Genomic DNA, 55,563 nt, shown 5'->3' with positions numbered 1-55,563 from the left:
GCCTCGTGACGGCCTCAAAAAAATAAAACAATTCTTATGTATACAAAATATCATTCTACTCGATACAAATTGAACCCACGGTAAACCAGAAACCTGATAATTGAGCCACAATGGTGTCAGCCTCATCATTTAAGGGAACTTTATAATATAATAGCATCTAATAAAATCATCATCCAATAGGGTTTCGAAGCACATTACTAATTTAAACATTATTCAGGATTTCAAGCTGTTCGCTTCAAATCGCTCGCTATTAATCTTGTATAAGCACCTAAACTATTAAAGGTTTTACTCGATAAGTCCCAAAACTAACAGATTAGACGGGAGCAACTGTTGATACTGTCATCTTATTTACATGAAATTATTAAATTGCTGAAGCGTAGTTTTGTATAAGTTGTACTAAGCGTATGAAAACTTAGGCTTGAGGCTTAGTGGTTAGAGAACTTGGATGGTTTCCACGAGGTACAGGTTCAAATCCCGCTGCGTTTAAGTTTTAATATGTTTCCAAAAAAATATTTTTCTTTGCCTTGAATAACACTTTAAAAATATTTAATATTCCATCAATTTCCATTATATTTCCATTTCCTTGAATTTATATGTATGTAACTGAACAAAACTTTTAACATTCCATAATGATAAAAAATATTTTTTCAAAATTATTCAATATTCAATATTCGAACACAAAGTATCACGAAGAATAAAAAATATACTAGATGGATTCGTTTGAACGATGTATGCTATTATTTCATAATAAACGTTAGAGCTAAATCAAAATAAAAAAATGCTACGTAAACAAAATTCCCAACAAGCCCTTTGTGGGCGAGGCAGATTAATTTTAGGTAAAGTAAAACGAATCGACGAGCTTTAGAGCTAGGTAACATAGAAAATAAACAAAAACGAATGTATTACAAACTGAATGAAAAAGTATTCTAGCATAACGTTGCATTCGTTCGTGTAAACAAGGCATATTGGGTAAATAGTAGCGTAAAAATAGATTTTTTTAAGGTATATAGGAATATTGAATTATATTATTGACTCCGTATTTTTTTTAATGCAAGGATATAGTTCCCCTCAATGGAGATCGAACCTACAACTATCGTTTACAATAAGACGCTATTGAACTGTGCCACAGTATCCTTAAAAGAAAAACTATGAAAATTAAAGTGGCAAGCGCTGCATATCACTTTCTGTTTCTTCATAATTTTTTTTATCTGAGTTAGTTCTCCTTTGTGACATTGTGATATAATCGCCTAATACCTGCCATTTCGTGTATCTCTTCATTGCGGTTCGATCCGCTGAACTGACTCCATGTCCTCCATCTACCTTAATTTAATTCCTGAAAAATTAAAACTGAATCAAAAAGATTCTATTTTTTTTCAACTATTCAGTTCAATTTCTGCAAGCGTATCACCTATTTTCATTTATATAGGTGTAGCTTTTTACCCTCAAAAATTACCAATTATTTTCATAAATACACAAATAAATTATTACTTATAACTCAATTTCTTACAATAACCTGAATAGAAAATGTTAATATACTTTACATCTATTCAAATAACTCACTTTACGTTATAATTCAAATACTATCGAAAAATTCATATGAATATGAATCGACCTAATTTTCGTTCCTCATAAACCCACCAGTGAATGAAGCAAACGACAGACATTGTAAATTCTCTTTAATAAATACTGCTACTACTTTGCTAGGCTTTGTACGAAAATTCTTGAACTTTACACAACGGAATTGGTACGGCCTTTAACCATTAATTACCACTTAGATCTATTTAGTATGGCCTACTTATTGAATATGTTAGTTGCAAATATTTCATATATTTTTCAAGCTTATCAATGTTCATATTGGATTAACTTCGCGCTTTTGCGTTGTCGTATTGCCAATATTCGTGTTAGTGTGAAAGAATGTTAGCTGAATGGGTTTATAGGCCGAATTTTATGATTAAAAATATATACTTCTATTTTCAAATAAAGTTAGGTATAATAACACTCACTCTGAGAGTGAGTTACTTCTCTCTCATTCTTCTATTGTCAATTTGTTAATTTTAACTATTGCATTCTAACTAAATTGGAATTGATTTTTTTATAGTCTATAGACATTTTTCCGTATTTCTTATTGTAAAAGTAAATTTGAAATCTTCATTATGATTTTCCCTATAAAACCGGTTCTACCAACCAAACATATATAAACGGTATATACTGGTTGTAAATTTTTATTGAAAGTTCTATATGAACTTTGTAAATTTTTGTTTATACATACGAGCAGCTGGTATTTGTTCGGCATTTTGGATTTTTAATAAAACAAAAGTTATCTGTACAATAGGATGCCGGCGTGTTGTAAAGCATGGGTGGGCTTAGTTACCTTTGGGAACGTTTTGTTTAAAAATATTCGTTATCACCGTCTATACAAAGATATATAAATTATACAAATTCTTCTATAAGAAACATCTTGAATTGAATTGAATTGAATTCTTGATATATGGCGTTTCGAGCGTGCCAGTTGAGCACAATTCATTTTCGCAAACATCTTTCTTATATCAGCTATTAAGCGTATAATTTAAGTGTAATATTGTGGCACAAAATAGATCAATGATAACGCCTAAAGTTTTAAATATAAACATAGATTGAGGGCATTCGTGGCGCAGGAGTATAAGCGAGCGACTGTTAACGCCATAGGTTGTAGGTTTGAATTAAATATTAAATATTTTCGTTTTCGTGTTGTGATAATGTATATAGAGTACTAATATTTTTATTAACGTTTTCCAGTATTCGCTTGAATAATTTATTTCCCCGAATAGAAATCGAATCCACAATCTCTTACTAATATGTACTATGGTTACATTACGTTACAACGGCTCTAATGGCAGAGTGCAGTTAGTCAAGTGTCGAACGGCATGACGTGTGCTATCGATTAAATACCGATGAACGATCCGCTGAAATTTAATTAATATTTCGTATAAAATTTACAAGAATTTAAATATATAAACAAATATTCATATTCTTGTAATAAAAAAAATACGTATATTTTTTCCAGTGTTCAGATTTTATTATACGAAGCAGTAAATAACTATAAAAAAATATATAATCCACGTTTAATTGCTATCGTCGGTTAAATCGCTTAATTATATTCTAGTACAAATAGCTGTACCTAAATAGGTCTTAGCCTAGCTCTAGTATGAATATTCCATACCACAAAAACAGTCAAATAAATTATTCAAACGGAAGTGCTAAATCTATCCTTCGACCGTAAAACGTTTTAGTTATTAAATATTAAAACAAGTTCAGTTCAGATTTGTCATATAGTTCATTAAGTTAATGAGAAAAGCGATCGCAATATGTGAGATTAATAGTTTAATAAAGATTCTATTTTGGTTTACTTACGTTATTAGTTATGTTACGTTATAACAGGCCAGTAGTGTGCCTCTGGTGACGAGGCAAGGAGCGGTGTTGAGTTCCGCGACTCGACTTACGCTGGAAAGTAGAGATAGGAAGTATTTAATAAAGAACGGAGTGGTTTTACACTAGATTCCCAGGTTCCCTCTAACTTTTTTGCTATGCGCAGGATACAACGAGACGCCAAAAATGTTCATTTAATTGCAAATATGTGTGTATCTTAAATATTTTGTCCAGTTGCTCAGCAATTAACTACATTAGCCGAGAGTGGAAAATGAAATGAGTTAAATATTATGTTTTCATACTAATTTTACTAAGTACTAAAATTATATTAAACAATTCATTCTAAGAAAGAACGGTGCATAATTAACTAAAAAGTATTTTTGAAACCCACTATAAAGCAGTGTCTGACAGTAAACGTAACGGTTGTGGGTTCGATTTCCACTGAAGGGAATAATATATTTATTGTCCATGTTCCCGTTCTACAAGGCAAAAGCTTGGAGTTGAGTTACAGCACTCAGTCTTAAGGCAAGGTTTCTTCTGTCTGTTCTGCTATATACGAGATAGAGTGTAATTTCTTTTAAGGTATCTTTTTTAAATCTTTTTTGGAAAACTTATTCATATTGCATCTTTAATTTAAATATAAAACTTTACATAAAATTGTTAAAAAACTTATTGTAAGCGTTAAGTGAAAAATCTGCAACGTAATTAAAAATTCAGTTGGTTTCAGACAGTATCAGGAAAAGTACTTACGTAGGTTAATTTAGACCAGATCTTTTATGCTTTTTGGAGACGCTATTATTCTACTCGGACCTGGAATGAGTGCAGCGGATTTAGTCAAGCTATTCTAAGGTCACTCAATTTTTACTTCTCTCTTCTCTCTCAACCTTATGTCATACAATATTAATTGGTAGAAAGTTTCTATTGCACTTTAGCTAATTAGATAAAAGAAGGCGTCGTGGTGCAGTGGCCCAACATCTAAAATAAAAAATAAATAAATAAGAAAAGAAATTATTTTAATTTCTTCTCTCTGGTATCAAAACAGTGCGCGGGGTTGAGTTCAGATTTTGGAAAAATCATTCTTGATTTCTTGATTCATGGTTGACTTTTTGTTAAAATATTTGTCAAAACTTAAAATATGACCTAATATAATTTGTAATTGTTTTATTTATTAGTTTAGTTATTATATTGAATAGTTAATTTTGCTACAAATCTAATGCAATAAAAACGCAATAAGAACAATCGTCATTATATTATGTAAAATTTAAAACATCCCCTAATATTAAAATATAACTTTAATATGTCTAAGAAATTTAACAAGAAATATCTTACAAATTTAGTTCCAAAAATACGAAGGCAGTGGTTTGTTAATTAGACAAATTTCAACCCTCTATTTGGTACTTGAGCATAGCAGAGCCCTCCAGACTGTATAATAGGCCGCCAGTTAGGCAGTTCATTATATCTTAGGATAAGGTTAAAGTTTTTTTTAACAAAGTAAAAATTTTTTCTTGTATGTTTAACTTTTGAAACGACTTTCGTGATTGTCCCGAATGTAGCCTAGCCTCTTTGAATTGTAGGCGGTCAAGAATTTCAATATAATTTGGGAAATTAAATTCTATGAAAGTGTTGATATTTACGCTGTATCCCGCACACAAACACAAATTTTAAGACATTCCGTTTTCATTAGACACTTCCATTCTCCATTTTCCGCCGAATTATGGAGGCATTATCTATTGCCAGGGCGAAGAAATAAGAATATTAATTAATTTCAGTTAAAGAATAACACATTTCAAAATTAATTTTACCCAACACAAATCTAGTAATTATCACTACAAAACTAACAAAACAGGTAGTAAATAACCTAAAGCATTAATTTTATCCACAGATAATATCCTTGCGCAATGCAAACGCAATCAAACTTCGCAAACTCAAACGAGGGTGTCCTCGTAAACGAGTAATCGAGTGTTCAATTGAGCAAGATCTCGATTATCCAGAAATTGAAATCGAATGCGGCGAGCGAATAGAAATAGAATATACCTTTTTTTATTTCATACCCAGTCTTAGATGGCTTCTTGCCTTTTGTCTCTTGAATGCCTAATTTTCGTTTTGCATCTGTAGACAATGAATATTTAATGTTGGTACTATTGGGTTTCTATTAATTTCTGTTATTTACGTTGTGAAATTTGAACCGTTATAGTTTTAATTAACGGACGAAAGTTGTGAGAACTTACAATAAGTGAGTGAGTTTATTTTATATAAATAATATTAAGTTTTTATAATTTTCTGTTAGTCCTTAGTGTTTGCGCTTTAAACTTTTTAACTACTTTGATGAAGCTCATCTCGTACTTAATGTTAGTTGGGTGTATCGTATCTTATTAATTTATGTTCCTTTTGATGTTCTTCTGCTATACTTGTGTCAAAATTGCACCGTCTCTGTTTATTTTTATAGCAATATATTCTATACAATATATTATGTCCACAAATTCCATCGAGCGAGATCGGGCACAAATATTTATATATCAATTTAAAATTTAATTAATATAATAATTTAATAAGACACAGACAAGACCACGGTATGGTGTTAATTTACAGCATTTATAATGTTGAAGAAGCAAATTGAGAGTGAAGATCTCGAACAATCAAAGTTACCAATTGCACGGAAACACGGCACAAGCAATATTGAAATTCGATAAAGGAACTTTTCCTATCGTTGCAATGTTTTCATTACGCTAGTTGATTTACACAATCTGTATTAGTTTATATAGAAATATTTTTTTTTTTTTTATATTTGCTTTATTACCTACAAATATTTAAAATATGTATACCAGTTGCCCACAACGATCGTGTTTTTCCCCTATTTTTATTTACCATCGAACCCATCACTTTCATTTTCCTTCAATTATCATCAAAAAATGAGTCCAAACTGTCATCGCATACAAATTAAATTATTTTGAAGACTCAAATTAACTCTGTACAGTGTAAATCGAATAACATGAGGAAGCGAAGAAATGAAAATATTAAAAATTTCATTTCTTCAAATGGGAATCGAATTTATAACCGTCGTTCATCGATAGTTTTTCAGATTCCCTCTGCTTATATTTGTGGGATATGGCGTGAAGTCGAATAGAAAAAAAATATATGTTTTATAATAAAGCATTGAAAGTTGTCGTCGACATACAAATTAGGAAGAGAGTCTTGAAATAAATGAAATTGTTATTTAATAGTTAAACCGTTTGAAGTAGACATGCAAAAAGATATATTAATAAAAAAGTTCAGAGATGCAATACGTGTCGTACTTAATACCAGAATCGATATGTGAAACGTAGGAGGTAATATCAGACTGCAAGGAAAGTTGAAGCTGGCATTGTCATGGAATAATTGAATCGTGTCTCCTAATATAAACTGTAGTTATTTTTATTTAAAAGAATATATATTTTACACTGAAAAATTAAAAATATTTATTCATTAATACAAGCAATAGTCAAATTTTATTAAAATTGATTAATAAATATTATCAGAATTACGAGAAGCTATCGTTACCTTGAATTGTTCACTAGTAAATTCTCCAAATATAAAAAAATGAAATTTAAGCTGAAATTAGCTAAAAAATTCGTTCATAAAATAACATATTCTATTAAAGATAAAATCATTGGCTTTTGATTTTCAATGAGACACAGATAATCAAAATTTCTAATTATACAGAACACGAATATTAATTGTGGTAACCAAATTTATGCAAATAAAATGAGCCATTGCGCTTCGTTACACAGTATCGAGCTTCGGAAAGGGCCGCGGGAACTTGGTCCAATCTTTAAATTGGATACATTTTGATTCATTCAATTAAATAATCTTTGAAAGTGGAGAATATTTTATGATTCAGAAGAATATTTCATACTGCGGCGCCGGTCAGTGATATTAAATTATAAAACCAATATAGTAGGGATGTTCCTGCTTGTTCCCAGCTCGTCTATAATTCAGCAAAATAAGCGTTGCACTGATGTTTATTGCCTTTCTCCCTAAATGATAGTATTGGATCAATACTCTAAGGGAAAAACCGTGACTCGTCGCTCCAAGAACTATAAAGTAACTATAAGGATTATAGGAAATGTACTTACATTTCCTAGTACAGTGTTTCATTCATTGTTTTATATTTTACTGACTAAACATATAAATCTTGATTAAATTTATTTATATAAATCTTGATATAAATAAAATCTTGATTAAATTTATTTATATGAGTATTTATATTCATTACTAGGGAACTCTACTAATAAATATAAATATTTTTCAGGTTAATATCCAACCCACATGCCTGCGTCGTGTTTACAGCCCTGGCTCTCCGAAAACCTGTCATTCTATTCATTTCTATTATGAATATGAGAAAAAAGAAAGTTGCTATAATCTCTTTTATTTTTCTAGGATATTGAGGTAGACTTTGTGTGGTAGTCTTATGTGGTCTAATTATGCTTGCTAGTACCAACGACCCACTTCATTACGCTACTTTGAAGATGGACATGCTCCTGAATTTGTTACGCTCAGAGCCTGCGGGTACTTGAATTTTTTTATCTTATTTTTTTCTTTATATAATACTTTATTAAAGCTAATTTAAAAAATAATAATATCAGCCAGCAGCTTATTAAGGCACCATGTTCTCCACTTTCCACTGGAATTCGAGTGAACGATCGAATAAAATATATAAAACATAATGAACAATTTTCTGATTATCTCCATTTCCCCATAAATTTAAATAATCAAAATAAAAAATGGATAAAAATTGTACACTATAATAGTATTTTCGTTTGTGTTTGCAATTTTTCAAAAAGCTGGAAAAAAGTACTTATTTTTTAAGTAGTTTATTTTTAAATTAACCTAATAGTCCAGTTTTATTATAACATTGTTATTACTTCAGATATTTTCAAAAGGCTTATATTTCAAAGTGTCTTAATAACAACTTCAATTTATATTTAAAAATATTCATATTTTTATCGTAACATTAAAAAAATTGTTACTTATTTATATTGAAAACTGTAGATATCAGCTGTTTAATCTATGTATAAATCTATGATATAAATCTCACGCTCGTTATCAAGAATCGAGTACATTATCAAATGACAGAAACATTAATTTCTCAAATATATTGAAATCGGAACAAGCAGACTACATCAAAAGTGGCTTAAGTAAAAGGATTACTTTTTATTTACAGCGCCTAAAAGTATATTTCTTTTCGAGGCTGTCACAATAACAACCAAGAATGAATTTTAATCAGTTCTTGACAACTAATGTGAGGTACTGAAAACACGCACTTACACAGAAACCATATTTTATGAGTTAAAACAAACATGTCTAAATTCACAAGGCAGTTACATCTGTAACTGATAAACTATAAGTATACAGCTATATATCTAGAGAGGTAGTGGGCACGCAAAAAACCCAAAAATGTATGATATGCAAGGGAATTGTGGTTTCAAAATAAATATAATATATTTTTTAAACTATATACAAATTAAGGTTAGACCACTTTAATGCTAGACTGTATATAATTAAAGAGCTTCTGGAATATAATATGTACATACCCGTAGGTACAAATTGAATATGGATAATGCGGTTAAAATGTTAGTATACAATCATAGTGCGGTTTACACAGCCATCGACGGGATGCCGGTTAGCGGATCTCAATCACTGTGAAAACAGATCCAAAGACGTCTACAGCTACGGTCTGGTATCTCGATCGCGCTATTGTATTTACTTCTCACTTACTTCCAGGTATTCGTTTCGTTTTAGATTGATTTATTTTGTGGAATTCGGAATCATTTAAGTATAATTAAGTTTTTTCTTTAGTTTGTATACGCTGTATCCCGTATATAGTAACACTACGTGTAACACTACGTTCCGAGGTTCCCTTGGCCTACCCTGCTATGTGCAAGATATAGCGTAAAGCTACAAAGAGGTATACATGTATAAAAAATAAGAGCAATGGAAAAAATATCAAACCACTGTCGGAACAAAAATTTGAATAACATAGTTGTGGACTTTGAGAAATGAGTATTTTCCTAAAGACCTTAGCTATTATATTGAAAAGACAAAGAGGCGCCATTCAATAAGTTTCTATAGAATATAAAAACCGGTCAAGTGCGAATCGGACTCGCCTATCGAGGGTTCCGTACCAATTTTGGTATTATAGGTCAATGGAAAATAATGATATTAAATGTATTTTTTTAAACAATTTATATACACAAAATGCAACAAATACGATGGATTAATTATTATTGCTCGTATCTTTTGATTGCATTGATAATTCAATATATTTATATTCAAGCTAATGCTTGCATTTTTTTGTGCTCAGGGACTATATACATAAATATTATATATTAATTTCACCTTGATACATATATGCGATCTTAATGGTTTTGTCGTCGACGTCAGACGGGCAAACGAACAACAAGCTCTCCTCAAGAGATAAAAAAACGGAACACTTATGGTTCGGTTTTTTTATTTTTATCTGTTGAGATTCGGAACCCTAAAAAAGACTTACCAAGACAGCAGTTTTGAACAATAAAATTAAAAACTCGTTATATCGATGAATTCCTAGTATTTTCAAAGACTGCGCAATTTTTTCGGAAAGAACATAACAAAAGTTCTAGTAACGATATTTTTTTTATATTAACGAAAATATATAATAGAAGCATAATTTTTATTAGTATTTGTGAGGTAAATTTCATTCTTTTTAGTTAGATATGAAACATTGGCTTACTGCTATGCTACCTCGCTAAATTGAATGAGTGAAAATTTTAGTACGTTTATATTTCAGGCAATTGAAGCTAGAGCCAGTAAACATACACCTGAAATATTCTACAACCTCATTACTTTTTAATACTATTGTATTTAAGTTTAATTTAAGTAGTTTTTATTAAATTTTAAAGTAAGTAACTATATATTAGATACTGTATTCGATAATAGATTAATTAGCTATAATTGAAGTATTACTACAAACATTTCTACATTTTAAGGCTTTTAAATATCACCTTTTCATTAGAGAGATCCGAAAGATTTCAAGCATCATTACATAAACGTCAGCATTCGGGCAGGTGTAGGGGTAAACAGTCGTTTCACTTAGAACATTCAACAGCCTAAAGCGGGATTAGTCTTGAGGGCCTTTTAAGAAATCACCAGAAATAAAGACATTTTCAACAAATGTTACAGAATGGTGAATTTATTTGCATAATTCAACAAAGCTAAATCCTTTGTCCGTGGACCGCCGTTCAAATAATAAATTTACTCCATGTTTCTACACTCCGAGTGTTCTATCTGGAAATTATTTTGCTTTTCAAAACTCAATTTGCCAAAGAAACGCTATATAAACGTGTAAGTGATTTAATGTATAACAATATTAGCATATCATCTTTAGTACGTTATTTCGTACTGACCGTAGGAATATATTTGTTTGTTTCAAAATTACGTTTTACTTTCTATTGAGGCCAGTTGTGGCGCAGTGGCACAAAGTGTGATTGTAAACGTGATTGGTTGGGGGTTCGATCCCCACTCGAGGAAATGAAATATTGAATATTTTCTTAGATCTGGTGTCGAGGCAAATCGCGACGTAGAGTTCTGCAACTCCTACAGAATTTGGCTGAAAATGGGGATGTAGTGTCTTAACATTACGTTCCTTTTGTCTATCCTACTCTATGCGTGAATCTGAATGAATGTAATATACATAATGCGTCATATTCTTAATTCTGGTATGAATTCTACATTTATTTTCTCGGCACAAAATGAGAAAAATGAAGAAAATTATGATATAATACGTAAGGAATCGTCTTTTTATTGTCATTTACGTCAATCTTTTATCATATTTGGTATATGACGATAAAATGAAGACATGGTACGGTATATTTCTCAGTCATTCGGTATTCCGATCATCTACGACATCGCCGATTGCGAACACAATATGTGTAAATTTAGAGAACATTTTCGACACATTATTACTTAAGGGATTTTCATCGAAATTGCCTTATTACCTTGTTGAGTCGGATTCTGAGCGCGGATTCGCTGGGATTTGTGGGATTTTTAAACGTGACGTATATTTTTATATAACTGTGTTCCTAAACTATCGAAATTTATTATAATTTGCGGAAAATTGTATCGGAATTTGGTAGCTAAAAATATTTTTCAGCGGAATTTATTTTTTATTTATAAATATTAACTTTGATCTTAACCAAAAGGCCGAGAACTACAATTGGCTTGTATGCCTATCAAGAATGAATATAAAATTTCGCTCTTTTTTTAGACGGTCTTAGAATACATTCATTTATATCGATGCCTCCGTAAACTCAAATGAAAACTAGCCAAGTTAGATCTTACATATAAATTTTGTATCCTAAGTTGTAACAAGAAAGTACATTTTAAGTTGTTATAAACTTGTTAAATATTTTATGTTGTTAAAAATAAATTTCAGGACTAACCATTGAACTTGGCACACATTTACATCTCATTTCTTTTGTCACAGAAATCAACAACCAAGGTGTATATCATAGCACAGAACTTGGCTCTCATTTCACATTTTCACGTCGTATTTTCAAATATATTTATGTTCTTGCCAATAATAAAAATAATAATAATTCATATAATAAAGGACATAAGTACATCAAATAGGCATACAATAGCCAAAAGCTTAGCTTAATTCACCCGAAACGCTACAATTACAAGTAACGTCGTCGGCGCGCAAACACACCAGATCCGGCACAAAAACCTCAACCCGCCTAATTGAAAGACCAACTTCACCGCTGCAAGAAAAATAGAGCCCGTTTTCATGTTAATTATGTTTGATTTGGAGAATTTTCAGTCATTTAAACAATGTGGTGTGTACATATTATACTAGCGGCCCGCTCGCGGTTTTACCCGCGTGAACTATGTTATTATTAATTTCTGTCTCCATGGCTACATCCTAGTGACGTCTATGCAAAATTTGAGACTCCTAGCATTTGTAGTAACGAAGTTTCATACAAACTTTCGACCCCAAAAACAACCCCTTAGAAGTCGAATATTACAAATTCCCGTCTTAGCGAGCACCTACGTCCTATAAACAACTCTTATGCAAAATTTGAGATTTCTAGCACATGTAGTTTCTGAGATTTCGTGATGAGTGAGTAACCTTTCGATTTTATATATATAGATTATAGAAGTCCATAGAGATTTATAGGCGATAGTTGTAGGTTCGATTCTCACTCAGGCAAATTTATTATTTTTTTGTTTTGCTTTGGAAAAAAGTCAAATCTTTATAATTTAAAATTGGGGAGCGGAGGGTCTTAACACTAGATTCTCTCAGTCAGTTGAGGTGAAATCACTTTAATGACTAACTTACGAAGGATATTACAAATAATGAATAGTATTTTTTTCTAATATGTTTCTTTTACTATTAGTTGCACTGGTAAGTTCGAAAAGATTAGAATATGTACAATTAATAAAATAATATATTTATAACCCCCGACGAGCCAAACACAGAGCGGTGTTAGAAGTTTGACATGTCTGTGTATATCTCTATGTCTGGCTGTGGCATCGTAGCTCCCAAACTTATGAACCTTTTTGATTCAGTTTTTTTTTATTGAAAGAAAACTAGCCATTATTTAAAAAATATATATTTAGTTATTTAAAGATTATTAGCTCTTTAGTCTATATACTTTTCAATGTTTTTTGTGTCAGAGGTTTTTAATTACAATTATATTATACACAAATTATTCTAAATTGAATTAGATGATATTTTATTCATTTCATTTTTATTTTTCACTGAATGTGTAGTTTCCCACTGTTCAGTTGTTCTAAACTTTGTTATTTTCTTTTCTGCATTTGACGCTATTGAATGGACGGGTGAAACTTTAACACGAAACATAATATGTTCCCTGTTTTAACAAGAACTAAATTTAATTATACTTTTTTATCTAAAAGTAAGTTTATAGTGACTGAGTATCTAATGGTAATTAAGTAACTTTTATATGAGTGTATGAATTTTGCTTTATATAACTATATCTCAAAGACTTATAACAAAAAGTTTGTTAAGCTTTTGATATTTGTTGACCAAAATAGAAAAAGTAATTATGTATATGCTTATCAATTAATCTCCTTATCATCACTAGGTTCTAGATTTCCTCTTTCTACACTGTCGTGTAGCTAAATAAACAATAATCGAAGTAATGAGAATATTAAATGCTTCATTTAACCGAGTGGGAATCGAACCCACAATCTGTCGTGTTTACAGTCACATGCTTGTGACCCTACGCCACTATCGGCATACATATGATTATTTATTGTGTACAACACATACACACACAATATTTTGAATATTATAGTATCATTAATTTTGGATTTTTATTTGGATGGATGGAGAACTAATTCTGTTATTATTTCTAATTTCACAATAATAAACAAAAAACTATTATTAGTATAAGAAAATAGTACGCTTCACACACATTTTCGCCTAATACCAACGTATAATGTACGTTTAATTACATCTCTAACTACAAAATAATAAGAACTGTTCGCGTGCGTAACAGTAATCCACGCTTTCGACTTGCTAATTATTTTTGGTACCTAATTTTATGAGTTCCATGCTCACGAAAAGTGTACGGAACTATTTAATTTTGGTTAACTTTTTGTTTTGTATAGCACATAAGTATTTGGGGTGCCGATAATAGTGTCTCACTATGATACTTTATTGCACTTTAATAAAAATGAAATAATGTAAAAAAACGTAACGAATCAGTGTACTTGGATGATATTCAGGAAAAAATGTTTTCGGGGACCTTAGCAATGATTTTTATTTTTTTTGTCTATTTGTCTGTGTGTTTGTTCACGCTAATCTCAGAATCGGCGTAACCGATTTAAATGTAAATTTCAATATTGGATTCTGGCAACCTTCCGTTAACATATAAGGTTTTCTTTATTGCAATCGTTTCATAAATAACCACGGCTTCTACATACCTCTTTCGCCTCGTACTCTGTCATTCACCACTTCATACATGCCCTCCGGGGGATCCTCGTGCTTTTTACGTGAGCCTTCTCCAGTATCTTCGATATTATGTTTTCGAGGGTCAACCGAGGTCTCCCCCTACCTCTAACTTATCTTAATTTAAAATGTTTAGTTTAAATTACTTCGATTCTTACTTTCGTTATTCGATTTTTTTTGTTATTTTTCAATTTTATATGTACACATAAATTATTTATTATATATGTTATAAGTCTTAAGGCAGAAAAAATCAATATAAAATTTATGTAAGAAAGCAAAAATATAATCTATATATATAAAAGGACTTGTCCTCACTGACTGAGGTAAGACGCACGCACAGCCGTAACCGGTGTGCGTAGAAACGTGAAAGTTGGACAGATGTTTACTTTCGTAATCTGGACATCCACTAAGAAGGTATTTAGAAAAACTCTAAAGGGGTGAAATAGAGGTTGAAAGTTTGTATAGAATTTTATTTAAATCGGCACTAATTACTATAAAATTTGAAATTCAGACTCTTAAAAGTATTTAATTGATCACATGTTTTATGGTTTTCTAGAATTCTGTCCCTAAGGGTGCAAATAAGGGGTCGAAAGTTTGTATGGAAAAATCTTTAAATCGCCACCGATTTTTATAAAATTTGAAATTTAGACTCTTAAAAATATTTCATTGAACATGTGTTTCATGGCTTATTAGAATTAACCCCTAAGTAAGCAAGCGAAGGTGCGCGCGTCCGCTAGTTATAAATAAAACATAAAATGTATTGAAACATTGTTTTAATTTATTAAGCATTTATAGTTAACATTTATATTGTGATCGTCTCTTTTATTTAATACCAAGGTCTCACCCTTGATTGAAAGTAACAGAATTATGATTACCGTTTCCGTTAGTAATATTATAGGTATTACCCCCTTGCACAGTGGTCACTGGCTGTAAACAAAATTAATTATTTTAAATAAATGTGTTTCAGACGTGGCGGTTGTGGGTTCGATGTCCACTCGATAAAATGAAATATTTAATATAATCATTTCGTTTGGTGTCAAGGAATAGCACCGCATTAAGTTCCATCACTCAACACGCAATACTTCCAGAATTTGGCGAAAAGTGGGCAACGGAGTGTCTTAACACTAGCCCCTCTGCCTACTCTGCTGTGTGTGGGATACAACATGAAGCTTTCAATGTTAAATAAATTAATTAATTATGACCTATGAATATATTTTTTAGCTTATTGTTTAGATATGTAGTAATATATACGAGGTGTGTTCAAAAAGTAAGGTGACTTTGTATTTTTAAGAAAAAATATTTATTTATTTATCAATATTTATGTTGTCCCCTTCAAAGTAATCCCCCTCAGATACAATACACTTATGCCAACGGTACGGTATAGCCTTGAGCTCTTCCAGCGATGCAGTCTTTATCTCTTCAATCGTTGCAAATCTCCGTCCTTTCATAGGTCTCTTTAGTTTTGGGAACAAGAAAAAGTCACATGGGGCCAAATCCGGTGAATATGGTGGCTGAGGCATGATTGTGGTGTTGTTTTTGGCCAAAAAATCTCTCACCAGCAAAGATGAGTGAGCAGGGGCATTTTAGCAATTTCGGAACAAACTTCGCTGACACACGTCTCAGGCCCAAAACGTTAGAAAAAATTTCATGGCACGAGCCAAGCGATATACCAACATCCTCAGCAACTTCTCTGATAGTGATTCGACGATTTTCCAGAACAATTTTCTTCACTGCTTGAATGTTTTCATCAGTTGTTGACGTACTTGGGCGTCCAGAGCGAGGCTCGTCATTGGCATCTTCCCGGCCATCTTGGAAGAGTTTGTACCACTTGTAAACATTTTTTTTACTCAGAACAGTTTCACCGTATGCCACTGTCAACATTTTAAGTGTTTCGGAGCACTTTATTTTATTTTTTACACAAAATTTGATGCAAATCCTTTGATCCATATTTTTCGATAGCAAGAAATGGCCGAGCACACAAAACACTTATAACCTTTACGCCTCTCCCAACCAAACAAAAAATGCTATACACTTGAAACTTGGTACAGATGTTCGGGAAGAGTGTACCAACATAACAAAATAAAAAAATCGATAATCGAAAGTACGTTGCCCGCCAAATTTGAAAAGTCACCTTACTTTTTGAACACACCTCGTAGGTATGTCGTAGGCCGAACGTTGAACTGGCCACATCTCTATTACTATATTAATATTCAAGGATAATTATGTATTTGTATAATATGGTGAAGAAATGGTGCTTACGTAATATACGGGGATGTATTGTGGCATACATAAATGCGGATAGAAGAGACAGTGGAGATGCCGTTTTTGTCTAGGATTAACCTAAAACAGACGAAGATTTCATGTAAATAAATTATTATGACGTTATTTATCGTGTAGTATCGTTAAATAATAATTTAACACTTTTTAAAATTATTTCTTTTTCCTCATAGTAGGGCAGCCAAAGACAACAAACAGTACTAAGGCACTTCGTTGTTACGGTCTTGACGAGTATTTGAGACAGTGCCTCCTGAGTGAGCGGATAAATAAAAATAAATGAAATATGACTAATTATACAGAATTCGGCGAAAAGTGGGGAATGGAGTGTCCTAACACTATGTTTCATCTGCTCTGATATGTGTGGGATCCCTGAGTGGGGATCGAACCGACAAGTATCGCTGTTAACGCGATACTTGTCGATCAGAGCCGACGCAGTCCCACTACGCCATGACAGACTCGAGCATTATTATTTCTTGTTTAACAGCATCAGAATATTTAGTTTTATTAGTGCTTAAACTTACAATTAACCATAACTGTAAATTTAAGATTTATTTTAAGGAATATTACATGTAAACTAAAATCTGAATTACTAAGTGAAAAACGATACCTCCTGAGAAGCACATCCTCCTGGCTGTGAGTTACACTCGACATCTGGTTCGCTGAAAGAAATCACTTTTATAAGCGATTTGTACTCTATACCTAGGAAGACCTACTTGAGCAACAAGCTACAAAGATCATTATTAATAATTATTATTAAATTCATGAAAGCGTACAATATTCTAATAAAATGTTTTTAATTTTTATACGGAAACAGGTGTGTGTAAGAAAGATCTAAAACAACAGAAACATTTAGTAAAAATTTAATTATTTTATTTTGGTGTCTAATTTTAGTAATTTAAAAAACACATGAACAATGAATGGACATGAAAATATATAAAAAATGTATACCTTAATGGTTTTAATTCCACCACAGACACAGCGTAGATAACAATTAAGAATAATATAAAAGTTCTCGACATCTTCTGTCTCTTCTAATATCCTACGATTCAGTATTTACGAGTATATTAACAACAAACTGTCAGACGCTAGCGACCTTCACTCCTGGCACAATCAATGTTACATTGATCTTATTGGTGTGAGAATAAGATTTTATAACAAATCTAACCAGGATTCTGGAAAACCAATTGGTTGTGGGGTTTTCATCCTTAGCCAATTTCCGATAAATGAAATAAATCTGTCACAATATTATGATAAAGTATATTTATATTAATAGACAAATGCACGACTATTGGAGTGATAGACTGACCCTTACTGATAAGCGCATAACCCAATCCAATTTGACCTGGCATCATAAAATTTTGCATAAAGGGTTTTCTGTAAAGTTAGAGAGCACTGAGAAAGGAATTTAAAAAAAAATACTCTTAATAGAGGTTGAACGTTTTATGAAATGTCGATCGCTTAAAAAAACCATTTGTAATTTGAAACTTATATGTTTGTTTATTGATTCCTAGAGGCTAACAATATATCGCGGTCGGCCTGGCACTGTGGCACGGACTCTAACTGAAATCACGACGGCTGTGGGTTCGATTCCCACTCGGAGGATGAATTATTTATTTAATATTTTCATTTCTTGGTTTCGCTCTGATAACTAGATAAATTGAGTAGCAGGTATCAGTTCCGCCAAGAAACAAAATAAAGATAATAAGGTCTTTGATTTTGATGATTACATATTTTAAATTTATTATATTAAACAAGATTAATTGCGTTCATTATTATTAACAATCGGGACCCATTTTATGGAGTTCCTTATAATAAATTAATTCTTAAAAGAATTATAGGAGATTTGCTGTAAATGTGAATACTCAATAAGGTCAGTCGTGGCGCAGGGACACAAGTGTGTGACTGTAAACGCAACTGAAATTTTTAATTAAATTTATATTTTCATTTCTACACTCTGGTGTAAGCAATACTTCCGAATTGCCTTTAGGGTGCCTCCAGAATTAAGTGAGGAACAGGTCCCCTAGACAAGTCGCATTTCTAACTTTCCGTACGATTTCAAAATGTATAGAGAGGAAGAAAAGTCAACGAATGAATAGAAAAACCCTAGCCAAGTCACACATGAGTACAATGTCATCGAAGCGATCGCTACTATATCACCATAAATTATAGAGCACCGCGTAATTTCAGTGTCAATGGACAATTGTTAGTCAAGTGGCACTTTTTGACATTTACGCGCGATTAATAACGATTCTATCGTTTCTAACGTTCAACTATCGATCGCGGGATAGTAGCAGAAAGCTACAATAACATCGCGGTTCTTTAGTCAAATGTGAGAAATCTTCTGATTTTAATTTTGAAATGTGCATATTGTGAAATTAAATCCATCAAATCGATACTCGGAAGCAAAATTGTTTATCGTGATTCATTATAATGAGTTACGAGAACTAAGTAAAATGAAATGAGGTTGTGGCCACAGGATCAGGTGATTTTTGGTCTAGTTTGTCTTATCAGCGTGTTATTTGTTGGCATAGAAGTAAAACAAGAGTGAGTAAGAATTTATTCATGTAACTATATCTTAAATTTAATTATGATATTTTTAATAACCTCTTACTGTGTTAGATGCCAAAAATTGGTTTGCTATGTGTAATAGGGTGCAGTGATTATACTCCCATAGCTGGATGGTACGCGTGAAACCAAAAACAGAAGAACATCTATTTTACTATCTAATTGCAAATGAAATGTGCAAATGGTAAGTACTTAAATATATGAAGTGTTGTTAATATTTGGCTTTTACTTTTACTATTGATTGTAACAGGATCAAATAAAGCAATCTCATGGATATGTTCTTATTTTTTTCCACTAGTCTATTTATTAAGCTGCTGTTTATTTGTATTTACATTATACTTTTTACACTTACATATTTTACTTACATATGTTAGTTTAGTCAGTAGTATACTCATTTTTTGGGATTTTACTTAATGTAGTAAGTAAAAAGAAAAACAGTAAATAGAATATGTTGTTAGATATGTCATTCTCTTTTGTCTTAAATAAAAAGACAACTAACACTACACAGGTTACAACAATGTGGAATTACTACAAAAAATAATAAATAATAAATTATTTAAAACAAAACTATTTTTTATCTTTAATCTTTGGTTTTAAGAGATTAAAAATAATTTTAAAAAGAATCATTTTCATAAACTCTTCTAAATTTCTCTTCCCATTTCCATGAACTCTATGAGAGAAGCAAACTGTTCCTGGCTTCAATTCCGTCCTCGGCCTCGACTCTATCCTAAAATTATATTACGTATTTTTAATGATATATATTGCTGTTGGTAAACAATTTGTATTATATTGTAACTTATATATTGTAACTTAATAAAGAACTTTTTAACACCGCATAAATGTAAACATTTAGTTGTGACAGTTGACACTTGAAATCCTTCAATTGACGTAACAAATCGATAATTATAGATAACAAAAGCCGAGTGTCTTTTACTCTCACGTAGAACAAGTAAGACACTAAAATGTGACATTGGCTACTAAATTATCGTTTTCGACAATTGGTGTTGCCAAATCGTACAGACAGTTAGAAATGCGACTTGTCTAGGGGCCCTGGTTGTCTTAGCACTAGGTTCCCTCTGACTACTCTACTGTGCGCGGGATACTGCGTGAAGCCGATTAATATATCTTCGAATGAAGTGATGAAATATAATAAATAATACAACTTTAATATATATTATACTTAACGGAAACAACTTTATAAAACAAGCTTTATAATATCCATCCATCACAAGATGAATTTCCTGCTTGGCTTTTGAATGCTACTCGCTAAATATTATAGACCAAACTTTTTTATATTAATATATAAGAAATTAAATTATATAAGAAAACTTTCTTATATTAAGATATATATATTAAGTTTCAATAGTAAAAACTAAATAGAACTAAAATTAGTTTGGACTTCCATCTGCTAGGCTTTGACTGTCAGTTTTTAGGGTTCCGTAGCCGAAGGGCGAAAAACGAAACCCTTATAAATTCGTCATGTCAGTCTGTGTGTTCGTTCGTATTTCACAACCACTTTAGTACTATATCCAGCTATTTTTAAAATTAACTTTTTATATGAATGAATTAATTATATTATATTTAATTTGTGTGAAATACAAAATATAAGTATACATCCTAAATATTTGTAACAAGCTACGAGTGTACGACGGAAAACTATGAGTGTAAACTACTTATGTGTATAAATATCCTTCTCGATAAATTAGTGGAATTCTTATAATTTATTATCTAGCATTATTTAATATTATTGGATTTCTTGTGAGCATAACACAATGTTATATTGAAAGACATCTGAATTATTGAAAATAAAAGACGGGCTTTATTCGACTCAGTAGGGATCGAACCCACAACCATCACGCCACCACGGACTCAAGCATTATTATTTTTAGTTTTGCAGCATTAGCATTTTTGGTTTGCTAGTGCTGAAATCATTGATAGTTCTGTTACTATGTTATACCTGCCTGCGTTATACTGGAAATTTAAAATCGTTAATATAAGGAATATGATTAACTATATTTACAAAAACTAAATGGAAAAACGATACCTCCTGTCCCTTAGGTGCACATCCTCCTGGCTGTGAGTTGCATTCGCCATCTGCTTCACTGAAAGAAAACACTTTCGTAAGCGCGTGTTTGAAGATAATATTTAAGCAATAAATAAGCTGATAAGATAATTATTAAACTAAACATTAATAAATTAACTATTCGTTGTCCCAATAAAACATGTACACTTATTTTAATAATATTTTAGTAGTTATATCAGTAAATTATTAATAAAAAAAATCAACAACTAATGTAAATTTGACAAAACTTTAATTGTTTCTTTTTTTATAATTTAAAAGTTCAGATAAACATAAATAAAAAAAAATACCTTAATGGTTTTAATTCCACCACAGACACGGCGAAGATAACAATTAAGAATAATGACAAGAACAATTAATAAATAATAAAAGAACAATTAATAAACAGCTTTCGACATTTTCTATGTTTTTTTTTATGTAATATTTTTTAATGAGTAACGATCCTTACAGTGCGCACACTCTACTCTCACCTCACTCACTCTACTAAAGTAATGAACTTATTGAAAAGAAAACTAGATTTTATAACAAAACTGTTGGGGCTACTCCGAAGCATATCGGGAATGGATTTTTTTATCTATTTCTCATTTCCAGTAAATGAAATAAGTCACTTGTTATATAAAGTCGTTATAATCTGTTAACCCGCCCGGGGTTTCGCCCGCTTAAATTAAACGACAACTTACTTAACGCACTAAATTATGTGCGTTCTTAAATAAATGCTTATAGTGCTAACACTCGGGGTTATCGTAATATTTACAAGGAAATTTATTTGTTTTGGAAAACTAAGAACCTATATGTATGTATATACCTATGTTTATATAAAATGTGTTTCTATACGTATCTATCACTATCTAAAATCGGTATTTATTTTTTAATCTTAATCGGTATTTTTAATTTAATTAAATTTTAATCGGTATTTGTTTTATAACATTATTTACTTTCCACTTTATTTACATCAAAGTAAAGATAATTGAAAAATAATAAATTTAATTATTGATACATATATCTATTTACTATGTAAAATACGTTATTTTTGGAGTCGGTACATGTGTATTTATTAGTTAACTCTTAAATGTTATTTTTTTATTTATTTAAATTTATATTTGCAGAATGTAGTATAAATGCATGCATTTCTTCGCTCTGGTGTCGAGGCAAAGAGCGGCGTTGAGTTTCGCCACTCAACATGCAATGCCCCCAAATTTCGACGGAAAGTGTTAACACTAGGTTCCCTCTGCCTTCCCTGCTGTGTGCGGGATACAGCGTGTACCTGATTTAATTTAATTTTTATTTGAACTCGTGTAAGTATTCCAAGCGGGCAAAGCCGCTAGTCGCGCATAAGTGATAATAACGAATTTAAAATAATACTGGGAATCGATAAAATATAAGTGTCATAAATAAGTATCGGAAACTCCACGCTCATATCTATATACCTATTGTTGTGATAATTAATATATTTACATTATATTTTATATACATCGTGGCGCAGTGGCAAAGCGTTTGATTAAAGGCGCGACAGTTGTGGATTCTGTTCCCGCTCTGGGCAATTAATTATTATCAATTCCTTACTCTGTTAAGAAATAGAGCAGCGTAACACTCTGTGTGTTTTGAATTCGGGCGGAAAGTGGAAATTGGAGAACAAAGTGTCTTGACACTAAGTTTTCTCTACCTAAATAAACTAAGCTCAAATTTACATGAGTGCATACACCTGCAAATTTATTATTTTAATGTATATTTAAATACCTATTATATAACGAATATGTGACGAACAAACATAAGACAGAAAGACATATTATATTTGTAATGTTTTTTTTCTATGAAATAAGTATAAATTGTTATTTTTTGAATTCTTATCTGTTTATATTGTAAATTGTCACTTAGTGCCAAATTTCCTGAATATAGGTTCCATAGCTAAATGAAATGCTCGTATGTTTTGATTGCGTTGACTTAGAAGCCTGATGTTTCTGTGCTTTGCTGCCATGAGCCCGTAGACCTGAATAATGATATAAATTTTTGCATGATACCACCTGATCTTGATATTAATTGTCTTGACAGATGGACATAATACAGTGATCCTATAAGAGTTGAGGTTTTTTTTTGAAATACAGAACTTTTGAAATACTACAACAAATACTTTAATTTCACTTATATGTATAACTATGCCAGCCAGGCCAGCCGTGGCGTAGAGGCACAAAGTGTGATTGTAAAATCGACTGGTTGTGGGTTCGATCCCCACTCGGGGAAATGAAATATTTATTTGCATTTATAAATAAGACATTGAACTTACCTATATATATAAAAGGACTTGTCCTCACTGACTGAGGTAAGACGCACGCACAGCCGTAACCGCTGTGCGTAGAAACGTTAAATTTGGACAAAAGTTTACTTTCGTAATCTGGACATCCATTAAGAAGGGATTTTGAAAAATTTTAACCCTAAAGGGGTGAAATAGGGGTTCAAAGTTTGTATGGAAAAAAAATTAAATCGGCACCGATTTTTATAAAATTTGAAATTTAGATATTTAAAAGTATTTAATTGAACATGTGTTTCATCGTTTTCTAGAATTCTTCCTCTAGGGGTGCAAATAAGGGGTTGGAAGTTCGTATGGAAAAATCTTTAAATTGCCACTGATTTTTATAAAATTTGAAATTGAGACTCTTAAAAATATTTCATTGAACACGTGTTTCATGGTTTATTAAAATTCACCCCTAAGCAGTTCGCAGGCGAAGCTGCGCGCGTCCGCTAGTCATAAATAATTGTAGAAAGTGATTAATTTTATTTATGTACAGTGATATATGGACGTGAAGGCTATTCCTGTCTGGTTTTCCAGAAGCCCAAGACTTTGTTATAAAATGTCATTCTCATATCAATAAGTTCATTACATTAGTGAGGATCACTAACGTTTGAGGGCTCTTTGCATTTATATAGATTCTATATCATAGAATACTAGAAACCACAGAAAATGTCGAAAGCTATTATATTATTCTTCATTGTTGTCTTCGCCGTGTACGTGGTGGAATTAAAACCATTAAGGTATTTTTAAAATTTTTTGACTTTGAATTTTATTTTTAAATGGTTGTAAAAAACAAAACAAAAAGGAATAATAACTTTGTCAAATATATAAAAAAATTTAGATTTTCCAATAAAAAGTTATTTTGTGAAACACTCGTTGCACCTATTTTATTTAAGATATTATATATTTAATTTATTTTTTATTATCTTAACATTTATTATTGAAAGTTATTTAGCAGCTTGTTGCTTATATTTCTTAATTTGAATTAAAAAACGCGCTTATAAAGATGTTTTCTTTCAGCGATGCAGATGTTGACTGTAGCAGACAACCAGGAGGATGTGATCCTAAGGAGGTATCGTATTCACATTTAGTTGTTTAGTTTACATATAAATATAGTAATATTTCTTATAGGGAATTCTAGGCCATCGTTGCACATGGGCAAGTGTTACGTGAAAATACAGTTAATATTTGTAATGTAGGTAAATCTCGATTTCCACTAGGAGAAAAGAAATATTTATATTTTCATCTCCTTGCTCTGGTAACGAGGCAACGTGCGGCGTCGAGTTCTGCCACTCAACACACAATGCTTCAAGTATTCGGCTGAAATTTTAAAACGGGAGATAAAAAAACAACATAATAAAATATGTCGGCGTAATCATTTATTTACAACAATTTTTTTTTGTTTCAGATGAATCCTAGACCAAAACGGCATCTCCACTGTCTCTTCTTTCCTCATTTGTGTATGCCACAATATGTCCCTGTATATTATGTAAGTTGACCATTATCTTTAAAGTTATATGAAATAGAATTAATTATATATGTGGTGGGCTGGTCGTTGCAACGACTTAATTATGATATGGATTTTTCTGGTCATATCGTAGTGTACCCAAAATGGAGTCGGGTGGATTAACGAATCATGAAGCTTTTACATTTTCTGCCAAAAGTGGCTCTGTCTTCCCGCGCTAAATTTAAATTAATTTTGGTAAAATATTATCAAATCTTTGAATATTAACGTTGCACAGACTGAGCTACATGTCCCCGTTTCATAGTGTAGCTAGTTTAACGATCACTCTATGACATACTTTTTTTAAGATTAAATTATAATATTACAAATTTATATTTTGTTTAGACTTCAAATACAAATACATTGAAATATACATTTATAATATTCGTTATATATTTGCTTACCTAAAAAAAATCTGCTTCACGCTGTATCCCGCATACAGCAGGGTAGGCAGAGAGAACCTAGTGTTAAGATATTCATAGTGACGTCATAACTAAATAATTTCTTTAATAGTTTTTATTTTTTTTGCAGCCTCAGCAGTACTCAGTGCAAGGAGGTAACACCTATAATATCGTAAACGGACACGGTGATCATAATTCAGTTGTTGTTAGCGGTTGAGATATTGATAATAAATATTACGAGCATTAAAATGATATATGTTTTATTTACATTTTTTTATAAACTTAACTATTATTTGCTTAGAGACTTAAATTTAGACTATATACAAAATAAATAATATGTACTATAAAATTAAAAAATCAGTCGAAAATTGAAAATTTCGACAACAATTGTTCCTATGAAAATTAATTTTAGAAGAAAACACTGATCAAATTCATCCTCAAGAGACTTTAAAAAAAATTCATGATATTTAGAATTTAACCACATTAAAACAATTTATTTAAAACGTTATTTTAAGAAATCAAAGAGTATTAAAAACTTTTATACACAAATGATTTTGAAATTTATTTTTTTATAAGATTGTTCCTGGTGGTCGAATAAGCCCCAGTCTTTACAATTTCAATAATTAAGATTTTCTTTCAATGTGGTATTGTGTTGCTCAGAAGAAATTCAATATTACCGATTAATTAATGATAAATAATAATAAAAATTTTACCAATTTACCGAAACTCATGTACCTACGTCCTATAAGTGAAGTTCATGCAAAATTTGAGACTCCTATTTCCGCATTTGTAGTAACGAAGTTTCATACAAACTTTCAATCCCAAAAACAACCCCTTAGAAGTCGAATATTGCAAATTCCCGTCTTAGCGAGCACCTACGTCCTATTTGTCCTATGCAAAATTTGAGATACAGAGCACATGTAGTTTCTGAGATTTCGTGATGAGTGAGTGACCTTTCGATTTTATACATATAGATAACATATAATTTGAACCCTATAAAGGCACGATCTTTTAAGATTGAATTTCTTATAAAGGCAAAATATGTGTAGGGTCGACGACATTGAGATGCAAAGGGAGCTTCGAACCTAATTATAGTATTATAACACTGTTAATGATAATGTGTTCCATCTTTTGTAAACTTTATATAATAGATAAACAGATAAACTGCTCCATTATTTTTACATATACACTGCTTCAAGGATTTCATATGCTTCAGGCGTCTTTCACAATGATGGCCAAAGCCTGTAACTCTCTTTATTCTAAGTCATGACTCAAGCTCTGAGGCACTTGATAAAACAGTATCATCTTACGATTATCTTAAAATATCTCGTGGTACTTCTTAAAATAGTATTCCTGTCACTTTTGCACTTAATTTTCCTAAAATGGTTTATCGAATACAAAGGTTGTCGTAAAAAGTTTTCAAAATCTCTGGCAAATAGATGGCCCATATTCAGATTATTTGTATATCTGACTAGTAGACTAATTACGACTAGAGATGTAGTCTTCGCAAACTATTTTTTATACCGAAATAAAAAAAATGTGCAAACATTTTATACAATTTTGAATGAAGATAGTAGTGGCGCAGGGGCACAATTTGTAACTGTAAATGAAAGGAAACTAAATATTTATTTAAATTTATATTTCCATTTCTTCGCTCTGTTGGTGAAGTAAAGCGTGGCGTTGAGCTCCGCCACTCAACACGCAATGCCTTCAGAATTTGGTGGAAATTAGGGAATTGGTTATCTTAGCACTAGGTTCCCTCCGCCTATTCTGCTGTGTGCGGGATACAGCGTGAAGCAATTTTTTCTTTTTTAATGATGTCTAACGAAAATACCTATGTAAAAGTTTTATTAGCAAAATTTCATGATTCTAGCTTCCGCAGTATGGGTGGGTCAGTCAATCATTATATATTTTTTCAGCTTTGCAATGTATCCCCATGTGGCAGGGTAAGCAGAGTGACCCTAGTTAAGACACTCTGCTTTAACTTTCCGCCGAATTTTGGTGGTTTTGCATGTTGAATGGCTGAACTCAATGTCGCACTTTGCCTCGATACCAAAGCGAAGAAATGAAAAATTAAATTCAAATTCAAAATATTCTTTATTCAAATAAACTATTACAAGCACTTTTGAAAGTTCTGCTGAGAAGAGCCAGCAAAAAACTCAACAATTGCTCTTTCCAAAGTCAATGGTATTTTTTACTATTACATTAGCTGGCAGCTATCCTGCCTGACATTCAATAGACATTAATTCCATACATGTCATCCTCCAAATATTCTTGTACAGTGTAATAAGCTTTACTTGTTAGAATTTTTTCTACAAATACTTTAAATTTTGGAAGTGGCAAACTTAGAATACACTGCGGAATTTTATTATACACGTAGGTATAAATATCTCATTTCGTCGAGTGGGATTCGAATCCACAACCTGTCGTGCTTACAGTCACGCGCTTGTGCCCCTGCGCTACGACCTGCCTTTATAAATATAACATTATTTATAGATATTGATAAAGTATTGATAACGGTGATTTATTTATTTGATGACTTATTTTTATTTATTTATGTACAATGATAATATGGACATGGAACGACATTCCTGTCTGGTTTTCCAGAAACCCGATTGGATTTATTATAAAATCCCATTCTCATTTCAATAAGCTCATTACGTTACTGTAAGTCTCCGAACTGTGAGGATCACCAACACCGTAGTAAACTAGAAACCACAGAAAATGTCGAAAGCTATTATTATATTATTCTTTATTGTCATCTTCGCCGTGTACATGGTGGAATTAAAAGCTTTGAGGTATTTTTTTTATTTTTTATGCCTGACTTTTTTAAATGATTAAAAAAACACAATAAAAAGGAATAATTATTTTGTCAAATGCATGTACTTTTTGATTTTTCTTACCAATAATTTTCACTGATCAATATAATGTTCTTCTTACAACTTCTTTATATAAGATATTCTATATTTAATTTATTAATAATTAATTTAATATTTATTATTAAAAGTTTTTAGCACTTCAAATGTAATCTTCTAATAAAAAAGGCACTTATAAAAATGTTTTCTTTCAGCGATGCAGATGTCGAATGCACAAAGCCAGGTGGATGTGATCCTGAGGAGGTACTGTTATTCCATTTAGTAATTTAGTTTACGTGTAAATATAGTTAGCAACATTCCTTAATATCCTAGAAATATTTATTATTTTTTATTAATATAAATATTTATTAAATTCCTCGCTCTGGTAACGTGGCAAAATGTGGCGTTCAGTTCCGCCACTCAACTCTAAAATGCAACTCAATAAAATATGTCGGCGTAATAATAAAATATTTTTCATTTACAAGCATATTTTTTGTTTTAGATTAATCCCAGACCAAAACGGCATCTCCACTGTCTCTTTTTTCCACATTTATGTATTCCACAATATGTTCCCGTATATTATGTAAGTACTTACATTTGTTTTTTATTATTAAGAAATGTACATAAATTGTACGGGATATTACAGATATAAATGTAGTTCAAGCGGGTGAAGCCGCAAACGGGTCGCTTGTTATCTATAAATTAAAATTAAAGTAATTAAAAATATTAAAATTAAAGAAACAATTTAAAAAATGTAAACTAGTAAATTAATTAATTAATTAATTGAATTTAATTAATTTTTTCTTTTGTTTACAGCCTGCAGTAAGCACAATGCAAGGAGGTAATACCTATAATATTTTAAACGGAAACGGTACTCATAATACAGTTTATATAAGCTCAGGTTGAGACATTGACAATAGTTGACACTCTTGTTAAATGAATTTTAATTATGCATTAAAACAATATTAAAATACATTTCATGTTTTATTTACATTTTTATATAAACTTAAGTTTTTTCTGTCTCGAGACTTACAATATGAGATATTTGTTTGTGGGCATAAGAGTATGTGATCCTGGATCCTCGAGCCGCCACTTATACACTTATACCCTGACCCTGACCGCTGACGGACTGGATATCCGTAAGAGTGGTTTCCTTCCTTCCTCCTCCCCCTTTTCCTTACGTTCTCTCCTTTCCTATATCTATCCTATCTTCATCTTTTACCTACCCTATTTCTCCCAATAATAATAAAGATTTAATTTTAAAATAGCTCATTATTCTATACAAAATTTAAATACATAGTTTCTAAGAAGAAATAATAGAATTACTTACCTAATGAATAAATAATTTTACCGCCAGATAATATTTATAATTAACAATAATATTTTAATATAAATTATTACAATAAACGATAACTAATTATTTGGCGCAAACAACTTAATAAAACAATCTTTGTATAGCATCCATCCATCATGTTAAATAGTGAGGAGAAAATTATATTTTAAAATTTAGGGTTCCAAAGTTAAATAGTAGAACTAAATAGAACTAAAATTAGTTTGGTCTTCCATCTACTTGCTTGTGGCTGTCAGTTTTTACCACTTTCGTTTCAGAAAATCACTTTTAGTAGTCAGTACTTAGTTTGTTTTTAAATAGTTAAAATTTTAGAGTCTTGTGAAGTTTAGGCAAAGGAGACTTCTGTAAAAATCAATTTTTACTAACTTTTTATTATGTTATTATTTTATTTACTTACTTAGCTTTTTATTATAATAAAATAATATAAGTGATAACGTCGTCGACCCCGCGGACCTCTAAAGGTGAATCGTTATCTTTCTCCTGTCTCCATCATTGGTGGGTAGGGGAGACAAAAAATATATACACAGTACTAATACTGTGAAAGTAACGAGATATCCATGATAAAACTGGTGCACATATTTCAACCTTAGCTGGCCACACCGATGTTGCGCACGAGGCATTACATCTCTTGGGCTCATCCAGTTGGAGTAAAGTCAGCGTCCGTTGGAACTGTGTCCATATTCCTTTGAACTTGAAACCCTTGAGTAAGTGACAAATACGATTATTCATTATGAAATGATTATTAAATTATCTTTAAAAGTTGACATAAAAGGAAGCAGAGCCATCTGTAACAATTCAATGACACTACTGAGAATAAATAAACGAAAACTTTTTAGTTTCGTTTAGTTTAAGCACTCTTATAATAGATGGCAAAACAATTTGAAATACTTTTAAATTAAAGCTATAGGTGTCGTTACTTATATATCCTATATCTTATAAAACAAAGTCGCTTTTCGTGTCTGTCTGAACTTTCTAACTCTTCTTCTTCTAAACCACCCAACGGATTTTAATGCGGTTTTCACCTTTAGGTCGAGTATTTCTCAGGGAAGGTTTATATATAGTTTATTATTTGTACATTCTTATGTAAATTAACATAAATACGATAAATGTGCATAAAGTCCTACCCGTTGAGACACTTTCGCGCATGCGCTGTTTTAATGGTAAGTACTACATGAAAATAATGTACTGGAGTATTGCTCCTCTTAATAAGATCTAAAAAAAAGTCCGCGAGAGCATATTCATATTTTTTAAGAATAACGTGTATTGATCATATTTCTGTCTAAAAATTGTAATTTCAATATATTTTTTATTGTGAGGGATATTTTTTCATAATGGTATTAATCCTTATCCTTTAAAATACTTTATTAATTTTCTACGTTAAACGAAGATAAAATTTGCACTATTTCGAAATTGCGAATAGTTTTAGAGAAAAACGCATTTAATTGTTGACACATCCCGCCGTTTACACATCAGCTGTATCGAGTCAAGTTTCACTTATCCCTTACTCTCAGCATATAAATAAGTATATTAGTTACGGTGGCCATTTAATGTAGATCAAAACTGTCTTTTACTGTTTTTCATCTTAATAAGTACTTTAGAAGTTGTTACAATATCAAAAAATCCTTGCTGCGAAACGGCTCGCCACTCGCCATGCAATACAAGCGCGTCCGCCGCGGCCGCCTGCCTTACACGCATCGGTGGTTCAGTGGTAGAATGCTCGCCTGCCACGCGGGCGGCCCGGGTTCGATTCCCGGTCGATGCATTCTATTTAATTTTCCTCACAGGCAGCCACGTAGTGCTTACTTTTCATCAGGGACAGAATACCCTCTTCAGCATTAACCACAAGCTCGAAAAAAATCTCCGCCTGCCTCTATAGCAACGAAGATTTAGATGCGTTTGCACGTATTGGACAATTGGAGTTGAATGTATTATTTCAGCGCGATATATTTGGTTTCATATTTTTTGTAGTAGTTATTAGTAGGTAGGTTTTTGTTTATAATTTCTTCCGTTTAAAAATAGTCATTTAACTATCTAAAATTAGTCATTTAAATATATTTTAATAAGTACTTGAAAAGATTAGTAGCACAGATTTAAAATTACGGTACCTACTAAAAAATCCTTGCTGTGTAAAACAATTGGAAAATCCTTATTGAAACTACGAAAATGCGGGTTGCATTAGGGTTTAATTAATTTTCACATTATCTTAAGTGCTTTGCAAACATACATTATATGAATAATCCAGTAGTAAAAGCGGGCGAAGCCGCAAGAGGGTCGCTAGTATTGGAATAAAGGCTTTATCAATTTCATCTGCGCATCATCGCATCTGTCTTTTTTTACTTTCTTACTATGCAGACTTTATATACCTGAGTTTTAAATTTTTGTTTGTACCTATAATACCTTAATAACTTCTATACAAACAAAAAAAAATAGAAGAAAATACTTAGCTTTTGCTTACCTTAATAATGAAGCCAGTCGTGCGCAGGGGCAGTGTGTGACTGTAAACACAGTAGGCACAGAGAACTTAGTGTTAAAACATTCCGTTCTCCATTTTCAACTGGATTCTGGAGGCTGGATTCTTCATGTTGAGTGAAGAGCAAAGAAATGAAAATATTAAATGTTTCATTTCCTCGAGTGGGAACCGAACCAGCAACTTGTTGTGTTTACAGACACACCCCTACGCCCCGACTGGCCTCTGTGTATATTTTACGCACAAAATGACTTAATAAGACGTGGGCGCCAAACTTGTGTTTTTTGACATGTGCCTATAGTGCTAATCGATGCACGTGTCTTACGTTTTTTTTAAAATCACATGCAAACATAAATTAATATCCATATTATTATTACATTTTCTGAAATTGTATTCTGCAAATCTGGAACCGAGTGTTAAGATCTTTTAATTGCCACTTTCCTCCGAATTCTGGAGGCGTGTGGAGTGGCGGAACTTAACGCCGCTGAAAATATTAAATATTTAATTCCTCCTGGAACTGAACTTTCCTCTCCGGGAACTGAACTTACTTTTATGCCCCTGCACAATAACGTGACGTCCGCAATCTTTTTTTTAAATAAAATAATTTCCATAGAAATATAAAAAGTGTTAAATTTAATAATAAAAAATAATTAAATGTACAGACATGTTTCCATTACGATTTTCTTATATGTATAGACATAAATACTCGATTCATTAGTATGTACGTGTCAGTTTTTCACTTTATATGTATGGCCATAATTTTCATTTAATTAACACCATTTACCCTTTCGCTGTTGCTATTTGAAACATATAATTGGTGTTGTGAAATATATATGTAATTATATAGAGTGCCTATCTCCAAAATAAAGAATGTAGAGAGAAGGGAGAGCGATTGACTGTAAGCGTGGAGGGTGTAGATTCGATTCCCCGTTGGAAGAATAAATTATTTTGGAAAGTGGAGAACGGAGTAACTTGATACTGGTTTCTGTTTGTTTAGCGTAGTACATGCGAGTAATTGAAAAGACATAGAGAAGTTGATTATAGACTATATTGTTTTTTAATTTTATTTAATTCATTTATTAACGTGACAGATTTTGGGTTCGGAACTCAGAATCTGTTCTTTAACTAGTTAACTTTGCAACAGAAACAATAACTGTTGCTTTAAATATTTTTAAAGCGCTTTTATACAAACATACATATATAATTCAAAGATGATCGTTTCCAATATTTCAACTAGAGTCAATTCTCTTTTCGAAGTATTTAATATTTTCATTTCCTCTCTTTGGTAACTAAGAAAAACTCAGCGTTGAGTAATAAATACCTCGAGAATTCGGTGGAAAAAGAGGAACGGAAGTTTCTTATTGGGTACACTAGGTTCCCAGGTTCCTTCTGCCTCCTCTGCTATACAACTATGTGCGGGATACGTGAAGCTAAAAATATACATAGTACAAACTCACACAGAAACGTCATAATTATCACTTTAACTAAATATACATATATTTTTAGCACAGACTGACGTTTTATTAGAAAATTGATAATTTAAATAAACTTATTTCTTAGTGTAAATATACATTACGTTTCTAATGAAATATGTGAGAATATTTATATTACCGTTAATTCATGTTAAATTAAAATCATTAATAGTACTTAAACATTATAATTATCAAATTGTTAATGGATTTTATGTTCATCTTATCTAGTATATAGAGAAAAACACATTTTTTAATCGCTAATGATAAATCAATATACATATTTAATTAAGCATTTATACATTAAAAAGACAGAAATGGGGACGTCGCGGCGCAGGGGAATAAGCGTGGGACTGTAAACGCGAAGGTTGTGGGTTCGATTCCATTAGGGGAAAGAAATATTTCGTTCTAGTATGTGATATGTAACGAAGCAAAGCGCGTTCAATAAATACGTGAGAAATGAAAGTCACCTAATGGGGAATTGAGTAGCAATATGTTCCTAGGTTTCCAATAGCTACCTTTATTATTTTAATATACGCATTCTGTTGAATAAAGTGCGGCAATGAGTTTTACAACTCAATACTTAATGTAATGAATCCAATCCATAAGCGGAAAACGGAGAGTATTGACACTAGGTACCCTTAACCTACCGTACTATGAGCGTGAAGCTGAAAAAACGGAAAATGGTACAAGCAAACACCATAATGATAAGTGATTCTTATATCACAGGTTATAACTATATAATGCTATTAATTCCAAGGCGAAGTACTATCTGGCCATCTAATTGATAAACCATTATTATTTATCGTATTTACAATGCTTTTAAGGTTTTGTATTATTTATGTCGCGTGTGATTAGGAAGACATTGACTTTGACACCTTAGGCTGTGTTTGTCGAAACTTTTTACGTAATTAAATGTTCGGAGAGGACACGAGGAGGTCAAGGCCTCCTGTAGTCAAGGAGGTATTCGAATTATTCTAGTTAATACCAGCTTTAATGTTTACTCTTTTAAACAAATATACATGAAGTAACTGCCAGCCATTAAATGCCGGTATGTAATCTGACGACCAGGTTGTAAGAGTAGGTATGTATTTATTTGTTATGTTAATTTTCTTTAAATGAAAAACAAATACCTGTGTGAGAATAACGGCAATTACTAATTGTAATTTATTAACAGGTAGCAGCTAAGGAAACCTAGAGTAAAAACACTCCGTATCCCAATTTTTGTCTATTTTCCAAGATACACCTGTTGAGTGGATCAACTCAGCCCCACGCTTAGTCCTGTTACTGTAGCGAGACAATGAAAATAGTTCATTTCCCAATGGGAATCGAACTCAAAATCGCATTCGATCAATAACCTCCTTATCGTTGGATTTTTGTATAAGAGTGCAATATTGTGTATGTTAACACATTCTCTATCGTTAACATACTAGTAAATTTACTTCTATATTTCTCACTTTAAGCTTATTTATCTCTCTACGACGCGACGTCAGAGGCGTAAATAATTTTCCTTTACTTGTATGAAAACTCATAAAATACAATGTCTTTAAAACATTATTTTGTAAAGGTCATAAAATGTTATACCATTGTTCTGGAACTGAAAGGAATTTATGAACAAAAAAGAAATAATACTTATTTTTCATTGTTCTACGCATTCACATTTGCCTACTATTCTAGAAAATATAACATCCACATAAATCAAAGGAACGTTAAATGAAGAAACCTGTAGAAAATATGCACATAGTAACAATTGTTTTAAACTTTATTTAAATAAACTTTAATATTCCGTAGTGCCTGCAACATCAAGTAAGTATATGTGCGACCGCTGACGTCCATTTCAATACAATAGGTTGTATATATTGACTTAAAACACCATTCGTAACAACTTGTTTTTGTTTTGTCAGAAAATACATATATTTTATTTATTATATATGTAAAGTGAATAGTGCCAAGTTGAATGTAAAAGTTCATTTTTGTTTTTTTTTTCGTCTATATTAAATAAATATTTCATGGTATATATTTATTTTATTTTATGCTTCTCGCTGTCAGAATGCCTGGTGAGGTATCGCGTGTTGAGTGGTGGAACTCAACGCCGCTCTTTGTTTCGACACCAGAGCGAAGAAATGAAAATATTAAATATTTAATTTCGTCGAGTGGGAATCGAACTCATAACCTGTCGCGTTTATGGTGGCTTGTGCTCCTACGTCACGACCGGCCTCAATACTAATTTAAAAGTTAATACTAACTATAAACTGTTAACTTTTGAATACAAGTGCTTTTGGAAGTACAGGACATAAAATATAAAATAAAATAAACTGTCTAATTTCAACTTTAGGCATTTGAAATGGGCATTTTAAGGTTTTAACTTTTAAGTTCTTAGTTTTGTTAGTGTAATATTGTCCAAAAAAATTTACATTTTAATTATAAATTTACTCCAAGTAAGAATCGTATTCGTTACCATTGCATGATCGCTCAGTCACTTGTTTTCTATAGGTACGTTTATAATTTAATTATCTATCTTCATAATAAAAATAATAAATATTTAATATTTTCTATTTTATTGCGTATTTTCTACTTAACTATTAGATTTTATATGTTTATTAATGACTCCAACTAAATTATTATAATCATAAAAATAAAAATGATTGTAAATTTAACTAAGGAGTTAGTTATTTTACATTTAACAAAAAACCTTAATAAATAATAAGAAATGCATAGGTAATGTGTAGGTCTAAGCTTTGTGTATAATGATACTTTAAAAATAAAAATATATTTATGAGGGCATCCTAAATAAAAACTATTTTATAATACAAATTTTGTATTGGTTATTAAAATTTTATGTGACAATTATAACTAATAACAATGAATAAAAAATAAATTAATATGTAAATGTTTATTATTATAATATAAATTATCTAAATAACAACATACTTCACGCTAAGCTAATACTAGAAGGTCATTCACAAACAGCACATTGTTTTCTTGGAAAAAACTATCAGACCTTCAATCGGTTCAAAGTTCATATACGCAACTGGTTTAGTTCTAAAGCTCCTTGTAAAACCAAGGAATATTCTCTACAATGTTCCGAACGCATCACTCTGGCTCGAATAATTAATCAGTCAAGTCACTCTGTCTAAATAGTGATAAAATACTGTTACAAATTTTTATGCTATTGCAAATGGCCTAAACGTAGACGGTTCCAATTCGGAAGCCCGATGATTTTGGTTTTGCGAACAAATTTGAGGCAGTTTTGAATATGCTTATGAGTGGCCTGAAGGTCGACGTTTCCGCTTGGTAGAAGGTTTCAGGCTGTTGATACTGATATTGGTACTGATTGTCAAATTGTTTGTAGAATTGGAAATTGAAGCCAGGAGCCTCCACAGTGCTGTCAGGAATGACGTTCGAGATGTATCCGTTGTTATTGACGTTGTCCACCGTTTGGTAGCTCGATGTCGCGCTAAAACTGGCAGCTGAAAGAAAAAAATATAATTAAAATTGTGTAAAAAATATATTATATTTCAGAATTTAACGTAAAACTGATGTAAATAAAAAGTAATGTAGATTGTTTACTATAAAACGCAAAAGAAAATACTTACAACAAAGTCCAGAGTATTTTCTGGAGTCAGCTAGCCCATAGGCGCTGCAAGATGGACTTCCTTTCTCATATGGATTTGATCCGATGACGTTTCCACCAGGGCCGTAATTGCAGACGTACAGTTTGGTGTATCCTCGGGTGTTATCATAGTAGAAAGTATATCCACAACCGACATGAGAAGTTTCTCCCCATACCAGCTAAAATTATAAAAAATATTATTAGTTTATGAGAGTTTAAGTATGCTAAACACAAAATAAATAATATTAATATTCATATTTTTTTTCTTTGTTATCATAGGACTTATGAAAAGCTAAGTAATATACCTGAGAATAATGTCCTGTTCCGTGTCCACCGCTGATCGGCTTGAATCCGTAGATGCGGACCTCATCGAACCAAGCGTTAATTTGTTTCATGAAGTCAGGCTCGGAATCTGCTTGTTCAGATGGTGGGCGAGTGGTCCATGTGGCTGCAAGGTTTTGCCCAACAGGAAAGCGTCCTACGTCACGCTGGGCGGCGCGATCGTGGGCAGTGGTGCATTGGTCAGCCCAACGTTGAGCAGTTGCTGCTAACTCATCATCCCACACCTGGAAAATAATTCATCAAATTAGTGAGTGCATGCAAAGTAAAACTGAAAGGTAAACACGACGCTTGACTACGTGCTTGTAGGACAGTGAACCTTCGCGAGGTCAATGTCACTTATAATGATGGCTATTCCTTCGTTTTTGATTTATTGACATTTCTCTTGTGTGGTATTCGGTTATATATTATGTTTTAAAAATATTTTTATATTCTAAGTATGCTTTTTGAATTTTAACATAAAAAGAAGCGTGCTTTATGGGCAATATAAAAATCGATTATTTTATTTTTAAAATGTCCCGTTAAACCACCGAAATGAATCCCTTGCACTTTCGAATATTTAATATCGTCGTGGACTCATTGACATACTTGGCGAGCAGTGCACGTGGTGATATAAAAAATTTAGCATCGTAATATGCATATTTAATTCAGTTCTAAATACCCAGCATCATGAGAAATGCTAATAAAAATAATATTTTTTATACGGACACGTGTATAAAATCCGAATTAAAGTTGTTCTACAAGAAGCATCAATTTACACATTTTCCAAATAATGTCACTAAATGTGTTAAAAGATTTTATGCCAAATTTGGTGGTCATTATATATTTTTATATATTCCATTAATTATATATTCGAGGTAATAAAATACGTTAAGTAGTTCTATATTATTATAATCTACATACCATTTCCATCATATTAGCCGCTGGAGGTTGACTAGACACTTGTCCCAAAGCCACGGACTGCCGAAGACGATTGTGTGCATCGACTATAGTTTGCTTCTCATATGCTGTCAACCCTCCCGATCCTAAAACAAGAAATAAATAAAAAATTAAAACCTGATCTATTCCATCTATATACTCTAGCTTTGTAAAATGTTATATTCTTATAATGTCTAACAAAATTATGATAAAAAATTCATAATATGCGAATAAATTTATATTTTAAGTATATCTACATGAAATAACGATGATAAAATCTAATAATTTCTCTAGATGATTATTATAATAGTCAACTTGATCTTGGACGTCTAAAATCAAGAGTCAAGGTAGAATTTCAATTCTGTGTATGATTTCATAATCTATAGAACCAATGTGATTTATAAAACCGGTGCGTGTTTCATAGGTGTCTTCGTCGATAAAATTTTACGATCTTGTCCGATACGTGTATGTAAAAGAGCCATCAACTCTGATAATAATTTGCGAGCGGAATCTAGACTGGGTGGCGTCGATATAATTTATATCAGTTCTGAAGAAATACTAAGTATATAAATTGTGTTTTGTGTACAGAGATTTTTTTATAGTTTAAAGTTTTTATTTCTAAGAAACTCAGAAATTAAGGTAATTGTTTTATAATGTTTTTTTTAAATCTCTGCCGTAAATTATATTAGAAAATTAAATATACTATTTAAAATTTAAATCTGAATCCAGATAATGTCATAGAAATTAAGTAAATAAAGAAAAATATATTTGTACTTACTCAGCATCTGCTTGCCAACTCCGCAACCCTCTGTTGCTACGAGGAGACCTCCCAAAACAAACACTAGGGTAATCATTGTTAATATTTTTTTCACAACACTTTTTAACTGAAATTGAAAACACGATTTATGTTTGAGATTCGTAACAAAAGTTCCCACTTATATTTACGAAACGTCAAATATCAAATTCGCCGGTGGTCCGCTGCACTGCGTGCCGCGCGCTCTCCGGTCTATAGCAATCTGTGTGCCTTAATGGCCGGCACGCGCTTAAATACAGATCGTGGAGTTGCCATGGAGACGGCCCGACGCCACCACCCGCCGCTTCAGATCGTTGCCACCGTTACACTGCGACGAACCCCTAACAAATTTGACTGACTAATATTATTTTAACCAGAAAACATTCTGGTTATCAAATTTTAGACCTCAACGAAAATTCTGCTGAAGACTGCACGTACTATTCACAGGTCGTACAGTGATCTTCAATTACAAAATAAATAAAGGTTAAATGGCCGCCGTCCAGTCACTTTTTATCTGCAGTAATAATTTAAAACTCATTATTCGGCAGCCGATGGTTGTCAATGAAATCGAGTTCTTGTGATACGTCCGAGCCAAAGGTGGAAATATGTTGACAGATATTGGTCGGAACGGAAGTGGTGTTTAAGTAAAATTATAGGCGGCTAAAAACAAGGAAAGAACAGCCGTTTATGACTCAAAGGCTACTTCATTTTATGGGTATGCAATATAAGGGAAGATGGGTTCGTAGGTATGCGCGCTATTCGAAATATACATTCTGGCATGGCACACTAAAAAAAATCTTTATTCATAGATGTTAAATTAGGAATATGAGAAAAGAAAGAAAAAAATTAAGAATGAGATAGATACAATCCAGTTTCACAATTAAAATCTTAAAGCTGACTTTCAAAGGTAAAATGACTTGTATTAGGAGACATCTTGTCTGTTACCAGCTGATCCGGTTTACCACCTGAGGTGGATTTTTGCTCGAAGTTTTACAATTTGCATATTAATATCTTTTATTTTATATCATAGGTAATGGATTAAATACAAAATTTCATCAGCAAAATTGACGTAATTTTTTTTTAATAAAATAAAACTCAAATGGAGATTTGCTGTGGAGTTGAAATTAATGTTATTTATATAATTGAACTAGCGACCCTATTGCGGCTTCGCCCGCTTTTACTACTGGATTATTCATATAATGTATGTTTGCAAAGCACTTAAGATAATGTGAAAATTAATTAAACCCTAATGCAACCCGCGTTTTCGTAGTTTCAATAAGGATTTTCCAATTGTTTTACACAGCAAGGATTTTTTAGTAGGTACCGTAATTTTATATCTGTGATACTAATCTTTTCAAGTACTTATTAAAATATATTTAAATTATTATTTTTAGATAGTTAAATGACATTAAATAATACATTCAACTCGAATTATCCAATACGTGCAAACGCATCTAAATCTTCGTTGCTATAAAGGCAGGCGGGATTATTTTTTTCGAGCTTGTGGTTAATGCTGAAGAGGGTATTCTGTCCCTGATGAAAAGCAAGCACTACGTGGCTGCCTGTGACGAAAATTAAATAGATTGCATCGGCCGGGAATTGAACCCGGGCTGCCCGCGTGGCAGGCGAGCATTCTACCACTGAACTACCGATGCGTGTAAGGCAGGCGGGCGCGGCGGACTCGCTTGTATAAGCATAACGTCGCGAGGCGCGTTTCGCAGCAAGGATTTTTTGATATTGTAACAACTTCTAAAGTAGTTATTAAAATGAAAAACAGAAAAGACAGTTTTGATCTACATTAAATGGCCAACGTAACTAATATACTTATTTATATGCTGAGAGCAAGGGATAAGTGAAACTTGACTCGATACAGTTGATGTGTGAACGGCGTGATGTGTCAATAATTAAATGCGTTTTTCTCTAAAACTATTCGCAATTTCGAAATATTGTAAAAAGCAAATTTTATCTTCGTTTAACGTAAAAATTTAATAAAGTATTTTAAAGGATAAGGATTAATACCATTATGGAAAAATATCCCTCACGATAAAAAATATATTGAAATTACTATTTTTGGACAGAAATATGATCACTACACGTTATTCTTAAAAGATACGAATATGCCGTCGCGGACTTTTTTGTAGATCTTATTAAGAGGAACAATACTCCAGTACATTTTTTTCATGTAGTATTTACCATTAAAGCAGCGCATGCGCCAAAGTGTCTCAGCGGGTAAGACTTTATACACATTTATCGTATTTATGTTAATTTACATAAGAATGTACAAATAATAAACTATATATAAACCTTCCCTGAGAAATACTCGACCTAATGGTGAAAACCGCATCCAAATCCGTTGGGTGGTTTAGAAGAAGAAGAGTTAGAAAGTTCAGACAGACACAAAAAGCGACTTTGTTTTATAAGATATATATATATAGGATGAACGTCAATTTTATTATTTTTATATTTAAGGTTTAATATCCCAGTTTTCTTGATATGTTTAGGGTGATTCATAAATGAGTTCGTTGGTTTTATTATATACCATATAACAAAAGTAAAAAGAGTTAGAGCTAAAATGTAAAAATCAATTTTTAATTTACGGAAAATTTAAAAAATTAAACATATTGATCCTTTTTTGGCAATTATCATAAACCTATTCAAATCAATAGTATGACGTAGATCGATATATATTGAAATTATGAAAATAAGAATTTCTCGAAGCTCAGAGCCAGTTTCGTGACCTTAAATAAATAGCTTAATTAAATTTAAATACAATATAGGTATGTTAAAGCTAAATAAAAATTTCGTTTTAATATGTAAATGATAACTATGAATATTTGTACAGATCAAACTGATAAGATAAGCGTTTTGTCGACCATATTTCATCTATCTATTTCGCTAAAACGATAAAAATATCTTTACAAAAGTAATTTATCTATTTTATATCTTTTCTTTATTTTTTATATTTGCCTTTTACATTCTTAGCTTACGTTACCATTTGATCAATTGTTTTATTGTCTTCATAGTAAGTAGATTCATTAATTTACAAAATTTCTACTTTAATATAGTATTTGGTAATGATGATATTTATTAATCTCAAGTGCTGACAGTGTCTATCACTTATCCCTGTAGATGCCGTTCATTCTATTACATCTATGCATTTTGGGTCCTACCCTGATCAAAAGACTCTACCGAGCTTTAACTAGAAACATCATCACCGATAGAATATGAACGTATAACTAAGAAGTCCATTAAGGTTTCATATTTGATCCAATAGATATTCAAAATAAATAATTTATTTAACGCAAGATATACGACAAATATCTGTCGAACAAAGCGCACGCTCCACCCAAACCATCGGTTCTTTTGTATTCGAGAAGCGTAGTTAGTATTTTACGTTTACATATAAAATTCTCTCATTGCCAATAATTTAAAATGTCAAAACAGGTGGTTTAAGTGCATGACTCGCATCAGGAAATGATCAATGAATCCGAGTCAACTTAATGTTACCTATAAATGAATATCAATATTAACTATATGGTATGTGTGATATAAAGATATCAAGCTTTTATATCATTAAAATCTCTTGTATAGTATATATTAATGTTTTTTTAGTTATAGAATTAAATTATGGTGATTTTTTTTACTGTACTTAGTGGAGAAGGCATATTATATGGGATACTCTGTTCCCATTAAGATATTACGTTCCCGTACAATTTTCCAAAATTTTTCGTCGAATTCTAGACTCATTGCATGGTGGTCACTCACTTTCTGGTGCGTGTTTGTTTTTGTTCTTATTTTTTTTCTTACTGTAGGTACTTAATGATTGTGCTTTATTATCGACTTAAATTTTTAAATGGTTAGATGATTGCGTTATATGAATTACATATACCTGTACGTACGTGTGTATACCTATACGAAAAAACAATGAATTATTGAATATGTATTGAATTGAATTGAAAATGAAGTATTGAATACATACAGTGTATAAGCATAAGTAGATAAAGTGCGGTGCGGTGCGTAGTAGACAAAAACGGTGTGTTTTGACACTAGAGTCCCCTGCTAAATAGAAAAAGAAGGGGAACACTACTAATTTAAATTTTCAGGTTTACAATTATTTTTAGTTTAACATACTGTATCCTAGCGGGGTAACGAGAAAATGAAATGAACTCAATATCTCGAGTGAAAATCCGACACATAAATAAATGATCATAACAAAATTTTCAAAACAACCCAATCTAAATGCCCACAATGTACCTACTTTGGCTGTAAGTCAAATAGATATCATGCATTGACGGTAAATACGCGCTAAAGTACTCAACTACCACGTATTTGAGTATATACTGTTTACACACGAACAACACCTAACATCCTGCTAAAATCATTTTCAAATATTGTAAAAAAAACCGATTAATATACGATGTCTATATATTTGAGACTTTTATATTTATATATATTGTGTAGATATAAACGCTTCAAGATAGCTTTTTTGTTTTTAAACACACAAATAGCAGGGTAGACAGAGGGAACCTAGAGTTTCCACTTTCCGCCGGATTCTCGAGCATTGCATGTTGAGCATCAAAACCGGGCTTTGCTTCGTAGAATTGAAAATATTGAATATTTTATTCCCTCGACTGGGAATCAAATCCACTACCGTCGCGTCTACAGTCACATGCTTGTGCCACTGCACCTCGATCGATCACAGTAAATGAATAGAGGTTAAATATTTACCCGGCCTTTTCTTTTACAAAAAATTAAAAATATATTTTAGATTCTATCTATTATCTATCTTTGGGATTTTTTTCAAAGTTCTCTACAAACTATAACAACAGAAAATAATGCAATTAGTAATAACTAATTTTATTCTCGTGTTTACATCGTCTGCACATTATTAACATATAATAACTGAATGTTTTACTGCAACTTGACGCTAGCATCTAACATTGTTTATAAATGTCAGAGATATATGCCGACACTTAAGAATGTGTCAGATACGATCATTAGAACTTAGTGTTAAACAATATAATATTTCCTCAATTTAGAAATACTTATTAATTTAGATATTTTATGTGTGATGTGTTTAGCTATAGCACGATTAGCACTAGTGTTACGACACTTCCGTTTCCACCTCTCTGCCGATCTTTGGAGGCATTGTTGTTGAGTGGTGGAACTCTACAATAGGTTCCTAGCTTCCCTCTACCTACCCTGCTAAAAATACATAAAATTAATGATTTTTAGCATAAAAAAATACTACAGTACTATCAAGCTCACCAAATATACAAAAAACATTTTTCTTATTAAATTACCTGTATTCACATATAGTTTTTGAAAGAGGAAATTACCGAAGCTAAATTCACAAAAAAATCACGTTTCATAAATTTACCTGCTTGATATAACAAAATGGCACAAATATATATCACTTATGTATTATGTATGTATGTATGTGTATTCATTTCGCAGAAATAAAAACTCGCTGCCGCCACTCCGTCTCAAGATCGAGGCTAATGAATTTATTAATCATTTCTGTGGAAACTCGAGATATATGATATTTCATTAAAGTTCGCTCCTTATAATTAAGTGTGTTTAGAAAACTGGCAGCTTACTAGATTTCTGTTTTGAAGATAAATTGGTGTCTACAGAAGTCATGGTAGCTTTTAATAAATAGTGTTAGATAATGAAATTATTTATTCATATTTCACAAATTTTTCATTGGAAAATCTTATTTTTGTTTGGATATTGAAAATTGTTTTAAAGTATGGTATATTAAGCAGGTAAATTAATTAAGAGCAAACAGTGCCTATGCTATAGTCGTCATACTGTAAACTTTGCCGTATTTTTAGTAAAAACAAATGAACGAAAGTTCAAAACACAAAACCTGTAGTTAAGGATCATAATCTCCATTTAAGTAGAGTGAAAAATGAACCTACTACCTTCAGATTAGTTTTTCAAGCACTAGCTATAGCTAATAACAAAATAATAGGCTAAATAGGTTAATTAGCTAACGGAACAAAATCGTTTTGATAATTTAAATATTTACCAAATATATTTTAGTTATACAGAATAGAATGAAATAAATAAAAAATATTTTTATTAGAAACGGAGAGTACTTTATGTTAAGACACTCCGTTCTTTACTTTCGACCCGAATTTAAGATAGTGTTTTGAGGCCAGTCGTAGCGAAGGGGCACAAACGTATACGACGTAAACGACGTTGTGGGTTCAATTCCCGCTCGACGAAATAAAATATTTATTATTTTCATTTCTTCACTCTGGTGTCGGGGCAAAATGCGGCGTTGAGTTTCACTACTGAACGTATGTTGAGATGCCTCCAAAACTCGGCGGAAAGTGGGAAATAGAGTGTCTTGGCTCTAAGTTCTCTCTGTTTACCCAGCGTGAAGGGAAAAAAAATATATATCCTTTAGCTTACAGCTATCAATTCTCTTTCACCAAAAGAAAGATTTATACAAACGCTATAAGTTACATTTCGAAGAACCGACATGTTATATGTAAACGATACGTGCCCCAATAAAATAATATTGCGGTTTTGTAACTTGATATTAAATAATATTTATTATCTCATTATAAAAATGCTGATTAATTTGTGCTCGTCTTTTCATTCATTTTGTGCTCGTCTTTTTCTAATATATGATTCATATTTATTGAGGACAGTTGTGGCCCAAAGGCACAAATATGTGAATGTAAATTTGACGGATTGTGGGTTCAATTCCCACTCAAGAGAATATTTAAAATTTTCATTTCCTCGAGCTGGTAACGAGGTACTTTAGACCGTCGTGGCGCAACGAGACAGTATGTAATCGTAACGGCCGTGGGTTCCACTACCGGAACGAATTAATTTAATTTTCCTTGCTCTGGTGACAAGACTAAACTTGACGTTGAGTTCTGTCACTCAGCACGCAAAATCTTGAAAATTTATTGGAAATTTGACAATGGAATATTTTATCACTCTGTCTCTAAAAAAATGTGAAGCTGCTTTGATGAGGCTTCAGTACGTCTTCCAATAGCGTGTGTGTATGCACTCTTTGTTTTTCTCGGAAACTAAATACCATATCAAGACATATTTTTTCATTTAAGTCATTCATATTAGAAAACAGCCTTGGAATTTGTAATTTATATGTTTTTAAAGAAGTTAAAGAAGTTAAGTCCTAGAAATAGGGTCCCGTCTTCCCTTTGAGTATGGAACCCTAAAAAAATATATATTTTCAATATTTCATAAAAAAATTGAACTTTGTGAACTTCCAGTTAAACAGCACTCATTAATTATACACTTTTACTAACAAATAGAATGCGAAATAGAATTATGCAAATCATTCCACGAACACTTTCATATACGAGTAGATGTCATTTGAAAGCGAAGCTAAACTTACCAAATAAATAATATACTCATTATTTCTTAGAACTGCTTTCATTTTGACTATCAATAAGAATCAATTGGTCAAATCAATCACTATAAGAAATATTGGAAGGTTCTTTTGTTCGAAAATAATGCAGGATGACTTAGCTACTTTATAAATTATACGTTCTATAGAGTACGCTTTATAAATCTATAGAGTATGCTATCGTGTCTATACAAAATTACCAAGGGATTAGACTCAGTTTCAATAAGATCCAAATTTCCACCGATTTCTGAAGGCATTGCTTGTTGAGTGGCGGAAGTAAACGCCGCGTTTGAGTCTCAACGCGCCGCCTAAATAAAAGAGGCGGAAAGAGGGAAACGGTGTGTCTTTACACTAGGTCCCATATGCCTACCCTGCTATATGATACAGTTTGAAAAAAATCGTAATTTATTATTTTTCGCCTTTGCTTCAGAAAACTTTATGTAATTATTTTTAATCCAGTGAAGGTAAGCACTTTTTACTATGGCAACCAACATTCCCTAGAATTTCTTTATCTGATAGTTCTTTATTATTATAAATATTCCAATCTGTACTTTCTATTATAATGTCAATAAAGTATATTAGTTTGTATGTATGAGTATGTAAAAGTTAATTTCTATGTATGAAGCTTTCACTGAGTGACAGGGCTTTCTTCATATGCATACCACTTACCAATGACCTGGATGTGAAGTGCATTTCTCATATATATTATTTTTAATGTTAGATATATTTTTTAAAATTTATATTGTTGTTGTTTTAATGTGATAATAATAAAAACATATATATTAGAAGTAATTTGGAAATTGAAATAGATTTTAGATTTTTTCTGGTAAATGATTCCTTTTTTTAAGATTTAAAACGTTGCAAGAAGCCTCTTGTAGAGGTGGTTAAAACCAAATTGCTAACAACCTTCTAAAAATATTAACAAAAAATTACGTTATATATAGTAAAGTTATTATAACAATATGAGTTTCGTGATGACCAGGTATCAGTTTTTGATTTTTGATTGAAATATAGAGTTTCTAGTCATAATGAAATATATAGTAACTAAAGTGAGATGGAATGAGGAAGGAATAAAAATGAAGGAATGAAGAAAGTCGCTATTATTTGATCGATTGTTTTATGCTATATTATTCTAAATGATTCACAAGTTAACAAATGGCAATATCAGTAGTAGGTACTCGTACATTGCTAATATTAATAACGAGGCCAAAATATATACATATTGACGTCAAACCATTGAGGAATAATACAGGGATTGTGGTATGAAACCATAATCCCTGTATTATCCCAGTCGGGGGAAATTCTGTAAATACCCATTATATCGAGGAAAGTGACATATATCATTAAATTTCTAATTATGTTATAAGACCACGCGACATGTTTTGGGTTCGATTCCCATTCAAAGAAATTAAATATTTTTAATTTCCTTGAAAGGGACGCTCGGGTGTCGGGGCAAAACGCGTTGAGTTCCGCCACTCAATTCGGTGGAAAATGTAGAACGGAGTAATTTAACACTAGGTACCCTCTGGCTTCTATGCATGCTGTGTGAATAATTAATAATATGAACAAAGAATTAATAAACAACAATTCAATTTAATGTTTTTCATTTTTAAATTTACATTTACGTATAAGTATTTGTTTATTATAAGTTGTTTATTATTTAGGCCTGAAATAATTAAAACAAAAACTGTATATGTCATTCGTAACATTACATTAATACTATTTTACTGCATTTAATTGGCACTTTTTAACTTGTTTTATAACGGGAACTATTAAAATTTCACTGAAAGCTTTCAGTAACCCAAATAAGTTCAAAATATATCTTAAAATATAAAGTAATTTGTGTTTTATGTAAGTTTATTTTCGTATGTAGGATTTTAGTAACTACGGAAGGCCTAGTTTATATTTTAAATACTCTAGAAACAATAAAAGTATACCATATACCACTCTGCTATATACGGAAAAAATAATTAAAACATATTATTAAGCTTAGAAATTTGTCACTAACAAAATACAAATAAAAAATGTAAATAAAAATAAACCATCCGTATTAGTCACCTCACTTATTATTTAAACTAAATCGTCATATAATATAAGGAAAGTATTTTTCGGTGTCATTTTTGGTTCAAGGAAACAAATCTGTGGGTACCAAACCTCTTCCATATAATTTTAACCTTAATGGAAGTAACTCGAGCATGTCCTAAATTGAATATTATGATAAATAATGAGTCAGTCTTAATGAGGTTGAACGGACATGAGCTTTCGAACATTTATTTGCTATCAATTTTGAGCTCGTGGTTTATTTGACCTAAAATTTGTCTTAAGATATGGCAATATATGATTTTACTTTGAAAGTTGCTTTTTATATGTAATGTGTTTTTTTAGTGATAATGAATAAGCTTAAGAGAATGAGAAATTAGTAGCTGATACCCAAAACCTATGGAAAATAGATATAATTTAAATAGTTCCCTCGAGGGGCATCAAATTTCAACAATATGACAGTGCCTTATACTTTTATATATTTTAACAATATAATTAATTTTATATTAACAATGTTTAATTGCTTGCTTTTTTTATTGGCTACAAATATAGAATTAATTTAGATACTTTCTAATTAAGTCGAAATCGAACTTGCAACCACTGCGCCACTGTGGCCTTATTTGTATGCATTTTAATATATGGACAATGATAAAAAAAAAACAAATTGAAACAACCGTTAGTGACCGTTAATTCAAAAGTATTAATTAATTCGAAACATAATGCTTATTCGGACATTTAAAAACTTTACATACAAGACATCGATTACGCGAAACGTTTACAGGAATTTTTAATTAAGTCCTAATTAACAAGATGGCTACACACATTACGTTTATTGGAACTGACTCTGATTGCAAGTTTTTATAATTTAACTTCAATACGGAAAGTCATACAATACAATGTAAAGGAAAAATGGTTGTTTTTATGAACTTTGAAGCATAATTGTATACGTTTTTAATTAATTCAATCATTAAGTAAATGTATTTTTTCGAGATTATTTTGTTTTTGCATTTCTTTGTTTCGTCGAATGTGCTCAGCGGCTTTGTTCTGAGAGATTTTATTTTCATTTAATAGAATAAAAGGAAACAGTCAGTGTAACTGTCAGCAAACTCAATGGTTACAGGTTCAATGCTTATTCGAAATAATAAATTATTTTTAATTTCCCCGCTCTCATAAGACAGAGTATGAAGAATGATATATATAGTACATTAGGTTATCTCTGCCTACCCTACTATATGATATATGATCCCGGAGTGGGGATCGAACCCGCAACCCGTCTCACTGTTGTGCCTGCGCCAAGACGGCCTAATACAAGTCATCATGATTAAAAATCAATAAGCGTTTGTAGGTAACCGTATTGCGGTACACTTGTTCGTAGTATTAAATGACTAACACAGTAAGTAAAACACTTGTTTCAAGACTGAGTCGTTCCGTGTCATAGGTCGATAACGGTAAATATTTAACTTCCAAAATATATGAGTAAGACATGCATACGGAAGATTTATGTGCATTTTTTTTATTTGATTAGCTTTTTTGTTTTCGTTTTAGGTTTTATTATGGGGAATCAGAGAATACTACGCAATTTTAGATTTTGTCAACAGAGTACGTTGAGTTGTTAAATTTAAATATCCCTCTCATCAGGATCGAGCCCACATTCCTGGCATGAAAGAGTTCCAGTATGCTCTGATTGTTATATAGATAGCCAGATAAGTGCGGAACGAAAGTGTCTTAATAGAAACAGAGTGACATAATAGTTTCTTACTATTTTGCTATGCAATTAGTATAATAAAAACGTAACTTGTCGTTGTCTGTACATAAAAGATATATGAGAATATTTATTATTGGGGACGTTTGTCAATGTAATAGAACCCAAAACTCTTGACCGATTCAAATGTACTTTTTACTGTATATTTATATTATATTTTCATAACAATAGCAATATTAATAATATAATTATTGGCTTATGAAGCCTAAATATTAACATAATAATTACAAATTAAATAAATCTTAAATATATTCCAAACGTGTGTGACCTTTCTGTTTTTGTTTCAGATTAGTATGAAAAAAAAAATACTCACGAGCTTTTAAATATACCGTAAATGATTTATGTATTTAGTTATAAAACTGTTATTGTTTTTTAATCTTTATAATATGATGTATATTAATATTATAAAGTATAAGAGTATGTTTGGTTGAGCGTGCTAATCTCAAGACCTACTGCTTCCATTTGAGAAAATAATTTTATTTTACACAGTCCACCTGTATTAGTTTTTAATTTGCATGTATTTTAAGAAAATTAACAAATTAATATTTCTACATTTATTATAATTAAGAAATCTAAGGAATAGTTCAATAAATTTAATAAGTTTCTTATAATCCCAACCTCCATTAAATAAAAATATTATGACTTTAATAGCTCGTAAGAAATAATAATATAATTATTCGCTTTTAGCATTCGCTCGTTGGGTAGGTAACATTTTTCTTTAATTTAACGCTTTTAATAGTTTTTTTATGATATCTGATTTCATAATTGTTTTAATCGTACGATATATGAAATGCATTTAAATTTTCCCAAAGTAAAGAAAGTGTTATGGTAATAAACCATAGTAAACTAATAAATAAACATTTTTTCTAAGTTCATCTTTGAATTATATCCAGTTTGAAAAATTAAGAATTTTCCGAATTCAAAACTTAGTTTTCCTTTATTGAAAACAAGAATAATATCTATAATTAAGTTGATTTTCAGATTGTGAAGGATACACCAAAAAGCTCCAAGTAACTATGTTAGGCATTTGCTAATATTAATAATCATTATAATTTATATACTAATTTCCACTGCATTTCATTTATTACTATTATATTAATAAAACAAACTCCACCTACCTGCTCTAATAACATATACTTTAACCAAACTAAAACAGAATCTAAAATTAACTTAATAGAAATTTACAAAAATCTATATAATAAGATATAATTAAAGGGCACATTTGAACACTATATGAAGATAACACACTTTTCCCTATAGGCCTCCACGCACCTCTGTATATAAGCCCGGTGTGACTGCAAAGTCGGTCAATAAAAATGGTAATGTGTGATGCAATCAGGATTGATATTAAGGTTTACAGTGGCATTTTTATAATATGATGTGTGTATGTCTGTCCCAGTACCAAACAATTATAGCTACGGAACGCCCTTTTATTCCATATTTGTGAAACGTATAAATCCTCATATCAGATTTCATTTTTTGCAGTTTTGTATGAATGAACGTTAATTATTACTTTATTAGCCTTTATTTAAAATTATGCTTATGTGTATTTAATATACTTAAAAACAGTATATATAAATAATAACCATATTTTGAAAGTTGATCCAGATTCCCATTTTTTAAAGATATTGGCTGCTAGATTTTCAATTTTAACGACGCCCTTCTAATCGAACCTGAAAACATATCATTAATTAGTTCGTGTCATACTCTTTGTTATCTATCTCCATGTATTTTGTATTCTAAGTCGTCTTCTTGACATGAATATAATCTAGATAGTGTCACCAGCGCAATAAATATAATAGGGAATCTTTTTTAACCGACTTCTGTAAAAGGAGGAGGTTATACATTTTTGAGTTCAATAAAATTCAAAAATAAATAGGTGCAATAAAGGATTTATAATTTAAAGATAATTTGATATATGTATGGAAGGTTGTAACATAAATGATAACGTTTGATTATGAATAAGTATTACCAGTATATTAATTACAAACAATTAGAAATGATTAAGGTCTTCATTTATTATTTACATGTATCGGGTATCATTTTACATTTATTAAGATATTTGTGATTAAATGGTACGCTACTTCATTTTGTATGTAACTGACTTCAAAAAAGGAGGTTATGTTTTGACATGGATATATGTGATTTTGGAATTGTAAATAGTTTAGATGGGAAATTAGGAATCGGTATGTCTTAGCAAGGGCTTCGTTGTCTTTACCCGTTGAACCACTCCTTGCATCCTTTACCTTTAAAATATTAATTTCAAATAAAAATACTCTCTACCCTGGCTAAGGTGTTTGAAGCATTGTTGTGTCCGTATGTACAGCGTTATTTTCATAAATACTTAATGGAAATGCAACATGGTTTTATGAAGTCGAGAGGTACTACAACTAATTTAACTAGCTTTATTGAAATGCTTTCTCGTAATATTGACAAAAATAAACAGACAGATGCTATATACACGGATTTTAGGAAAGCTTTTGATACGGTATCTCACTCAATACTTATAAGTAAGCTCTCCGCTTATGGTGTTTCTGGTCCTCTAATACGTTGGTTCAAGTCATACCTTACGAATAGATCCTTTGCTGTAGTTGTGAAAGGTTTCAAGTCTAACGATGTCAATATTGCATCTGGAGTGCCACAGGGCTCACATCTGGGCCCAATTCTATTCAATATCTTCCTAAATGACATATCAAATTGTTTTTTAAATTCTACACCATTCATTTATGCAGATGACATAAAGTTCTCGCGTGAAATTATTACCTATGAAGATGTATCTCTACTGCAGGACGACTTAAATAGAGTTCTAGAATGGTGCAAAACCAATCACATCCATCTAAACAGCACAAAGTGTTCACACATTAAATTTACTAGGAAACATAACCTTATAAAGTCATCTTATGCCATAGAACGGTATACACTAACTGAAGTGGAAGAACAAAAGGATCTTGGGATAATCATTGATTCCAAATTAAGCTTTACCTCTCATATTGACTCGGTGGTGAAAAGATCTTCCCAGCTACTCGGATTTATCACTCGTAATACTCGTAGTTTCAAAGACTCTAAAACAAAAATTTTGCTATACTATGCACTAGTCCGTAGCATTTTGGAGTATTGTAGCATTGTTTGGAGACCACATTTTTCGACGCACTTGCTACGACTCGAAAGAGTACAAAAAAGGTTTCTTTGGCATTTATCCTATAGTGCGAATATTGCCCACCGGCTTGGGTCTTACGATGAAAGACTTAACCATTTCCAGATATTATCTCTTAGTAATCGTGGGAAAATGCTAGATATAAGTTTTCTTCACAAGATCTTACATGGATCGATTGACAGCGCTGAATTAGTAGGCTTGCTTAATTTTAGAGTTCCAGCGAGATATCCTCGAAATCTAATTTTGTCTTTTGTGCCCCCCCTCAGAAAAACTGTACTGGGTGCGAATTCGCCTATTTCGAGAATATGTAAGCTGGCAAATGGTCTCCCAAAAAACATTGACATTTTTGCGGATTCTCTTCCTATTATTAAAAATAAATTAAAAATCTTATACACTTGTGTTGACAATAAAATACTTAATGAAACTTAAAGATATTAAAAATTATTATTCAGCTGTATCGTTCTTTTTAAAAGCTTTTATTACCATGTCAGTTTAATTTATTAGAATATATATATATATATATATATATATATATATATATATATATATATATAGTATATGTGAGTGTGCGTGTGCGTGTGTGTATATGTATATATATATATATATATGTGTGCGTGTGTGTATGTGTATATATATACATGCGTATATGTATATATATAATATATTTTTTATGATTGGTTTTATTTGAATCTTAAGCTTGCTGATTAATTTATTTTATTTTATTAATTTATTTAATTTTTAATTGATTGTACCATTAATTTAATTTCAATTTTAAAAATTATTTATTATTAAGTGTCTTTTACCTTAAATTATTAATATTATTAATTGTTTTTTTTTCGTACTTGTATAACAAAATAGAATAAGTGAATAGTTTATTAATGCATATATGAATCTGTTTTTTATCTTAATAATGTATAAGTTGTGTGTAATTTATTATTTATTTTTTTGTATTGTGTTTATTTTTAAGTTGTTGTTCGTTGTTATCGTTGAATTTATTTTTGCATGTGGAGCTTACCTGTAAATAATTGAGCAATTAGAAATAATTTAGTTTGTTTTTTCTTTAATGGCATGTAATAATTGTATCAATTGTTGGTGGGCCTTATAAATAAATAAATAAATAAATAAATAAATAAATAAATCGGAAACTACGGAAATTAAAAATATATATGAAAACAAAACAAATAGTAAAATACAACATATAATCACAAGTCTAATCTGGATAAAATAAGTCCAGGGCCGCCTGTAACAACCTTAGAGTAATAAAATTTCATAGTATGTGGGCAGAGCGTGACACATCTTAGGGATTGATTTTCCTTATTTATTGTTAATAACCTTCGGATATCACCTAAGTTATTGTCTATTTCCGGATGGAGTTAAGTTCACAATAGAATCTTAGATAAACTAGTAATTAGCTTATCTTTATTATGTTTGTTTACAATTGTATTATATTATAAGGCTTAACTTTAAAGTTTGAGGCCATCTCGTGGCGCAGCGAATAATGTTTGATTATAAAGGCGATGGTTGTGCTTCCAACGTGCTTTCAGGCCTTAATTTTTCTTCATAAGAGATCATAAGGGTGTGACTGTAACGTGATGGTTGGGATTCGATCCCCACTCGAGGAAACGAAATATTTACTTAAATTTATATTTCCGTTTCTTCGCTCTGGTATCGAGGCAAAAGCGCGGCGTTGAGTTCCGCCACTCGATGCCTCCAGAATTCCGCGGAAAGTGGGGAACGGAGTGTCTTAACACTATATACCCTATGCCTACCCTGTTGTGTGCGGGATACAGCGTGAAGCTGATTTATTTTATATAATTTCTAATACTGTTGTATCAGTTGTATAAGGAAAAAACTATACATTGTTTACATAATTTGTATCACGATCTCCTTGTAAGAG

The 55,563-nt window shown here is 31.4% G+C and overlaps 1 protein-coding gene and 3 long non-coding RNA genes across 6 annotated transcripts; 2 read left to right on the top strand and 2 right to left on the bottom strand.

Moving 5' to 3' along the window:
* Positions 1-15,165: 15,165 nt before the first annotated feature.
* LOC146538078 (uncharacterized) lies at positions 15,166-17,866 on the bottom strand. The gene is made up of 4 exons (XR_014878033.1): positions 17,624-17,866; positions 17,283-17,334; positions 16,658-16,738; positions 15,166-15,325 (listed from the first exon to the last, which is right to left on the bottom strand). It is a non-coding gene; the product is annotated as an uncharacterized LOC146538078 (long non-coding RNA).
* A 1,079-nt stretch (positions 17,867-18,945) lies between these two features.
* On the top strand, positions 18,946-25,784 carry LOC146538077 (uncharacterized). Of its 3 annotated transcripts, XR_014878071.1 has the most exons (5): positions 18,946-19,219; positions 19,326-19,424; positions 24,628-24,679; positions 25,016-25,096; positions 25,643-25,784. It is a non-coding gene; the product is annotated as an uncharacterized LOC146538077 (long non-coding RNA). The 3 variants fall into 3 exon arrangements; XR_014878070.1 differs by having other exon boundaries at positions 18,946-19,424; XR_014878069.1 differs by lacking the exons at positions 18,946-19,219; positions 19,326-19,424 and adding an exon at positions 24,062-24,347.
* A 1,843-nt stretch (positions 25,785-27,627) lies between these two features.
* Positions 27,628-29,340, top strand: LOC146538076 (uncharacterized). Its single transcript, XR_014878091.1, has 4 exons — positions 27,628-28,310; positions 28,583-28,631; positions 28,870-28,950; positions 29,184-29,340. It is a non-coding gene; the product is annotated as an uncharacterized LOC146538076 (long non-coding RNA).
* Positions 29,341-36,532: 7,192 nt separating this feature from the next.
* Positions 36,533-39,555, bottom strand: LOC146538075 (venom allergen 5-like). Its single transcript, XM_085187175.1, has 5 exons — positions 39,303-39,555; positions 38,510-38,631; positions 37,573-37,833; positions 37,251-37,446; positions 36,533-37,124 (listed from the first exon to the last, which is right to left on the bottom strand). The coding sequence occupies exons 1-5, from the start codon at positions 39,376-39,378 to the stop codon at positions 36,838-36,840; spliced, it is 942 nt and encodes a 313-aa protein (XP_085043301.1). The 5' UTR covers positions 39,379-39,555; the 3' UTR covers positions 36,533-36,837.
* Between the last annotated feature and the right edge of the window lie 16,008 nt (positions 39,556-55,563).

Source organism: Heliconius melpomene, chromosome 6, assembly GCF_056956725.1.
Source record: "Heliconius melpomene rosina isolate 202511_hmr_F chromosome 6, ASM5695672v1, whole genome shotgun sequence".
In the NCBI taxonomy this organism is placed as follows: Eukaryota; Metazoa; Arthropoda; class Insecta; order Lepidoptera; family Nymphalidae; genus Heliconius; species Heliconius melpomene.
This window is presented reverse-complemented; position numbering and strand designations above follow the sequence as displayed.

Bases quoted from the DNA above. Each gene is read 5' to 3' on its own strand.
- LOC146538075 (XM_085187175.1), bottom strand. From the start codon at position 39,378: ATGATTACCCTAGTGTTTGTTTTGGGAGGTCTCCTCGTAGCAACAGAG. The intron at 37,834-38,509 runs GTATGTAGATTA...ATTATTTTCCAG, and splicing joins CGGCTAATATGATGGAAATG to GTGTGGGATGATGAGTTAGC. The intron at 37,447-37,572 runs GTATATTACTTA...TTATAATTTTAG, and splicing joins GAACAGGACATTATTCTCAG to CTGGTATGGGGAGAAACTTC.